Genomic DNA, 72,089 nt, shown 5'->3' with positions numbered 1-72,089 from the left:
CACCCTTAATCATAATAGCCAGAATTGTGAAACTCCCTAGATGTCCTTCATTTAAAGAATGGAAAAAGAAACTGTGGTCCATTTATAAAATGGAATATTTGTCAGTTATTAAAAAGAAAGGAAAAATTGAAATTAGCAAGCAAGTAGGTGAAACTACAAATTATTATCTTGAGTGAGATAACGCAGACTCAAAAGATATGCATAGCATATATTAACTCATAAATGAATATTAGCCTGACATGGATATCTTCTGAGAGTGCCCATTCACAAGGGATCGAATCAGATGGTGGGACTTTCTAGTGAACTCCAGGTGAGAGTGATGTGGAAGAATGGAGAGATAGAAGCTTCCAGAAAGTCCACTCTACTGTGGAGAGTGCTCTGTCCATTGTCTAGATCTGGTAGGGGTTTAAGGTTTACCGCCTGTATTATTTTTTCTTTTTTAAAAAATTTTATTAATTTATTCATATTACATCTCAATGGTTATCACTTACCTGTATCCTCCCATTTCTCCCTCCCTCCCATTTAAACTTCTTTTAAAAAGCACATTTTGGATAAATATCTAAAAATCAGAGCCCAATTTTAATCCATTTGAGTATTTTCATTCTATTTTTTTTTACTTTATTAATTTATTCTTGTTACATCTCAATGGTTATCCCATCCCTTGTATCCTCCTTGGCTGGTGCCTTAGTTTGAGCGGGACCCCTGTGCCCAAATCTGCCTATCATAATGTTCTACTTGTAGGCTTCTAGGACCCTCTGAATCCTTCTACTTTGCCATTCTCCCATGCTTCTCTCATCTAGAGTCCCACTAGAATTTCCTCCCCTCTGTCTCAGTTTCCTGGTAAGTGAAGGCTTTCGGGGAACATGCCCCTTGGGCTAATATGCAGATATAAGTGAGTATATACCATTTGAGTCTTTCTGCTTCTGGGTTAACTCACTCATTATGATCATTTGAAGGTGAATCCATTTATCCACAAATTTCGGGAATTCCTTGTTTTTAATAGCTGAATAGTATTCCATAGTATATATGTACCACAGTTTCTTTATCCATTCTTCTACTGATGGACACTTACTTTCTCACATACTCTGGTGCCTCAACTTTGACCATGTCCCCTGGAGAAGGAGACCCTGTGGCACTCAGAGGAAGGACAGCAGGTTACCAAGAAGAGACTTGATACCCTATGAACATATACAGGGGGAGGAAATCCCCTCAGGAACAGTCATAGGGGAGGGGAATAAGGGGAAAAAGGGAGGGAGGGAAGAATGGGAGGATACAAGGGGTGGGATAACCATTGAGATGTAACAAGAATAAATTAATAAAGTAAAAAAAAAAGAAGCTTCCAGAGAGTCTAGGAACCCAACAAGAAGACTGCAATGCTTGCAGGTCTAGACACTCAGGGAGTGGGCTGCTGCTCAAACTGCTGGACCAAGCAAGGTCAACGCATGTAGGAATTCTAGACACTCTTATCAGATATAGCTAATGGACAGCTCATTCTCCATGGTTGTGGTGAGAGTGGGGACGGCCTCTGACATGAACACTGGTGCCCCTAATTTGAGCACTTCCTCTTGTTGGGGAAGCATGGTGGCACTTAGAAGAAGGGGAAGCAGGTTATCTTGATGAGACCTGATAGGCTATGATCTTAGGGTGTGTGAAAGAGTTATCTTTCTGTCACAGGTCTAGGGGAAGGGAAGAGGGTAAAAGAGAGAGGGGGAGCAGGAAGGTACAAAGGAAGACACAACATTCGGGATATAATCTAAGCAAATTATTAAAAAATAAAAATGACCAAATAGGTTAGTGAGAGTAGGGGAGTTACTAGTGTGAGTTGAAACTGAGGGCTCCAGTGTGGTAAGCAGGATACAGCTACTTTATTTGGCAAATTTTGGAGTAAGTTTTGCTCCATTAAGCCTCTCATGGAACAATTTTTATTTTAATAAGTTAGCACTGAACATAGATACTTGTCTGCCATGTTTATTTAAGCATTATTCATAATAACCAATACATGTAATAAAATTTAATGGATCACAACAGATGATAAAATGAATAAAAAATAACATCAAACATTTTGTGATTTTTACCTTCATATCATATTCATAGCATATTCATTTGTTATTTGTAATATATTTTAGAATCTTAAAAGTTTCATTAAATATATTATCTCCTGGGGACATCAAATATGGCAGTACCAATTATTCACTCTATTTGAGAGGCAGGATTGAGCCTAGAGATAGGAAGGGAGCTAGAGACCACAAGACCTGGAGATTCCTAGGTGAGAGATATGGACATGGTGCAAAGCACACGTGGGTCTGGCCTCAGGCCAACCAACTAGTCCTGGGAGGATGGGTGCTCAGTCTCCAGAGACTGGTTGCATATGAGATTTTTCAGCTGTAGCTGTGCTCTATATCTTGGACTGTGTATCTAGGACTGACCTGTGGGTGATGAAACACCAGCTTTTAGATCTGATGGCCCAAGGGAGAACCCAGTCGAATGTGGGAATGAGACCCCAGACAACACATATGCAGTCCTGTGTCTTTAAAGCCCAGCACAGACACCTGGGTGGTACCTGCACTCTCTCTGACTAAACTGTGGGTTACACTGTAACCTTAGTATCAGCTAGCCCAGAAGGGATCACAGTGTGTATATGGAACAGATCTGATTTCAGAACACCCTGTCAGTTCAAAGAGGAACTCAGAGCCCACATAGCGGCCCAGATGGCTATGGACAGATTCTCTGCTAGGGCATGACTCCCACTCTCTCTGTTGAACTGAATCTAGGTCCCGTGGCTGGAGAAAGAATGGGCGGGAAGAAGTTCATGCCAGTGGACAGCTTCCACACTCTCTGGCAGATTGAACCTAGGTCCCAAGGCCAGGGCTGGAGCAAGAAGAGGCAGGCCCAAGAAAGAATGGGCAAAATCATAAGACAGCTAAGAACTCTGCACTCTGTGGCATACTAATCCGAGATCCTAGAGCCCCTGTGGCCAAGTACAAGATCTCCAAACCCAGCCAAAAGCAGATATTACCTTCATTATCTCAGACTGAACCTTGGGCAGCAGAGCACCATCACCAGCCTCTATTGGCCCAGGCAGGAGCCCAGTGTGTGAAGCAAAGTCCCTTGGAGCTGAAAACAAGTCACTGAAGGATACCTTGATCCCCACAGTTGAAGGATCTATCTCTATAGACACTCCCCAATGAAGTACTCCCAATGATCAGTGAAGGACATCAAAACTACATCCTAACATCAGAAACAGCAAGACAGCTAAAGACCAGCATAAAAACACAAACAACAAAACCAAAAACACATGACATCTCCAGAACAAAATTATCCCAAATAATTAAACCCTGGGACTTCAAACACAACTGAAGCACAAGAAATGACATCAAATCCTAAGTAATGAAGATGATAATGGAGGAAACAAAAATAATCCCTAAAGAAATAGAGGAAGATGTGGACAAACAAATTGAGGACCTTAGGGAGGCCATGACAGAAGCCTATACAGTGGAAGGAACGAATCAGTAGAAGAAATTCAGGAAAATATGAACCATCAGATAATAAAAATCAATAAAACAGTTCAAGACTTGAAAATGTAAATGGAAAAAATGATAAAAGTACAGACAGAAGAAAGCTGGGAATAAAAGAAATTATTTAAGAAAACAGAAAATGCAGAGGTATGCTTCCCTAACAAAATTCAAGAGATGGAGTAAAGAATCTTAGGTGCAGAAGTTACAATAGAAGAATTTGATGCAACCATCAAAGAAAATATTATGTTCCAAAAATTCCTGACACAAGCCATCCAAAAAATCAAGGACATCATGAAATGATGACATCTAAGGATCTAGGAATTGAGGAAAAAAGAAGAATCCCTGCTTCAAGGCCAGAAAATAACTTCAGCAAATTCATATAAGAAAATATTCTCATCTTAAAGAAAGGGATGCATATAAACATAAAAGAGTCCTACAGAGCACCAAATAGAATAGACCAAAAATATACTATTCCCATCACTTAATAATCAAAACACAAATGTATAGAACAATGAAAGGTTTTATTGGCAGCAAAGGAAAAGGGCCAAATGGCAAACCTATCAGAATTACAGTAGACTTCTCAGCCAAGACCATAAAAGCCAGAAGAGCCTGGGCAGAGGTCCTACAAACCATAAAAGACTACAGATGCCAGGCCAGAGTACTATACCCAGTGAAACTTTCAATAAGTATTGGTGGAGAAAACAAGATATTCCATGGCAAAAAACAAATTCAAACAGTACCGATTCACAGATCTGGCTCTACAGAAGTTACTAGAAGGAACACTCCAACACAAAATGAGAAACTACAACCAAGATAACACAGGAAATAGATAACTTCACTGTAGCAAAACAACCACACAAACACTCTACCACAACCAACATCCAAATCACGGGACTTAACAGTCACTGGTCATTCACATCTCTCAACATCAATAGTGTCAATTCTCCAATAAAAAGACATAGACTAAGAGAATGGAAGCATAAACAAGACACACTATTCTTTTGCATTCAAGAAATACATCACAACCACACTGTGAAACATTACCTCAGGATCAAAGGCTGGAAAAACATATTCTAAGCCAACAGACACAAGAATCAAGCTGGTGTAGCCATTTTAATATATAATAAAATAGACTTTCAATTGAAATTAATCAAAAGAGATAAGGAAGGAAATTTCATACTCATTAAAGAAAAATTCAACCATGATGACATCACAATTCTGAGCATCTATACACACAGTACAAGGGCATCAATATTTGGTTTTTTCTTTCTTCTTCTTTTTTTTCCCACCATTGTAAGAAATATTAACAAAGCTGAAGTCACACGATGATCTGAACACATTAGTAGTGGGAGACTTCAACACCGCACTTTCACCAAAAGAAAGGTCAATGAAACAGAAACTAAACTGTGAAATAATAAGGCTAACCAATGTCTTGAATCAAATCGACCTAAGAGATATCTACAGAATTTTCACCCAAACAAAAAACTTATACCTTCCTCTCAGCACCTCACAGAACCTTCTCCAAAACTGACCATATCCTAGGTCACAAAGTGAGACTGAACAGATGCAAGAAGATTGAAATAATACCTTGAATCCTATCCAATCACTGTGGTGTAAAGCTGGACTTCAATAACAACAGAAATAGCAGAAAGTCTACACACACGGAAACTGAAAAACTCTCTACACAACAACTGGGTCAGTGAAAAAAATAAAAAAAAGAAATTAAGGACTTTTTAAAATTTAATAAAAATGAAGGTACAACATATCTAAATTCGTGGGATACATTGAAAGCAGTTCCGAGAGGAAAACTCATAACACTAAGAGACTTAATAAAGAGACTGGAAACATTTCATATAGGCAACTTAAAGATATATCTAGAAGCCCTAGAAAAAAAGAAGCAGAAACACCCAAGAGGAGTAGATGGCTGGAAATAATCAAACTCATGGCTGAAATCAATAAACTACAAACAAAGAGAACAATTTAAGAATCAACATAACCAGGAGTTGGTTCTTTTAGTACAGCAACAGGATAAATGACATGTTTGCCAAACTAATTAGAAGCAGAGACACAATATCCAAATCAACAAAATCAGAAATGAAAAGGGAAATAAAGTAACAGACACTGAAGAAATACAAAGAGTCATTAGGTACTACTTCAAAAGCTTATAGTCCACAAAATTTGAAAAACTGAGGGAAATTGGCATTTTCTTGATGGAAACCATCAAAGTTTGAGTCAGTATAAGATAAAAAATTAAACAGTCCTATTTCTCCTACAGAAATAGAAACAGTTATCATAAATCTCACAAAACAAAGCAACAAACCAACATGCCCAGGGGTCAGATGGTTTTAGTGCAGAATTCTGCGAGACCTTCAAAGAAGACTTATTACCAATACTCTTCAAATTACTCCATAAAATAGAAATGTATGGAACATTACCAAACTTATTCTATGATGCCACAGTCATATTAAGACCTTAATCTCAGAAAAACCCAACAGAGAAAAAACATTTCAGACCAAAATTTCTTAAGAACAGTGACATAAAAATACTCAATAAAAAAATTCACAAACCAAATCCAAGAACAAACACGTCAAAGATATCACTCACCACGACCTTGTAGGCTTCATCCCAGGCATGCAGGGATGGTTCAATGTATGGAAATCCATCAATGTTGTCCACCACATAAACAACAAAAAAACATGATAATCTCCTTAGATGCCAAGAAAGCATTTCTCAAAAACCAACACCCATTAAAATGTAAAGACCTGGACCATCAGGGATACAAGGCATAAAAGAAAAATACAACAAGCCAATAGCCAGTGTAAAATAAAATGGAGAGAAACTCAGGGAATTCCACTAAAATCAGGGTCTAGACCAAGCTGCCCACTCTCTCAGCATCTCTTCAAAAGAGTACTTGATGTTTTAGTAGAGCAATAAGACAACAAAGGGACATCAAGGGGAACCTACATTGGACAGGAGGAAGCCAAATTATCACTGTTTGCAGATGGCATGAGAGTGTACATAAGTGACCTTAAAAAGTCCACCAGACAACTCCTGCAGCTAATAAACACCTTCAGCGAAGTGGCTGGATACAAAGTTAACTCAAGGATTGGGAGAATAAACATAGTAAAGATGACCATCTTACCAAAAGCAATTTACAGATTCAGTGCAATCCCTATCAAAATACCTACACAAAGTTTAAAGACATTGAAAGAACAATTCTCAAATTCATATTGAAAAAGTACAGAATAGCAAAAACTATTCTGTACAATAAAAGATCCTCCTGAAGAATCTCTATACCTGATCTCAAGCTGTACTATATAGTAACAGTAATTAAAACAGTATGGTGTTGGGATAACTATAGGCTGGTTGATCAACAGAATCGAATCAAAGACCCATAAATGAATCCACACATATATTGTCACTTGTTTTTGACAAAGAAGTGAAATCTATTCAATGAAAAAGGGATAGTATCTTCAACAAATGGTGCTTGTCTAACTGGATGTCTACATGAGGAACAATGCAATTGGACTCATATTTATAATCATGTACAAAACTCAAGTCCAAATGGAATAAAGACCTCACCATAAAACCAGATACACAAAATTGCTTAGAAGAAAAAGCGGGGAAGAGCCTTTAACCCATTGGCACAGGAGACAACTTCCTGAACAGAAACCCTATAGCTCACGACTTAAGGTCAACAATTAACAAATAGGACCTTGTGAAGTTGAGAAGCTTCTATAACACAGAAGACCCTGTCAATAGAAAAAAGCAACAGCCTACAGATTGGGAAAAATTCTTCACCTACTATAAATCTGACAAAGATCTAATATCCAAAATATATAAAGGCCTCAAGAAACTAAATACCACCAAAGCAAATAATTCAGTTAAGTTATGCGGTACAGAGCTAAACAGAGAATTCTCACCAGAAGAATATACAATTCCTAAGAAACACTTAAAGAAATGCTCAATGTCTTTAGTCATCAGAGAGATGAAACTCAAAATGACTCTGACATTCCATTTCACATCTATCAGAATGGCTGAGATCAAAAACTCAAGTGACAGCACATGTTGCTGAGCATGTGGAGAAAGGAGAATAGTCCTTCATTGCTGTAGGAGTGCAAACTTGTACAACCATTTTGAAAATCCATCTGACCAATCTGTCACTTTCTCAGAAAACTGGGAATAGGGATATCTCAAGACCTAGCTAGTCCACTCCTCAGAACACACCCAAAATATCCTCCACCACACAAGGATATTTGCTTAACCTTCTTCCTAGCAGCCTTCTTCATAATACCAGATTCTGGAAAGAACCTTGATGTCCCTCAGTCGAAAAATGGATGAAGAGACTGTGGTACATTTACACTGTGGAATACTACTCAGGAATTAAAAATGAGGAAAACTAGAAATTTGCCTGCAATTGGATGGAGCTTGAAATGATCGTCCTGAGTGAGTTAACCCAGACCCAGAACGATACACATGGTATATACTCACTCATTCATAACTGGACACTAGCCCCACAGGGATGTCGTCTGAGAGTCTTCATTCAGCAGAAGATTGGGACAGATGCTGAGAATTCCTATTTTGACCCCAGGGGCTAGGGGCCTTGTAGAATGGGAGAATATTAGGACACAAAGGGTCTAGAAACCCTACAAGAAGACCATCAAGGATGGGAGATTTAGACCTATTGCGGTCTTCTCAAACTTCTGTACAAAGCAAAGAGAATGTAGGAGATAAACATAGGCTCCCCATTCAGATATAGTCAATTGACAGCACATTCTCCACAGTTGAGTGGAGAGTGGGAATGACTCTGACATGAACTCTGGTACCCCATGTTTGAGCATTTCTCCTTGGTGGGGAGGCCTGGTGGCACACGGAGAAAGGTAAGTAGGCTATCCAGATGAGACCTGATAGGCCATATTCATAAGGTAGGTGAGGAAGTTCCTTTATGTCCCATGCCTAGTGGAAGAGAACATGGTGAAAGAGTGAGGGAGGAAGGAATGGGAAGATACAAGCAAGGGAATAACAACTGAGATGTAATCTGAGTGAATTACTTAAATAAAATTAAATATACATTATCTCTTATATTTTAAATATATAGAATGTTATTTTTATCTAAATGATAAAACAGACAGATGTTTAAGTTTAGCTTGTATATGCTTCATGAATGACTGAAACCACAGAGCAAAGATGAAACTAAATAAATACAATTACTGAGTCCATACTTCTCTTAGACCTATTTGAACTCAGAGGCAAAGCACATGGTGGCCTATACGTAAATAATGGTTTGACCTCAACCTGGAAAAAAATAATGATATCATTCGCAGGAATTTCGAATGGAACAGAAGGTCATTATGATAAGCTAAACATGCAGACTTAGAAAATTCTGAATTTTCATAGACTCTAGTTTAACAGTGTATGTCTTGTATTTATGTGTGTAGGAGTAATTGTTGGTGTGTGTGTGTGTGTGTGTGTGTGTGTGTGTGTGTGTGTGTGTGTGTGAATGTGTGACACAGATGCACCTCTTTACACAAAAAATTAGGTCGGGCATTATTTGAGAAGTGCAAAGGCCTACAGGAATTAGGGATCGAATATCTTGTGAAGCTAGTGGGAAGAAAATATCAGTATATGCTTATACTGGCAATGCAGATTCTACACTGCCACGAAGTATAGATTACTCTCCAATTTGTGTAGCAAGAATTTACACATTAAAACCACAGTTGTTTCCCAGTTATTATTTGCTCCTAAGATCCTCAGCACAAGAATTCCTTACAGATATTACTTGAATAGAAATGAGTATAAAACAATACTGAAAAGCAAAGATGAAGTACAAGAAACGGGCTATCACATTTAATTGATCTGTGGGAACTGAGGCTCTAGGATGGAGATCATGTGTTAGAACTCCACTATTTAACATAGTTTATTACTAATAATGTAAGTGTTGGTTGAGGGATAAGTCTCACATAATATTTGAAATGATACACAAAGGTCATGAGTTTCTTTCGATATTGTTGAAGTTTTAAAAATCAATATATGAAGTGTACATGAGCTGCTATTTTGTGAGTAGCTGGATGGTTTTTGGTATAACAGGACTCAAGAAATTTCTGGATTTCACCTGATTATTGGTTCTCTGAACCTGCAAACATAGGCTATGGGTAGATATTCTTTATTTGCCATTGGTGTGACATATCTCACAGTGTGTATGTTCTGAGGTTCTCAGATGGCCCAGACAATTGGCCACCTTTACATCATATAGACTTGGTGATACAATGCTCACCATGCAGTCATTAGCCATTTTATATGCCCAATCTGAATCAATAATTTATATTTCACTGTGCATAATCTAAAAAATATCTACTGACATAGTTTCTATTGGTGTACACATAAACAGATATATAAGATAGTTCTGTAACAAAACTTTAACTAAACAGCATCTGCTCAGGGATTTTAATATCCATAAACCTGAATGATGTCATGAAACCACAGACAGAACTATTATCAAATATATTTATCAACTCATGTTTACCAAATGGACTGTGGACCTCAGATGACAAGTCCCAGGGAAGATTCCTCCAGGAATGAGGAAGGGCCTAAGGGAAAAAAGGAATCATGAATGTGCAAGTAAACTTTTCATTGTCCAGAAACATAAAAGAGGATATGAACACACGAGTGCCCATTTGTTAGGCTGATATGCATGACACTTCACAATCCACAACACCGAGGCTTATAGTAGGACAAAGATGTTCACTTTGATTTTGTTCTACTTGCTTCTGAACACTCCACTTCTCATGTCGAGTTTCACTCCTTCTGGGTGCTTTTGGAGAATGAAGAATGAAGAAAAGTACAGAGAGTTAAGGGAAGCGTGTATTTTCTTCCTTTATGCAGTGCAAAGGTCTGTGGAGAAAGATTATTTAAGCAACATTCCGGATAAGCTGTAAGTGCTTTTTAAATTTTCTTATAGATTTCCTCACAAGTATGTCTAGTAGCTCATCTGTGCAGTTCCTTAAGAAATATATGACTTCTTTTTCTTTTTAAGCTGTTTTATGTCTAAGTGTTTATTCTCTTACACGTTTATCACAGTTACTACCTTCATTTCTCTTTCAGTAATTTTACTAACTATAATTGCATAATTTACCATGTGGATACTCTACAGACTTTTATTTTGTGGATATCTGACTGTTGTTTCCAAGCACAGCAAGCACTTTAGACTACTAGGCACCTCTGGTAGCTCAAGTTATTGATGTTGTTTATATTTAATATGCAAGAGTTAGTGTTTGTGTCACACAAGTTCAAGTATCAACTTTCTAATGTGTTTTACTGAAATTTCCAATGGCATTATTTACTGTGCTGTATAAAGGGTATTTTCAAATGAGCTATTTGTATGGACAAAGATAACTCAAAGGTTCAATTTCCAAATGAAAATCTAATGGTATTTAAATATGAGTGAATCATTCCAAGTGAAGGATTATATTTGATACTTATTTTTCAGATGGTAGGAAATAACTAGCAAGAGACAGGAGTGATTTTTTTCCATAAAGAGAATAAAAAACCTCAATTCAAAAGAGCATTGCTTAGGTCCGCACATCCAGACAACATACAGGCATACATCAGTTTAAAATAATATATTTATTCATGTATTTTACATACAGATCATGGCCCCTCCCTCCTCTACTCCTTGTCACATGCTCTCTCCATCTACTCCATGTGCATTCTCTGTTATTCAAAGAAGGGGAGCCCCGGACTAAGTCACCTCAAATCATGAATCACATCATGACTGAGTGTGTACTTTTCCCATGTGGCCTGAAATAGAAGCAACACCAAGGGAAAGAGAGTAAAAAGACAGGCAACAGAGTCCATGTCAGAGACAGTCCCAGTTCCTCTTACTAGGGGACTACACTATGCCTGAACTAAACATGACCTACAGCTGTTTAGGGGTCCTAGGTCCAGTCTCTTGAGGATCCTTGGTCGGTGATGGAGTCTCCAGAACTCCTACTGTGCCCTGATCAATTGACTGTTGATTTTCTTGTGCAGTTCGTGTTAGTTTTTCATCCTTCTATACTTCCCTCTACTTTTCTATAAGACTCCCAACACTCTTTGTCTAATATTTGGTTTTGATTCTCAGCATATGTTTTGATTCACTGATGTCTGGAACCCTCAGGGGACATCTATGCCAGGCTCCATTCTGAAAGGAGAGCAGGGTATCAATAATAGTGTCAGAGGTTGTCTCCTCCTGTGTTCTGAGTCTCAGTTTGGGCCAGGCATTGCTTGGACATTCTCTATAGCTCTGTTCTATTTTTATCCCTGCATATCTTATAGGAAAGGTAAATTTTGAGTCATAATTCTTGTGGATTGATTGGTATTCCCCTCTCCTTTAGGAGTTCTGTCTGGTTAGAGGGTGTCCTCTCAACTGAGTCACTACCATATTATCCCAGAACTGTCTCATTTATCCATCTTGTCAGAGAGCTATCTCCACCCCTGCCTTATTCTTACTGTTCAGGCCCTCTGACCTGCTGCATCAGCTCTCCCCAGGTCTGTCATTCACCCTCATTTCTATCTGAGCTCTCTCTCCTACATTGTCCTTATCTTCAACTTCTTCTGCCGTCTATTATATTTCATTTTCTGAGTTAGAATAAAGTATCTTGTCTGGGTTCGTCCTTCTTCCTCATTATCTTCAGGTCTGTAATTCTAGTATTTTTTATCCTGTACTATATGGCTAAGTAAATACATCCATGTGTGTTTTTGTAATTCTGGGTTTTCATACTCAGCAGATGTTTTCTAGTTTACTTGCCTGAAAAATTTGTGATTTTCTTTGTTTTATATCGGAGTAGTATTTCATTGTTTATTCTCCATTGTTTGAGTGACATCATTTTTTTCTGGATTCAAGCTATTATGATTAATGCTGTTATGAACATAATTGAGCAAGTGTCATAGGCTATATGACCAGGTATAATATAGCTATGTCTGGAGATTAAGCTTTTACCAGTTTTCTGATAAAGAAACAGATTGATTTCCAAAGTTAGACATACATCTATTTAAATATGCATCTCCTGTGTGTGAATGTGTTTGAAAGTAAACCAGTAAAAAGATGCTCTCTCTGAAAAATAATCTAAAAAGAAAAACAACAATATGAAGATGGATAGAGAAGAATATGATATATTTCCAACTAATTATAATTTATTGTTAGTACAGGTACCAAATATTGCCCCAGAAACACTCGTGTGCACTCATCAGTCACTCTTTCACTACATTAGCCAATTCAGTTCATTTCATATGGAAATACCAGAAACTCAGAGGCTCAAACATCATGTGTAATTTTCACATTTCTGTATAATTAATAAATGAATGCATGATCAGGTTCACAGCTTGGTCAAAACCTGTGGCCTTGTCTTTACCTTCTGAGCAAGTACTCAACAACCACAGATGAAAAAGCTTTCCATGGAATATGCATGTTTTGTGTAGATGAACTCACATGAAATTTTATAGGTGTTATAAGATTCCATATTTTTATATTTGTAAACCTTATTACATGGGATACTTGTCCCAAACATAGGGATAAAGACAATATCTTCAAGTACAGGATAGTCATTGTATTGAATGCCAATGATTATGTGTATACTTCTGTACATAATAAATATTGTACCATTTTACAGAGCACCATCTGAAAGCCTGTTTCCCTTGGTTTTGGCTTTTTCCTTGGATGAAATAAATAGAAACTCTCATCTTCTACCAAATATGTCTTTAGTATTTCAAGTACCAAATTTTCTAAATGAGTCACTAGTAGAATATCTCCTTGATATTTTACTACAAACTGACATGACTCATCCTAATTATGACTGTACCAAAGGTGTCGGTTGTACAGTACTTCTTACAGGACCAAACTGGGAAACATCTGTACTATATCACACCTTCATGTACAGCCGTGAACCTCAGCAGGTGAGATATTTGTGTGGTTAAAATGTAATGAAATTGTGTCTTCATTGGTGCCTTTGATAAGATGCACAAAAGGGTGTAAAGAGGAGACTGGTCTTACTGTCCTTATGTCAGTCTGGTAGTACAATGGTGTTATTCAGATACTTGTTGGGGATCTGGAATTTCTCTGCGTGAAATGGGGATAAGAGGAGAAGTAACAGGTAAGGGAGATTTCTAGAACTTTTTACAGATAAAATGTGTTTACAAGTTCTTAAAAGTACATGCTACCTCATGCTGTTCCTTGTGTCCTAGGTCCTCCATCTTACTTATGGGCCTTTCCATCCTCTCCTGAATGACCGTGTACAATTTTTCTATATTTATCAGATGGCCCATGAGGATACATCTCTTGCCATGGCCCTCATTGCCTTCTTACTTTATTTAAACTGCAACTGGGTAGGGCTGGCCATCTCTGACAATGAACAGGGTACACAATTTCTCTCAGATTTGAAAAGAGTAATGGAAAAGAATATAGTCTGCTTTGCCTTTGTGAACATGATCTCAGAGAACATGGAAGTATACATGTCAAAAGCTGACATGTATTATAACCAAATCATGACATCATCCACAGATGTTGTTATCCTTTATGGTGACACAGACAGTAATCTTGCTGTGGCCTTTACAATGTGGAAATCTCTAGGTATACAAAGAACATGGATCACCACCTCACAGTGGGATGTTCCTACAAGTAAGAGAGATCTCACACTTGACCCATTCCATGGGACTCTTACTTTTGAATACCACCATGGTAAGATTTCAGGTTTCAAAAATTTTGTCCAGACATTGAACCCTCTCAAATACTCAGATAAATATCTGGCAAGCCAGGGCTGGATGAACTTTAACTGTGAAGCCTCAGGATCTAACTGTAAGACAATGACGAACTGCTCATCCAATGCCTCATCTGAATGGCTAATGGCACAGACTTTTGACATGGCCCTCAGTGATAGCATTTACAACATATACAATGCTGCATATGTTTTGGCCCATGTCTTTCGTGAGTTGCTTCTTCAACAGGTAGAAAATCAGCCAATTGACAATGAGAAAAAACGTGATGATAGCTGCTCAAAGGTAGGGTTTCTTCTAGTGGATTATACATGATATTATCAATGTCATAGTTTTTCAGAGTCTCTCAGATGATTAACTGAGCCAACTAGGACTGTTTCCCCAAAACTTAGGTTTCTAAATGTTTTTATGCTGTCACAATGAATCTAGAGCATTGTATAGAATTTAATACACAGGTCTTGGAATGAAAGACACCATTTATCAGTGAAAATAAGTGACTCTGTAACAGAGCAACTGAATATAATCATTCCTGTTATAATACCGGAGAGATAGTGTCTTCTAATTAATTGTTACCATGATGAAGAGATGACTATTTGTTCATTAATTCTGAAAATTGAGGTAATAAGTTCAGGGGATTGTTTTCTCAATTGATTCTCCCCAAATGTAGTCTCTGTTCACCTTCCTCAAAGGCTTAGTGTAATTACACAGAAAGAGTTATGCGAATCAGTTTATTACACACACACACACACACCAGACACTCACTTTTCTGACTGTATTTGTGTTTCTATGTGTGTTTCTGTGGGCCTGTGTATATATCTCAGTTTATGTGTGTGCACAAATGTGTGTGCACTTGTGCGTATGTGTTTATGTGCTTTTGTGTTTCTGTCCATCTGACTATTTGTCTTTTTGTTGAAGTGAGCATAAGTTGTATGTGTTTCAATGCCCATGTGTGTTTGTTTCTGGTTATGTGAATGTTTCTGATTGTATTTGTCAGTGCATGTGTCTGTGTGTACTGTGTTTCTGTATATTGGATTGCACATATGTATATATCTCTTGCTCTGTGTGTGTATTTTTGTCTGTATCTCCTTGATATTGTGAGCATAAATGTGTTTTTGTGTCAATGTCTCTCTGTGTGAATATTTGTATCTCATTATGTCTCCCTTTGTGTATTTGTCTGTGCATGTGTGTGTCTATGTATGTGTTTGGTATATGTCTGTAGTTGTGTGTCTGTGTGGTGTATATGTCTGTCTGTGCCTGTATGATCTGATGTGTGTCTGGACATGTATGTTATTGTGTGTGTAAACAAATATGTGGCTATATTATGTGAGTATCTCTATGTAGATATGGGTCTCTCTTTGTGCAGATGCATGTGTGTGTGTTGTGTGTGTGTTGCATATCTATGTTTGATGTATATGTGCTTTTCTAATGTTGTGTTTCTTAATTTACTTTCAGAGAACTAAAATTTTTCAAACATTATGACAAATTAATATATCATATTGATTTCATTGAAAATTTCTACCTGATCCCTTCAATAAAATTGCTTTTCAGATACAATCATTAGACATTTTCTCCCAACAAGGAAGGGCATATTTAGTGTATTAAACTGTCTGTTTTTCAGATGCACTCCTTGATGAGAAAGACCCACTTCACTAGCCCTAATGGAGACAATGTGACCATGAACAAGAAAGAAAAAGTTCAGAAAGAGTATGACATTTTCTACATTTGGAATCTCCCACATGATTTTGAACTTAAGGTGAAGATAGGAAAGTTTAGCCTAGATTTTCCAACTGGTCAACAGCTGCATTTATCTGAAGACATGCTGGAATGGGCCACAGGAAGTCGACAGGTGGGTTGAAAGAACTGTACTGATTTCCATTCCATACCAGTAAACACTGTGTGTTTAGTTGGTCCATTTATGCTTTTTTAAACATTAGTGAAATGAAATAAATTGTCCCATAAGGAACCTACTTCTAGTCTCCTATGTTACGTTTCTTATTTTCACTATTTCTTATGTGACCTTTTGTTAGTCCTTTGAGGAGTTCATGCAATAGTTACACTGTATTTTACTATCAAAGAACTGTGGTTTTGTTTTTTAAGATGAATATGAAACAACTTTTGACCACTCATTTATAATATTTCCAGTAAAGTGAGCAATAGACTCATGGTACCATTCTTATTGCCATATAGTGATTTCCTCACTTATTATGAATCTGTGATAAAAAAATTAAATTATCTGAGGCTAAGTGTAATGATGCAGTAAATTAAAAATCCAAAGGCATTAGAAATGAAACTCACCATTTCTTTTAGTTTTAATTTAAATTTTTTATTTAATTCATTTTACATTCCAGCCTTAGCCCCCTCCCTCATGTCCTTCCAGGCAACCCTTTCTCCTCTTTTCCCCTATGCCCGCTCTGTAGTCCTCAGAGAGTGGAACCCTTCTCCCTTACTCACTGACCCAAGCCTATCAAGTATCATAAGGACTGCCTGCATTCTCTTCTTTTGTGAGATGATAAGGTACCCCATCGGGGGAAGTGATTGAAGAGAAGGCAACAGTTTTATTTTATAGGTTTGCTCAAGCCTCTGACACAGAGTCTCTAAATTGTCAACCCTTCTAATCATAAATTTATAATTTTTGATAAATATTAAATGTTCTATTAATTATTACTTTGTATTTTCTTTCCTTTTTATATGTTATGGATTTTCTGTCTGGATACATGCCCATGCAACCCTGGCGTATGTGGTATATATCGACATTAGAAGGGTGATGCATATTTATGGAAATGTGAGCCAGCTTAGATATGCAAAATGGGTGCAGGAAATCAATTGTTATTCACAGTTTGTCCATGCCTCAGCTCTAAATTATACCATGTATAGAAACTGTTCACTACAGTATCCTTGCTTGGTCCTCTTAATTGTTGTGTTGTTCATTTAAACTAATGAAGCAGTATCTGCTTTCCCTTTCTGTATTTGGAGGTATTTGGTAGTAATACATTTCTGCTGTGCATAAATTTGTGAAAAAAATTTCCATCATAGTTCCAGGGCATGTTCTAGGTATGAATTCTGATGTGGTTGTTATTGAAGTATTCTATTCGAACTATGGAACCACCAAGTTGTTTAAATTTTAAAGATGTTAAGTCCTGAAATTCAGGTTGCACATGTACTCTGGCATTTGCAGTTAATAGTCCGTCTCAGAGTGATGAGGGGAATCATTGTTATGCAGAGGAACACAGGATCTGAAGTTTAGCTACTGAGATACACACACACTCGATGGCAGCAGTGATTTCTCATGTGTGTTCCAAACACAGCTTGATTGGGCATTACAAAAACCTGCACCTGAATAATACTCAATACTAAAAAAAATATAGAACCATTGCTCTGCTTCCAAATATGCATATCAGGACACATGCAGAAGCAAACAAACATAAAAATGATGATATCAAATCTACCTAGCTCAAAATGTTACAGTCATAGTCTTAAATGAGAGTATGTTCAATGATATGCTAAATACATAATTCAAAGAGTGACTATGAGAATGCTCTATGATAAGTGAAGAGACATAATTTTCCTCAGAAAGGATAAGAGGGATCACAAGAACTACCATAAAATAAGTCACTGAAAAAGCATGAGAAAAAGAAATTTCAGGAAAGTACAAAATAATAAAAATACTCAAACAGAAAATATGTACAGGAAAATCAAATAAATGAAATAAAAATCTACGTAAATAGTCTCAGCAAGACAATAGTTCAAGATAAAGACAGGATGGCAAAGCTTGAATATTATTCATAAGTATTAGAAAAATTAGACTATAAAAAAATAAAACAATACTAAGATTCAAAATATAGGAGACTTGAGGATTTCTGATCAGAAGATCAGAATTTCAGTCCAGATCACAAGAGGAAAAGATGGAAACACTCAACTCATCAACACTACATCCAGTATAACGTAATCATAAATTTCAAGTGAGATGTGTTCCCATCTAGATACAACAGTCATTTACATAGCAAAGGTTGAAAATCAGTAAATGAACAACCCTTGCCATATTTAACATAAAAATTATATTGTAAGAAAGACATACACTTGAAGGCTGCAGTACAGAAGACTGTGTCATAGCAAGTTCCTATCTGTATATCAGTCAATGTCACCATGGAAATTTTTACAGGAGGAGAGTAAGAGTGATATATTTCAAACATTTAACAGCCAGCCACAGTAACTATAAACAGAAAAGTTATTCCTCATAATAGAAGGATACAGAACAGAGTTCAATAATAGACACAATCACAGGAATTTAGAAGCACTGAAAAATTACCATGAAAGATGCTAGTTGAACCACTTTACATGATGAATGCAAGGATCAAAGGAACACATAGAAAGCACTAAGCTCCTGAGAAAAGCAACTATTACAAAACTATCAAGTACTACAATATCAACACTAGATAATATTCACCAAATAATCTACAGTAATAATTTATTGTTAATGTTCACATTCTCTAATAAAAATCCATAGACAACAAGATTGGTTCAGTAAAACAACAAAAACACCCCAAAACTTTTTTTGTTACTTCCATTGGAAAAAATGATATTTTTGACCAGAATGAAATCCTTCTATAAAAATGTAGGTGATACATCATTATGAAGTGAAACAATCAAACAAAAAAACAAACGAACAAAATCCATATAACCATTCACTTTGATGGACATGGATGGAATAATTCTGACGTATACACATATCAAGGCAATTCAACAACACACCAGAATGTGTGTTCGCTATACCCAAGTGTATTTCATTCAATAAATGCAATCGTGATTCCAAAATGCAGATAAGTTAAATGTGATAAATCATGTTAATACACTCTAAGATGGAATTATATGATTATACAAAAATATTCATAAATGCATTATAAAGAAATCCATCATCTATTCAGTGTAAAAAAACCATGTTGGAATACAAAGAACAGGTAATATCTTGATAGAATAGGATTTTTATGGCAGACTGAAAGCATTGTACTAGATGCAGAGAAAAACATAAAAATTCAATTAAAATAAGAATGAAGCCAGGTATGTGTGGTGCATGTGTTAATCCAAACAGTTTATAGGCAGATTTAGAAAATTCTCTGTTGATAGGTGACCAGTTTGGCCTAGATAGCTAATCCAAGGATGGCAGTGTGACAGAGACCATGCCTTAAAAAATTGAATAGAAATTTGGCAGCAATATGCACTGTCTCCACTCTTTTTCAAAATGGTCATTAAAATATTAACAAGTGCCTAGCTGGAGATTGGGATAGATACTGGGACTTCTTACTGGTACCATATGTGAGAGAGGTAAGGATGAATGGGGAAATAGAAGGACCCAGAGGATCCTAGAAACCTACAAGGAGACAGTTAAGGCTGGCAGATCTGGACCCAGGTGGGTCAGCTAAAAATACTGTACCAACAAAGGACAATGCATGTAGTCAGCATAGACCCCCTATCCAGATCTAGCCAATGGATACCACTTTCTCCACAATTGTGTGGATAGCAGGGACTGACTCAGACATGAACTCTGGTGACCCCTACTTAACCACTTTTTCTTGGTGGGGAGACTTGTTAATGTTCAGAGGAAAAGTTAACAAGCTCCCAGGAAGAGAAATGAGAGGCTGTGATCTTATAGTGGAGGAGAGGGTCCCTTTCTGTCACAAACCTCAGGGAGGGGATTGGGATGAAAGTGGGAGGGATGGGTAATTGGAAGATACAAATGAGGGAATAAAAATGAGATTTAATCTGAATGAATTACTTAAATAAAGAAATTTTTACCATGTACCAAAACAATTGTGAAAATATATTTTAAAAAGAGAGAATGTGTCCAATTATAAGTGAATATATACCAGTTGAGTCTTTCTGTTTCTGGATTAAGCCATTCAGTATGATAGTTTCTAGTTAAATCCATTCGTCCACAAATTTCAAGAATTCCTTCTTTTTAATAGCAGAGTAGTGTAGATGTGCCACAGTTTCTTTATCCATTCTTCTACGTAGAAACCCTTAGGCTTTTTCCAGGTTCTGGCTATTATGAAGAAGGCTGCTGTGAACATGGTTGAGCATATGCCCTTGTTGTGTGCTAGAGCATCTTCTACGTATATTCCAATGAGTGGAATTGCTGGGGCTTAAAGAAGCCCTATTCCCATTTTTTTGAGATAGATTTCCAAAGACGTTGTTTAAGTTTGCATTCCCACAAGCAATAAAGAAGTGTTTCTGTTTCTCTACATCCTCACCAGAATGTGATATCACTAGAATTTTTGATCTTAGCCATTGTGATGGGTGTAAGATGGATTCTCAGAGGTGTTTTGATTTGCATTTCCCTGAGGACTAAAGGCATATATACTCATTTATAACTGGACACTAACCCAAGGGGCATGTCCCATGAAAGTCTTCACTTACCAGGAAAACGGGATAGATGTGAAGACATCCTCTTGGGACTCTAGGTAAGAGAAGTATTGGAGAACGGGGAAATAGAAGAATCCAGAGGGTCCTAGAGACCTACAAGAAAAACATTATGATGGATGGATCTGGGCCCAAGGGTTCTGTGCAAACTATCGCACCAAGCAAGGACAATATGTGCAGTAATCATCAAACTCCTACCCAGATCTAGACAATGGACAGCACATTCTCCACAGTTGAGCGAGGAGCAAGGACTGACTTTCACATGAACTCTGTTGCCCCATATTTGACCACATCCCTTTGATGGGGAGGCCTGGTGGCACTCAGACGAAAGATACCAGGATATCAAGAAGAGACTTGATACCCTATGATCATATATAGGGAGAGTAGGTCCCCCTCACTCACAGACATAGGGGATGGGACTAAAGTGAAAGTGGAAGGGATGGAGGATTGGGAGGATACAAGGGATGGGATAACAATTTAGATGTAATATGAATAAATTAATAGAACAAGTAAAAAAGAGAGAAAGTAATGTTCCCTGTTTTAGATAGGGAATTGAGGTATCCCAATGCTACAGAGTGAGACCCTGTTTCACAACCACCACAGCAAAGGGAAGCGTTCTAGTTAAGTGTGTATGTGGAGAACATGAGATGAATCTGTGTACCAGTGACAATGTGGTTTTCACATACACCTTAATACTGAATGAACGATTCAAAAGAGCATGCAACACTCAGCAAATTTCCTTTTTATAACATATTTATTAATTTATTCATATTCCATCTCAATTGTTATCCCATCCCTTGTATCCTCCTGTTCCTCCTTCCCTCCTTTTTCCCTCCTCCTCCTCTCCCTTAGGACTGTAAGTGAGAGGGAACATGCGCATAGGGTATCAAGTGTCTTCTTGGTATCCCTATCAGCAGATTTCTAATGCTTCTTACTGAGCCCCATCATAAAGTTTAGTGTAATAAAAACATACCTTTCTTTAACCTGAGAAACCCTTCAATTAACATCAAACAAACTATCTTTTACTCGGGTTCCCACAGTATTTATAGGCTCCTTAAGGTCTTCTCACTTCAGGAAACACATCACATTACAGCTTCTTACATATCAACTCAGCACTTTGTCACTAGGATTGTCCTTTCAAACGTGTTTTTCTTTAAATTAAGTTTGTGAAGATTTGCAGTCTTAATTTATTGGAAGATGTGTTTGTTATTTAAGACTTGAGGAGATATTTCCCCTGTTTAAATGTGCTTTCATCATTTCTTGCAAAGTCGTTGCTTTGTTTAAATTTTGGCCATGAACATGGTGAGGAAGAAAGCTTGTATTGGATCATGTGTTATAAGCAAGGGAAGAAAAGGACGGAACTTGGAGACTGAAATTAAAGCACAGGCCCTTGAGAGAACACTGCTTATTGCTTTGCTCTGTGTCATTTCTCACACATGCTTGCCTAGCAACAGCATTATCTTTAGTAGACTGGGCATGCCTACAATGACTACCAAATAATAAAATGCATTAGCGTTAGAAAGAAGGTTATTCTGATAGAGAAAATTTCTCAAGTAAGGTTCATTCCATGTTCTTTATGTTTTTACTGTACTTTGTGTCAGCTTGATGAAAATCAACAAGAAGACCAGGTGGCATCTCTGTAGTGTTTGCACAAAGTACTCTAAACTTCCGTTTCCATAATGTCTAAAATTTTGCAAAGAGCTCAACTTTTCATCAACTTGTTTTAATATATTCATACACTTGCCATTATACAAAGTACCAAGTGACATGTCGTTCCTCAGTGTTTGTATATAAAATAAGCTTATTGATATCTCAACATGCTAATGTAATATAGTTATGGCTGAAGTAGATAAAACTCAATATGTATCCTATTTCCTCAGATGGTGCCCTCTGTATGCAGTGCTGATTGTGGTCCTGGATTCAGAAAATTCAGGCAGGAGGGAATGTCTCTTTGCTGTTTTATTTGTATCCACTGCCCAGAAAATGAAATTTCTAATGGAACAAGTGAGTGTTTACTGCTGTGATAAACTTTACATTGATAATCCTCTCCATCAACAAAGGCATGCTGAAGGAGTCTAAAATTCAACTACAATAATATAATATACCATTTTCTCCATTAGCAGTCACAGGAATACCAACATTAACAATGTCTTAACCACCACCACGACCACAACAAAAACCCTTTTGCCTAGTTTTACATTTTCATTCATTTTCTGTCACATTATATTTTCTCAAAGAAATAAAATCAAAGTGCAGTGTGAGCACATAGTGCATGAGATCTGTTCTGTTTATTAATTTCCCCTATAACTACATGCATAAAAGATTCCAGTCGTGAATGCTCAAAATGTAAATTTATTCTTTTTCCATGTATGTATGTGTCCCTACATATGTTTATGTACCCTTATATGTACAGGATCCAACAGAGGACAGAATACCGCACCAGATCTCATGGACTGTGTAATGGAGGTCCTAGAAAACAAGTCTTTATCCGTAGATAAATTAGAGTAGTGATAAAATAATTACTTGTAAAATAATCGGAAATGGCTGAGTATAAGACAAAATTTGTGTGATTCATAGAGGCTCATTTTCTTTCCCCCTAATTGTAATTTATTCTGATTACATCTCAATTGTTATTCCCTTACCCATTTTCAAATGTGTGATGTGAATTGTTTCTAGGAAGGTGAAGATAATTGTTTACACATGGTGTACAAAATATAACAAGTCTTATATATCAAACATTTTATAAATGACACTCAATTAATAATTTCATGAAATAATAGATTAGAACAGTTTTATAATGAAAGTAATTTATACAAACATTAAAAATTTATTGCAAGCTACAGAGGCCGTTTAGTATAATGATTATCTATTTATGCTTGGCTAAATGCAAATGGACAATGAATGATTTTTCCAACATTTGCCTGTGATACTATGCAATAAAATTTAAGTTCTTAAAATACATTTCTGGCCAATAATATGGCTCTACATTTAAATCATTTGCCACTAAGACTGATAGCTGGAGTTCACCCCCAGGACTCATATACTGAGAGGAGGCAAAGAACTCTTAGAAATGCCTTCTGACATGTATGCACTCAAATAACATCCATAATGATTAAACAATCTGTAATAAAATCGTTTTCAATGTTAAAATGAATAAGAACTAAGGTAATTAAATCAATAAATAGAAAAAGATTAATACTCTTTATAGGTGTTCATGTGCATTGTGAGTGTGTTTGTACGTAAGGGCAGATGAAGGTGAGAGACAACTAATACCTCTATAGTTAATTTTCAGGCAATTGTGAAACACCTCATATGAGTTCTGGGCACTGAACTCAGATTTTCTGTAAGAACAGGACATTCTCTTCATAGTTCAGCTAACTTTCCATCACTTCAGGCAAAACAGCTAGTTACAATTGACCATCAATCAATTGTTCTACATAAAAAGACTTAAAAACCAGGAAGCACATCTTAACTCTGTGCAACTATCTAATGAATCAGCACAATTCCAATGAAATTGCCTACCATTGTCATTTCAAAAGAGCATATTATGAGTGAAGTAGTTTGTTCCACATAAAAAAAATTTGGGTGTGGTGGCACATGCCTTTAATCCCAGCACTTGGGAGGCAGAGGCAGGTGGATCATGGTGAGTTTGAGACCAGCCTGGTCTATAAAGTGGTTCCAGAACAGCCAAGGCTACACAGAGAAATCTTGTCTTGAAAAAAATCTGGGCCACTTTTGTATGTGGGATTTGTTTTATTTCTTCCATGCTGCTTATTGATGTAAAATTTACCTCAGAGTCTATTCACAGAGTTTGAGTCCCATAGAGATTGAAATGAGGGTAGCAGGAAGATGCTGAATGCTTCCCATGAAGGTGGAGTCAAGATGAAGGGCTCTGTGGTGCTCAGTCTGTAGAGAGGTTTCTCTCTTCAGTGATAGATTTAGTGCTTCTCATGATCAAGGCTCAGGGACTCTTTGTCCATACAACCAGGTTAGAACATAAAAAAGGACACATTAATCATTATTTTTTATTTCTTCCAAATTTCAAACCTTTAAATTGCATTTATATACCAGGAAAATTTACTTCTCACACTCACATTCCTATTTCTAACAAATGATTACCATGTATGAGCATATCTTTTACATTTATTTGGACACCCAAATATAAATACACACATGAGTGTGTTTGTGCATGCACACACACACACACACACCCCTAATGATTTCTTTTCCTGTTCCTTAGATAACATTATGTTTGGGCTGGGAAATAGAAAAGCTGTCACTTTTCTTCCCCAAGCAGAACTCAGTCTCCATCTCTCATAAAGCATTAAATGAACAGTCAGTGAAGTCAGGAGGCACCGAGTGCATGGGAACGGAGGTTTTAAAAGACACTCAGTTACACTGTGTTTAGTGCATTTAGATTTTGTGAATTTGCCAGACACAGCCATTTCATGATAGCATCCAGAATGATGTACACAATCTGCTTTCTAAGGACATGGTAAATCATCAACACTGTTAAATAGACAAACTTTGGATTGTTTTTCTCTATAAAAATAATAAGAATTACTAAATAGAAGCATTGTTATATAACAATTTCCTTCAATTATATTATCAGCAATAAAATGAAGGTATTGCAAAGCTTTTCCAATAGAGTTATTGAAATGTCTTGTCAATAAACTGCTGAAGCTGTACTAACGAATCTGTCCTTTCTCATTAGACATGGATCAATGTGTGAAGTGTCCTGAGGACCAGTATGCCAACACAGAGCAGAATCACTGCATCCACAAAGCTGTGATCTTTCTGAGCTATGAAGACCCCTTGGGGATGGCTCTGGCCTTAATGGCCTTGGGCTTCTCTGCCCTCACAGCTCTGGTTCTTGGGGTATTTTTGAAGCACAATGACACAGCCATTGTGAAGGCCAATAACCGTGCTCTCAGCTACATCTTACTCGTGTCACTCATGTTCTGTTTCCTCTGTTCCTTGCTCTTCATTGGCCGTCCAAACTCAGTCTCCTGCATCCTGCAGCAAATCACATTTGGAATTGTTTTCACTGTGGCTATTTCCACTGTGTTGTCCAAAACAATCACAGTGGTTCTGGCTTTCAAAGTCACAGCTCCTGCACGAAAGATGAGGTACATTCTGGTTTCAGGAACTCTTAACTACATCATTCCTCTCTGTACACTCATCCAAATTATTCTCTGTTCAATCTGGCTAGGAGCTTCTCCTCCCTCTGTTAATACTGATGCACACTCTGAGCATGGCCAGATTATTATTGTCTGCCACAAGGGTTCTGTTATAGCATTTTACTGTGTCCTAGGATACTTAGGCTTCCTGGCCCTGGGAAGCTTCATTTTGGCTTTCTTGGCCAGGAACCTGCCTGACACATTCAATGAAGCCAAGTTCTTGACCTTCAGCATGCTGGTGTTTTGCACTGTGTGGATCACTTTCCTCCCTGTCTACCACAGCACCAAGGGCAAGGTCATGGTGGCTGTGGAGATTTTTTCCATCTTGTCTTCCTGTGCAGGCATGCTGGGATGCATCTTTGTTCCCAAGTGCTACATCATTTTATTAAGGCCAGACAAAAATTCTCTTCAAAAGATCAGGGAGAAATCATATTCGTAAGGTTGTATAGCATGAATATTTTGTGTTAAATTATTTGATTTATTCAACTTTTAACCTGATTGCAGATACCACCCTTACTCTCCTTCTATTCCTACCCTTCCTGCCTTTCTCCATCCTTTCTTCGTTATGCCTCAGATTAGTGATCAAAACTCTGGCATCACAATCCATGTCAGTAACAGCCCCTGTACTTCTTCCTAGAGGAGCCACATGAAGCCTGATCTGTCCATCCTCTACATACGTGTATTTGGCATATGTCCAGTTCATTCATTGTCCTTGGTTGTTTCCTCAGTCTCAGGAACCCTCTTTGTGCCCTGGATGGCTGGCACTTTTGGTCTTTTTGTGGAGCTCCTGTCACTTCAAGTCCATTTCTCCTTCCTCCCACTGTTCCTCAAGACTCCCTATTATCATGGAATGTTTGGCTGTGGTTCTCAGCATTGGTTTTCAACCTGTGTTTAGCAGAACCTCTCAGAGGACAACACAGTTAGGCTTCAGTCTACAAGCACAGCAGAGTATCATTAATAATGTCAGGGGTTGGCTCTGTCCAGAGACTGATTCTTGGCTTGTGCCAGGTAGTCTGACTGGTAAATGAAATCTAACTGAGAAATATGAAGTTGGTACAAAACCACCAAATATTGGGCTGCAGAGCATGATCTGGCTCTTCTTAGGATGTTGCTCACTGTTTCCTGTAATGATGTTGCATAGCAGTATGATGGCTACTAGAGTTCTATATTTTCCATATATCTTGCCCTGATACTTATTTCACAATTTATAACTCTTGGGGCATAGTGCTGAGTGCAAATGTTCTTTTCTTCTTTAGAATAAAAACATTCAAACTATAACCAAACTTTATAATCTCTGGGTGAATGAACTTGATGCCAGTGGAATGGAGATTAAAAATTTGAGAAAGTTTGTGGGAGTGTGAACTCATGTTTGCATATGGAAGTAAACCAATTTTCTTCCTTACAAGGGGAAGGTAAGGGAATATTGACGTTATACAAGGAAGTCGAAGAGTTAAACTTAGAAGCGTGATGGTTTGACAAACATAAAGAATACTAAGGAAGATGGCTTTGTGTCTTAGCCTTAGCAGTTAATAACATACCTAGCTCTTTAATAAGGCATGATTCATTGCTCAGCCCTGAAAAATTTATGTAATCAACACTATGTTACAATAGCTCCAAAGAATAAGATGTCATCTTCTGGCTTTCATGTTACCTTAACTCACCTGTGTACAAAACAAGACAAGAAAATTCACACACTGCCGGACGTGGTGGAACACAGCTTTAATCTCAGTACTCGGGTGGCAAAGGCAGGTGGATCTCTGAGAGTTTGAGTCCATCCCGGTCTATAAAGTGAGTCCAGGTCAGCCCAGGCTACACTGAGAAACCATATCTCAAAAAAGAAAACAAAACAAAAAACAAACAAGCAAAAAAGAAACACACACAAACAAAAACAACCAAACATGTATACACAAATTGTCATATAAAACTGAAAACATGTAGTCTTTGAAAGATTGTAGGATAATATTTTAAAGAGTCTGCATAAGCAAGCTGCTTTTCAGGAAGATCCAAGATGGTGTCCCGAGCACTGCAAAATGGAGCCTGCGGACCCACAAGTCCTGAAGTGTCTTAGGTGAAATGGATCGACAAAATACAGAGCAGAGGTGGGTCTGGCCTCTGGTCTTCCAACTGGCCCACGGATAGCACATGCCCAGTCCCCAGAGTCTGGATGTGTACCAGCTCTGATGATCTGCAGCTGTGCTCTATAGTATGGACTTGGTATCTGGGACTGAACTGTGCATGGTAAACCGCCGGACTCCAGAGATTCTCCCCTAGAGCAATCTCAGGAAAACAGGTGGATCTGATCTCACACCCACCCATGAGTCCACAGAAAGTTCCAGGTTCTGGCAACCATACAGGCACAAAATCCAAAGCCCAAAGCAGTCAAATGTGCTTGCCTCACCTGCGCCCTCCCCCTCCCTCTCTGACAGATGTGTGAGTCACACAGTAATAACATCAGAGTCAGTGGGCCCAGTGGGATGTGAGAATGTGGATCTGATCTCATATCTCCCCACCCATCCACAGTCTATGCTATACAACAACAGTAATAAAAACAGCATGGTACTGGAATAGAAACATGCTGGTTCATCAATAGAATCAAATCAAAGACCCTGAAATCAATCCTCACACCTATGGACACTTGAGATTTTACAGAGAAGCAAAAACCATAGCATGGAAAATACATAGGGTCTTCAACAAATGGTGCTGCTCTTACTGCCTGTCTACACATTAAAAAATGCAAAAAGGTCCATATTTATCACCTTGTACAAAACTAAAGGCCCAGTGTATTAAAAACCTCAACATTAAAAGCAGACACACTAAATCTGTCAGAAGAAAAATTGTGAAAGTGCCTTAATCTATTGTCACAGTGGAAAAATTCCTGTTGATGCCACAAACAGGTCACAATTAATAAATGGGACATCATGAATCTGTAAATCTTCTTTAAGGCAAAGGGCATTGTCAACAGAAGAAAACAAGAGCCTACATCCTAGGAAAAGTTTGCCACCAATCCTACACCTGACAAATAATATCCAAGATTTGCAAAGAATTCAGCACCACCAATAAAAGCAAAAAAATTAAGAAATGAGGTTCAGATCTAAAAAGAGATTCTCAACAGAGGAATATTGAATGGCTGAGAAACACTTAAAGAAATCCTCAACCTCCTTAGTCATCAGAGAAATGCAAATCAAAATGGCTTTGAGATTCCATCTTTTACTCATCAGAATGGCTAAGTTCAAAAATTCAAGTGACAGTAAATGGTGCTGAGGATGTGTAGAAAGAGGAAGAACATGTGGGAGTGCAAACTTGTGCATCCACTTTAGAAATCAATGTGGCAGTTTCTCAGAAAATTAGGAGTAATGCTAACTCAAGACCCACCTAGGACACTTCTTGGCAAATATCCAAAAGATGGTCCACCACACAAGAAGGAAAATTGCTCAACTATGTTGATGGCAGCCTTAATCATAATAGTCAGAATATTGAAACTCCCTAGCTGTCCTTCATTCAAAGAATGGAAAAAGAAACTGGTACATTTATAAAATGAAATACTACTCAGTTATTAAAAAAGAAAGGGAATCTTCAAATTTGCAAGCAAGTGGGTGTAACTACAAATTATCACGTTGAGTGAGGTAACCCAGACTCAGAGGATACGCATGGTATATATTCACTTATAAAAGGATATTAGTCCAACATGGATTTCCTCTGAGAATGCCCACTCACAGGTGATTGTTCCAGATGCTGCAACTCTCTACTGAACTCCAAGTGAGAGTGGTAATGAAGAATGTAGAGATAGAGGATCCAGAGGTTCTAGGAACACACAAGAAGACTGTCAAGGCTTGCAGATGAGGGAGTGGGGAGTTGCAGAAACTGCTGTACCAACCAAGGTCAATGCATGTAGGAAATCTAGTCCATCTTTTCAGATATAGCCAATGGACAGCTCATTCTCCATGGTTATGGTGATAGTGGGGACTGCCTCTGACATGAAGTCTGGTGCTCCTAATTTGAGCACTTCCCCTTGTTAGGGAGGCATGGTGCCACTCAGCAGACTAGGAAGTGGGTTATCTCGATGAGACCTGATAAGTTGTGATCTTATGGTGTATAAAGGAGGTATCCTTGAGTCACAGGTCTAGGGGAAGGGAATAGGGTGAAAGCAGGATGGTGAGCAGGAAGGTACAAGTGAAGACACAACATTTGGGATATAATCTAAATAAATTATAGAAAATAACAATGACAAATAGGTTAATGAGAGGAAGGAAATTCTTAGGGTGAGTTGAAACTGAGGGCTCCAATGTGGTAAGCAGGACACAGCTACTTTATTTAGCTAATGTAGGAGTAAGTTTTGCTCCATTAAACCTCTCATGGAACAATTTGTGTTTTCATAAGTTAGCACTGAATATAGACATTTGTCTGCCGTGTTTATTTCAGCATTACTCAGAATAAACAATATATGAAATCAAATTTAATGGCTCACAACAGATGATGATATGAAGGAAAAATAACATCCAACATTTTTTGATTTTCATCTTCATATCTACATATTCATTTGCTATTTGTAATACATTTTTAGAATCTTAAAAGTTTCATTAAATGTATTATCTCTTGGGTTGATCAAAGATGGCAGTGCCAACTATGCACTGTGTCTGAGCAGCCGGATGGAGCCTAGAGATAGGATGGGAGCTAGAGACCACAAGACCTGGCGAGTGCTAGGTGAGAGATATGGACGTGGTGCAGAGCACAGTTGGGTCTGGCCTCAGGCCATCCAACTGGTCCAGGGAGGATGGGTGCTCAGTCTACGGAGACTGGCTGTATGCGAGACTCTCAGCTGTAGCTCTGCTATATCTTGGACTGTGTATTGGGGAATGAACTGTGGGTGATGAAACACCAGCATTTAGATCTGATGGCCCAAGGGAGAACCCAGTCGAATGTGTGAATCAGACCCCAGACAACACACGTGCAGTCCTGTGTCTTTAAAGCCCAGCACAGACACATGGGTGGTATCTACACTCTCTCTGACTAAACTGTGGGTTACACGCTAACGGTAGTTTCAGCTAGCCCAGAGGGGATCACAGTGTGTGTATATGGGATAGATCTGACTTCAGATCACCCTGCCAGTTCAAAGAGGACCAAGAGCCCACATAGGGGCCAAATGGCTGTGGAGAGATTCTCTGCTAGGGCATGGCTCCCACTCTCTCTGTTGAACTGAATCTAGGTCCCTTGGCTGGAGAATGAATGGGCAGAAAGAAGTTCAGGTCAATGGACAGCTTCCACACTCTGTGGCAGATTAAATCCAAGTCCCATGGCCAGGACTGGAGCAAGAAGAGGCAGGCCCAAGAAAGAATTGGCAGAAGCCTAAGACAGCTACCCACTCTGCACTCTGTGAAATACTAATCGGAGGTCCTAGGTCCCCTGTGGCCAAGTGGAAGATCTCCATATCCAGCCAAAAGCAGATATTACCTTCATTATCTCAGATTGAACCTTGAGTTGCAGAATACCATCACCAGCCTGTATTGGCCCAGTGGGGAACCCAGTGTGTGAGGCAAAGTCCTTTGGAGCTGAAACCAAGTCACTGAAGGATACCCTTATCCCCACAGGTGAGGGGTCTAGCTCTATAGACACTCACCAATGCACTACTCTCAATGACCAGTGAAGGACACCAAAACTACATCCTAACATCAGAAAGACCAAGACAGCTAAAGACCAGCATAAAAACACACAACAAAACCTAAAACAACATGACATATCCAGAACACAATTATCCCAATACATAAACCCTGGGACTTCAAACATGACTGAAGCAGAAGAAATGACGTCAAATCCTAAGTAATGAAGATGATAATGGAGGAAACAAACAAAATCCCTAAACAAATACAGGAAGATGTGGACAACCAGATTGAGGATCTTAGAGAGGCCATGACAGAAGCCTATACAGTGGAATGAAGAAATCACTAGAAGAAATTCAGGAAATGTGAACAATCAGATGATGAAAATCAATAAAACTGTTCAAGACTTGAAAATGAAAATAGAAACAATGATAAAAGCACAGGCAGAAGAAAGCTTGGAATAAAAGAAATTATTTAAGAAAACAGGAAATGCAGAGATAAGCTTCTCTAACAAAATTCAAAAGATGGAGTAAAGAATCTTAGGTGCAAAAGTTACAACAGAAGAATTAGATGCAACCATCAAAGAAAATATTATGTCCCCAAAATTCCTGACACCAACCATTGAAAAATTCAAGGAAACCATGAAATGATGAAATCTAAGGATCTAGGAATTGAGGAAAAAAGAAGAGTCCCTGCTTCAGGGCCAGAAAATAACTTCAGCAAATTCATAGAAGAAAATATTCTCATCTTATAAAAGAGATGCATATAAACATAAAAGAGTCCTACATAGCACCAAATGGAATAGACCAAAAATATATTAATCCAATCACTAAATAATCAAAACACAAATGTATAGAACAATGAAAAATTTCCTTGGCAGCAAAGGAAAAAGTCCAAATGGCAAACCTATCAGAATTACATCAAACTTCCCTGTAGAGAACATAAAAGACAGAAGAGCCTGGGCAGAGGTCCTACAAACTGTAAAAGACCACAGATGCCAGGCCAGAGTACTATACCCAGTGAAACTTTCAATAACTATTGGTGGAGAAAACAAGATATTCCATGGCAAAAACAAATTCAAACAGTACCGATTCACAAATCTGGCTCTATAGAAGTTGGAGAACACTCGAACACAAAATGAGAAACTACAACCAAGATAACACAGGAAATAGATAACTTCACTGTAGCAAAACAACCACACAAACACTCTACTGCAACCAACATCCAAGTCCCGGGACTTAATAGTCACTGGTCATTCACATCTCTCAACATCAATAGTGTCAATTCTCCAATGAAAAGACATAGACTAACAGAATGGAAGCATGAACAAGACGCACTATTCTTTTGCATTCAAGAAACACATCTCACCCACACTGAAAAACATTACCTCAGGGTCAAACATTACCTAGAATACTAGAAAAAAGTATTCTAAGCCAACAGACACAAGAATCAAGCTGGTGTAGCCATTTTAATATATAATAAAATAGACTTTCAATTGAAATTAATCAAAAGAGATAAGGAATAAAATTTCATACTCACTAAGGAAAAATTCAACCATGATGACATCACAGTTCTGAGCATCTGTACACACAGTTCAAAGGCATCCTCATTTGGTGTTTTTTCTTTCTTCTTTTTATTCCCAACATTGTAAGAAATATTAACAATGCTTAAGTCACACATTGATCTGAACACATTAGTAGTGGGAGTCTTCAACACCGCACTTTCACCAATGGATAGGTCAATGAAACAGAAACTAAACTGAGAAATAATAAGGCTAACCAATGTCTTGAATCAAATCGACCTAACAGATATCTACAGAATTTTCACCCAAACCAAAAAATTATACCTTCCTCTCAGCACCTCAGAGAACCTTCTCCAAAATTGACCATATAGTAGAACACAAAGTGAGCCTCAAAGGATACAGGAAGACTGAAATAATACCTTGTATCATGTCCAATCACTGTGATCTAAAGCTGGACTTCAATAACAACAGAAAAGCAAAAGTCTACACACCCGGAAACTGAAAAACTCCCTACACAACAACTGGAGCAGTGAAAAAAAAAAAAGAAATTAAGGACTTTTTAAAATTCAATAAAAATGAAGGTACAGCATATCCAAATTTGTGGGATACATTGAAAGCAGTGATAAAAGGAAAATTCATAACACCAAGAGACTTCATAAAGAGACTAGAAACATTTCATATAGGCAACTTAAAGATATATCTAGAAGCCCTATGAAAAAAGAAGCAGAAACACCCAAGGGGAGTAAATGGCTGGAAATAATTAAACTCATGGCTGAAATCAATATATTACAAACAGACAGAAGAATTCAAGAATCAACCTAAGCAGGAGCTGGTTCTTTGAGTCCATCAACTGGATTAATGAACTGTTTGGCAAACTAATAAGAAGCAGAGACACAATATCCAAATCAATAAAATCAGAAATGAAAGGGGAAATAAAATAACAGACAATGAAGAAATACAAAGAGTTATTAGGTCCTATTTCAAAAGCTTATAGTCCACAAAATTTGAAAAACTGAGGGAAATGGGCATTTTCTTGATGGAAACCATCAAAGTTTGAGTCAGTATAAGATCAACAAATTAAATAGTCCTATTTCTCCTACAGAAATAGTAGCAGTTATCATAAATCTCCCAAAACAAACCAACAAACAAACTTGCCCAGGGTCAGATGGTTTCAGTGCAGAATTCTAAAGACCTTCAAAGAATACTTATTACCAATACTCTTCAAATTACTCCACAAAATAGAAACATTACCATACTTATTCTATGATGTCACAGTCATACTAAGACCTGAATCTCAGAAAAACCCAACAGTGAAAAAACATTTCAGACCAAATTTTCTTAAGAACAGTGACATAAAAGTACTCAATAAAATATTCACAAACCAAATCCAAGAACAAACACATGAAAGGTATCACTCACCATGACCCTGTAGGCTTCATCCCAGACATGCAGAAACGGTTCAATATATGGAAATCCATCAATGTTATGCACCACATAAACAAAATTAAAAAAAACCCACATGATCATCTCCTTATGCCAAGAAAGCATTTCTCAAAATTCAACATCCATTAAAATGTAACGACCTGGAGTATCAGGGATACAAGACACATACATAAACATCATATAAGATACATACAACAAGCCAATAGCCAGTGTAAATTAAAATAGTGAGAAACTCAAGGAAATTCCACTAAAATCAGGGTCTAGACAAAGCTGCCCACTCTCTCAGCATCTCTTCAAAATAGTACTTGATGTTTTAGTAGAGCAATAAGACAACACAAGGAGATCAAGGGGAACCTACATTGGACAGGAGGAAGCCAAATTATCACTGTTTGCAGATGATATGATAGTGTACATAAGTGACCTCCAAAATTCCATCAGAGAACTCCTCCAGCTAATAAACACCTTCAGCAAAGTGGTTGGATATAAAATTAACTCAAGGATGGGGAGAATAAACATACTAAACATGACCATCTTACCAAAAGCAATTTACAGATTAAGTGCAATCCCTATCAAAATACCTACACAAAATTTAAAGACATGTAGAGAACAATTCTCAAATTCATATTAAGAAAACCCAGAATAGCTAAAAGAATTCTGTACAATAAAAGATCCTCTGGAGGAATCTGTATACCTGATCTCAAGCTGTACTATACAGCCACAGTAATTAAAACAGTATAGTCTTAGGATAACTATAAGCTGGTTGATCAATAGAATAGAATCAAAGACTCAGAAATGAATCCACACACATATTGTCACTTGCTTTTTGACAAGGAAGTGAAATCTATTCAATGAAAAAAGGATAGTATCTTCAACAAATGGAGCTGTTCTAACTGGATGTCTACATGAAGAAATATGCAATTAGACTCATATTTACAATCATGCACAATACTCAAGTCCAGATGGAATAAAGATCTCAACATAAAACCAGATACACTAAATTGTTTAGAAGAAAATTGGTGAAGAGCCTTGAACCCATTGGCACAAGAGATGACTTCCTGAACAGAGACTCAATAGCTCAGGACTTAAGGTCAACAATTAATAAATGGGACCTTGTGAAGTTGAGAAGCTTCTATAAGGCAGAAGATGCTGTCAATAGAAAAAAGCAAGAGTCTACAGATTGGGAAACATTCTTCACCTACTCTACATCTGACAAAGGTCTAATATCTAAAATATATAAAGGCCTCAAGACACTAAATACCACCAAACAAAATAATTGAGTCCAGTCATGGGGTACAGAGCTAAAGAGAATTCTCAACAGATGAATATAGAATTCATAAGAAACAGTTAAAGAAATGCTCAGTGTCTTTAGTCATCAGAGAAATGAAACTCAAAATGACTCTGACATTCCATGTTACATCTATCAGAATGGCTAAGATCAAAAACTCAGGTGACAGCACATGTTGCTGAGCATGTGGAGAAAGGAGAATATTCCTTCATTGCTTGTGGGAGTGCAAACTTGTACAACCTCTTTGAAAATCCATCTGACCAATCTGGCACGTTCTCATAAAACTGGGAATAGGGCTGCCTCAAGACCTAGCTATTCCACTCCTCAGAACACACCCGAAATATCCTCCACCACACAAGGATATTTGCTTAACCTTGTTCGTAGAAGTCTTCTTTGTAATACCAAATTCTGGAAACACCCTTGATGTCCCTCAGTTGAAAAATGGATGAAGAGACTGTGGTACATTTACACTGTGGAATACTACTCAGGTATTAAAAACTAGGAAATCTAGAAATTTGCCTGTAAGTGCATGGAACTTGAAATGCTCATCCTGAGTGAGTTAACCCAGACCCAGAAAGATACACATGGTCTATACACACTCGTAACTGGACACTAGCCCCACAGGGATGTCCTCTGAGAGTCTTCAATCAGCAGGAGATTGGGACAGATGCTGAGAATTCCTATTTTGACCCCAGGTGATAGGGGCCTCGGAGAATAGGGAAATATTAGGACCCAAAGGGCCTAGAAACCTTACAAGGAGACCATCAAGGATGGGAGATTGAGACCTAGTGGGGTCTTCTCAAAGTGCTGTACCAAGCAAAGAGCATGCAGGCGATAAACATAGGCTCCCTATTCAGATCTAGCCCATGGAAGGCACATTCTCCCCAGTTGTGTGGAGAGAGGAACGGACTCTGACATGAACTCTGGTGCCCTCTGTTTGAGCACTTCTTGGTGGGGAGGCCTGGTGGCACACAGAGGAAAGGTAAGTAGGCTATCCAGATGAGACCTGATAGGCCATATTGAAATAGTAGGTGAGGAAGTTCCCTTCTGTCCCATGCCTAGTGGGAAAGAACATGGTGAAAGAGTGAGGGAGGAAGGAATGGGAAGATACAAAGGATGGAATAACAACTGAGATGTAATCTGAATGAATTACTTAAATAAAATTAAATATATTTTTTTATCCCTACATTCTTTTTTTCCTTTATAAATTTATTCTTGTTACATCTCAATGGTTATCCCATCCCTTGTATCCTCCCATTCTTCCCTCCCTCCTCTTTTCCCCTTATTCCACTCCCCTATGACTGTTCCTGGGGGGATTACCTCCCCCTGTATATGTTCATAGGGTATCAAGTCTCTTCTTGGTAACCTGCTGTCCTTCCTCTGAGTGCCACCAGGTCTCCCCCTCCAGGGGACATAGTCAAAGGTGAGGCACCAAAGTATGTGAGAAAGTAATATCCCACTCTCCACTCTACTGTGGAGAATGTTCTGTCCATTGGCTAGATCTGGGTAGTGGTTTAAGGTTTACCGCCTGTATTGGCCTTGGCTGGTGCCTTAGTTTGATCGGGACCCCTGGCACCAATTCTGCCTATCATAATGTTCTACTTGTAGGTTTCTGGGACCCTCTGGAAAATATATTATTTCCTATATTTTAAATATATAGAATGTTATTTTTACCTAAATGATAAAACAGAAAGATGTTTAAAATTAACTTGTATATACTTCATAAATGACTGAAACCACAGAGCAAAGATGAAACTAAATAAATTCAATTACTGGGTCCATACTTCTCTTAGACCTATTTGAATTCAGAGGCAAAGCACATGGTGGCCTATATGTAAATAATGGATATGTCTGCAACCTGTTAAAAATAACAATATCATTAGCAGGAATTTCGAATGGAACAGAGGGTCATTATGCTAAGCTAAACATGCAGACTTAGGAAATTCTGAATTTTCATAGACTCTAGTTTAACAGTGTATGTCTTGTATCTATGTGTGTAGGAGTGATTGTTGGTGTGTGTGTGTGTGTGTACATATGTGTGTGTGTGTGTGTGTGTGTGTGTGTGTGTGTGTGACACAGACACACCACTTTACACAAAAAAATTAGGTCAGGCATTATTTGAGAAGTGCAAAGGTCTACAGGAATTAGGGATGGAACATCTTGTGAAGCTAGTGGGAAGAAAATATCAGTATATGCTTATACTGGCAATGCAGATTCTACACTGCCACGAAGTATAGATTACTCTCCAATTTGTGTAGGAAGAATTTACCATTAAAACCACAGTTTTTTCCCAGTTATTATTTGCTTCTAAGATCCTCAGCACAAGAATTCCTTACAGATATTACTTGAATAGAAATGAGTATAAAACAATACTGAAAAGCAAAGATGAAGTACAAGAAATGGGCTATCACATTAAATTGATCTGTGGGAACTGAGGCTCTAGGATGGAGATCATGTGTTAGAACTCAATTATTTAACATAGTTTATTACTTTTAATGTAAGTGTTGGTTGAGGGATAAGTCTCATATAATATTTGAAATGATACACAAAGGTCATGAGTTTCTTTCGATATTGTTGAAGTTTTAAAAATCAACATTTGAAGTGTACATGAGCTGCTATTTTGTGAGTAGCTGGATGGTTTTTGGTATAACAGGACTCAAGAAAATTCTGGATTTCACCTGATTATTGGTTCTCTAAACCTGCAAACATAGGCTATGGGTAGATATTCTTTATTTGCCATTGGTGTGACATATTTCACAGTGTGTATGTTCTGAGGTTCTCAGATGGCCCAGACAATTGGCCACCTTTACATCATATAGACTTGGTGATACAATGCTCACCATGCAGTCATTAGCCATTTTATATGCCCAATCTGAATCAATAATTTATATTTCACTGTGCATTATCTAAAAATATCTACTGACATAGTTTCTATTGGTGTACACATAAGCAGATATATAAGATAGTTCTGTAACAAAACTTTAACTAAACAGCGTCTGCTCAGGGATTTTAATATCCATAAACCTGAATGATGTCATGAAACCACAGACAGAACTATTATCAAATATATTTATCAACTCATGTTTACCAAATGGACTGTGGACCTCAGATGACAAGTCCCAGGGAAGATTCCTCCAGGAATGAGGAAGGGCCTAAGGGAAAAAAGGAATCATGAATGTGCAAGTAAACTTTTCATTGTCCAGAAACATAAAAGAGGATATGAACACACGAGTGCCCATTTGTTAGGCAGATATGCATGACACTTCACAATCCACAACACCGAGGCTTATAGTAGGACAAAGATGTTCACTTTGATTTTGTTCTCCTTGCTTCTGAACACTCCACTTCTCATGTCGAGTTTCACTCCTTCTGGGTGCTTTTGGAGAATGAAGAATGAAGAAAAGGACAGAGAGTTAAGGGAAGCGTTTATTTTCTTCCTTTATGCAGTGCAAAGGTCTGTGGAAAAAGACTATTTAAGCAACATTCCGGATAAGCTGTAAGTGCCTTTTAAATTTTCTTATAGATTTCCTCACAAGTATGTCTAGTAGCTCATCTGTGCAGTTCCTTAAGAAATATGTGACTTCTTTTTCTTTTTAAGCTGTTTTATGTCTAAGTGTTTATTCTCTTACACTTTTATCACAGTTACTACCTTCATTTCTCTTTCAGTAATTTTACTAACTATAATTGCATATTTTACCATGTGGATACTCTACAGACTTTTATTTTGTGGATATCTGACTGTTGTTTCCAAGCACAGCAAGCACTTTAGACTACTAGGCACCTCTGGTAGCTCAAGTTATTGATGTTGTTTATATTTAATATGCAAGATTTAGTGTTTGTGTCACACAAGTTCAAGTATCAACTTTCTAATGTGTTTTACTGAAATTTCCAATGGCATTTTTTTCTGTGCTGTATAAAGGGTATTTTCAAATGAGCTATTTGTATGGACAAAGATAACTCAAAGGTTCAATTTCCAAATGAAAATCTAATGGTATTTAAATATGAGTGAATCATTCCAAGTGAAGGATTATATTTGATACTTATTTTTCAGATGGTAGGAAATAACTAGCAAGAGACAGGAGTGATTTTTTTCCCATAAAGAGAATAAAAAACCTCAATTCAAAAGAGCATTGCTTAGGTCCATACATCCACACACATACAGGCATACATCAATTTAAAATAATATATTTATTCATGTATTTTACATACTGATCATGGCCCCTCCCTCCTCTACTCCTTGTCACATGCTCTCTCCATCTACTCCATGTGCATTCTCTGTTATTCAAAGAAGGGGAGCCCCGGACTAAGTCACCTCAAATCATGAATCACATCATGACTGAGTGTGTATTTTTCCCATGTGGCCTGAAATAGAAGCATCACCAAGGGAAAGAGAGTAAAAAGACAGGCAACAGAGTCTATGTCAGAGACAGTCCCAGTTCCGCTTACTAGGGGATCCACACTAAGCCTGAACTACATATCGCCTACAGCTGTTTAGGGGTCCTAGGTCCAGTCTCTTGAGGATCCTTGGTCGGTGATTGAGTCTCCACAACTCCTACTGTGCCCTGATCAATTGACTGTTGATTTTCTTGTGCAGTTCGTGTTAGTTCTTCTTCCTTCTATACTTCTCTCTACTTTTGTATAAGACTCCCAACACTCTTTGTCTAATATTTGGTTGTGATTCTCAGCATATGTTTTGATTCACTGATGTCTGGAACCCTCAGTGGACATCTATGCCAGGCTCCTGTCTGAAAGCACAGCAGAGTATCAATAATAGTGTCAGAGGTTGTCTCTCTCCTGTGTTCTGAGGCTCAGTTTGGGCCAGGCATTGCTTGGACATTGCCTATAGCTCTGTTCTATTTTTATCCCTGCATATCTTATAGGAAAGGTAAATTTTGAGTCATAATTCTTGTGGATTGATTGCTATTCCCCTCTCTCCTTTAGGAGTTCTGTCTGGTTAGAGGGTGTCCTCTCAACTGAGTCACCACCATATTATCCCAGAACTGTCTCATTTATCCATCTTGTCAGAGAGATATCTCCACCCCTGCCTTATTCTTACTGTTCAGGCCCTCTGACCTGCTGCATCAGCTCTCCCCAGGTCTAACATCCACCCTCACTTCTATCTGAGCTCTCTCTCCTACATTGTCCTTATCTTCAACTTCTTCTGCCGTCTATTATATTTCATTTTCTGAGTTAGAATAAAGCATCTTGTCTGGGTTCGTCCTTCTTACTCATTATCTTTGGGTCTGTAATTCTAGTATTTTTTATCCTGTACTATATGGCTAAGAAAATACATCCATGTGTATTTTTGTAATTCTGGGTTTTCATACTCAGCAGTTGTTCTCTAGTTTACTTGCCTGAAAAATTTGTGATTTTCTTTGTTTTATATCGGAGTAGTATTTCATTGTTTATTCTCCATTGTTTGAGTGACATCATTTTTTTCTGGATTCTAGCTATTATGATTAATGCTGTTATGAACATAAGTGAGCAAGTGTCATAGGGTATATGTCCAGGTATAATATAGCTATGTCTGGAAATTAAGCTTTTTCCAGTTTTCTGATAAAGAAACAGATTGATTTCCAAAGTTAGACATACATCTATTTAAATATGCATCTCCTGTGTGTGAATGTGTTTGAAAATGAACCAGTAAAAAGATGCTCTCTCTGAAAAATAATCTAAAAAGAAAAACAACAATATGAAGATGGATAGAGAAGAATATGATATATTTCCAACTAATTATAATTTATTGTTAGTACAGGTACCAAATATTGCCCCAGAAACACTCGTGTGCACTCATCAGTCACTCTTTCTTTCACTACATTAGCCAATTCAGTTCATTTCATATGGAAATACCAGAAACTCAGAGGCTCAAACATCATGTGTAATTTTCACATTTCTGTATAATTAATAAGTGAATGCATGATCAGGTTTACAGCTTGGTCAAAACCTGTGGCCTTGTCTTTCCCTTCTGAGCAAGTACTCAACAACCACAGATGAAAAAGCTTTCCATGGAATATGCATGTTTTGTGTAGATGAACTCACATGAAATTTTATAGGTGTTATAAGATTCCATATTTTTATATTTGTAAACCTTATTACATGGGATACTTGTCCCAAACATAGGGATAAAGACAATATTTTCAAGTACAGGATAGTCATTGTATTAAAAGCCAATGACTATGTGTATACTTCTGTACATAATAAATATTGTATCATTTTACAGAGCATCAGCTGAAAGCCTGTTTCCTCTGGTTTTGGCTTTTTCCTTGGATGAAATAAATAGAAACTCTCATCTTCTACCAAATATGTCTTTAGTATTTCAAGTACCAAATTTTCTAAATGAGTCACTAGTAGAATATCTCCTTGATATTTTTGTACAAACTGACATGACTCATCCTAATTATGACTGTACCAAAGGTGTCACTTGTACAGTACTTCTCACAGGACCAAACTGGGAAGCATCTGTACTATATCACACCTTCATGTACAGCCGTGAACCTCAGCAGGTGAGATTTTTGTGTGGTTAAAATGTAATGAAATTGTGTCTTCATTGGTGCCTTTGATAAGATGCACAAAAGGGTCTAAAGAGGAGACTGGTCTTACTGTCCTTATGTCAGTCTGGTAGTTCAATGGTGTTATTCAGATACTTGTTGGGGATCTGGAATTTCTCTGCGTGAAATGGGGATAAGAGGAGAAGTAACAGGTAAGGGGGATTTCTAGAACTTTTTACACATAAAATGTGTTTACAAGTTCTTAAAAGTACATGCTACCTCATGCTGTTCCTTGTGTCCTAGGTCCTCCATCTTACTTATGGGCCTTTCCATCCTCTACTGAATGACCATGTACAATTTTTCTATATTTATCAGATGGCCCATGAGGATACATCTCTTGCCATGGCCCTCATTGCCTTCTTACTTTACTTAAACTGCAACTGGGTAGGGCTGGCCATCTCTGACAATGAACAGGGTACACAATTTCTCTCAGATTTGAAAAGAGTAATGGAAAAGAATATAGTCTGCTTTGCCTTTGTGAACATGATCTCAGAGAACATGGAAGTATACATGTCAAAAGCTGACATGTATTATAACCAAATCATGACATCATCCACAGATGTTGTTATCCTTTATGGTGACACAGACAGTACTCTTGCTGTGGCCTTTAGAATGTGGGAATCTCTAGGTATACAAAGAACATGGATCACCACCTCACAGTGGGATGTTCCTACAAGTAAGAGAGATCTCACACTTGACCCATTCCATGGTACTCTTACTTTTGAACACCACCATGGTAAGATTTCAGGTTTAAAAAATTTTGTCCAGACATTGAACCCTCTCAAATACTCAGATAAATATCTGGCAAACCAAGACTGGATGAACTTTAACTGTGAAGCCTCAGGATCTAACTGTAAGACAATGAAGAACTGCTCATCCAATGCCTCATCTGAATGGCTAATGGCACAGACTTTTGACATGGCCCTCAGTGATAGCATTTACAACATATACAATGCTGCATATGTTTTGGCCCATGTCTTTCATGAGATGCTTCTTCAACAGGTAGAAAATCAGCCAATTGACAATGAGAAAAAACGTGATCATAGCTGCTCAAAGGTAGGGTTTCTTCTAGTGGATTATACATGATATAATCAATGTCATAGTTTTTCAGAGTCTCTCAGATTATTAACTGAGCCAATTAGGACTCTTTCCCCAAAACATAGGTTTCTAAATGTTTTTATGCTGTCACAATGAATCTAGAGCTTTGTATAGAATTTAATACATAGGTCTTGGAATGAAAGACACCATTTATCAGTGAAAATAAGTGACTCTGTAACAGAGCAACTGAATATAATCATTCCTTTTCTAATACTGGAGAGATAGTCTCTTCTCATTAATTTTTACCATGATGAAGAGATGACTCTTTGTTCATTAATTCTGAAAATGGAGGTAATAAGTTCAGGGTATTGTTTTCTCAATTGATTCTCCCCAAATGTAGTCTCTGTTCACCTTCCTCAAAGGCTTAGTGTAATTACACAGAAAGAGTTATGCGAATCAGTTTATTACACACACACACACACCAGAGACTCATTTTTCTGACTGTATTTGTGTTTCTATGTGTGTTTCTGTGGGTCTGTGTATATATCTCTGTTTATGTGTTTGCACAAATGTGTGTGCACTTGTGTGTATGTGTTTATGTGTTTATGTGTTTCTGTCCATCTGACTATCTGTCTTTTTGTAGAAGTGAGCATAAGTTGTATGTGTTTCAATGCCCATGTGTGTTTGTTTCTGGTTATGTGAATGTTTCTGATTGTATTTGTCAGTGCATGTGTCTGTGTATACTGTGTTTCTGTATTGCACATATGTATATATCTCTTGCTCTGTGTGTGTGTTTTTGTCTGTATCTCCTTGATATTGTGAGCATAAATGTGTTTTTGTGTCAATGTCTCTCTGTGTGAATGTTTGTATCTCATTATGTCTCCCTGTGTGTATTTGTCTGTGCATGTGTGTGTCTATGTATGTGTTTGGTATATGTCTGTAGTTGTGTGTCTGTTTGGGTGTATATGTCTGTCTGTGCCTGTATGCTCTGATGTGTGTCTGGACATGTATGTTATTGTGTGTGTAAACAAATATGTGGCTATATTATGTGAGTATCTCTATATAGATATGGGTCTCTCTTTGTGCAGATGCATGTGTGTGTGTGTGTGTGTGTGTGTTGCACATCTATGTTTGATGTATATGTGCTTTTCTAATGTTGTGTTTCTTAATTTCCTTTCAGAGAACTAAAATTATGCAAACATTATGACAAATTAATATATCATATTGATTTCATTGAAAATTTCTACCTGATCCCTTCAATAAAATTGCTTTTTAGATACAATCATTAGACATTTTCTCCCAACAAGGAAGGGCATATGTAGTGTATTATACTGTCTGTTTTTCAGATGCACTCCTTGATGAGAAAGACCCACTTCACTAGCCCTAATGGAGACAAAGTGACCATGAACAAGAAAGAAAAAGTTCAGAAAGAGTATGATATTTTCTACATTTGGAATCTCCCACATGATTTTGAACTTAAGGTGAAGATAGGAAAGTTTAGCCTAGATTTTCCAACTGGTCAACAGCTGCATTTATCTGAAGACATGCTGGAATGGGCCACAGGAAGTCGACAGGTGGGTTGAAAGAACTGTACTGATTTCCATTCCATACCAGTAAACACTGTGTGTTTAGTTGGCCCATTTATGCTCTTTTAAACATTAGTGAAATGAAATAAATTGTCCCATAAGGAACCTATTTCTAGTCTCCTATGTTACGTTTCTTATTTTCACTATTTCTTATGTGACCTTTTGTTAGTCCTTTGAGGAGTTCATGCAATAGTTACACTGTATTTTACTATCAAAGAACTGTGGTTTTTGATTTTTAAGATGAATATGAAACAACTTTTGACCACTCATTTATAATATTTCCAGTAAAGTGAGCAATGGACTCATGGTACCATTCTTATTGCCATATAGTGATTTCCTCACTTATTATGAATCAGCGATAAAAAATTTAAAGTAACTGAGGCTAAGTGTAATGATGCAGTAAATTAAAAATCTAAAGGCATTAGAAATGAAACTCACCATTTCTTTTAGTTTTAATTTAAATTTTTTATTTAATTCATTTTACATTCCAGCCTTAGCCCCCTCCCTCATGTCCTTCCAGGCAACCCTTTCTCCTCTTTCCCCCTATGCTCGCTCTGTAGTTCTCAGAGAGCGGAACCCTTCTCCCCTACTCACTGACCCCAGCCTATCAAGTATCATAAGGACTGCCTGCATTCTCTTCTTTTGTGAGATGATAAGGTACCCCATCGGGGGAAGTGATCAAAGAGAAGGCAACAGTTTTATTTTATATGTTTGCTCAAGCCTCTGACACAGAGTCTCTAAATTGTCAACCCTTCTAATCATAAATTAATAATTTTTGATAAATATTAAATATTCTATTAATTATTACTTTATATTTTCTTTCCTTTTTATATGTTATGGATTTTCTGTCTGGATATATGCCCATGCAACCCTGGTGTATGTTGTATATATCGACATTAGAAGGGTGATGCATATTTATGGAAATGTGAGCCAGCTTAGATATGCAAAATGGGTGCAAGAAATCCATTGTTATTCACTGTATGTCCATGCCTCAGCTATAAATTATACCATGTAAAGAAACTGTTCACTACAGTATCCTTTCTTGGTCCTCTTAATTGTTGTGTAGTTCATTCAAACTAATGAAGCAGTATCTGCTTTCCCTTTCTGTATTTGGAGGTATTTGGTAGTAATACATTTCTGCTGTTCAGAAATTTGTGAAAAAAATTTCCATCATAGTTACAGGGCATGTTCTAGGTATGAATTCTGATGTGGTTGTTTTTGAAGTATTCTATTCGAACTATGGAAACACCAAGTTGTTTAAATTTTAAAGATGTTAAGTCTAGGAATTCAGGTTGCTCATGTAGTCTGGCATTTGCAGTTAACAGTCCCTCTCAGAGCGATGAGGGGAATCATTGTTATGCAGAGGAACACAGGATCTGAAGTTTAGCTACTGAGATACACACGCACTCGATGGCAGCAGTGATTTCTCATGTGTGTTCCAAACACAGCTTGATTAGGCATTACAAAAACATGCACCAGAATAATACACAATACTAAAAAAATATGGAACCATTGCTCTGCTTCCAGATATGCATATCAGGACACATGCAGAAGCAAACAAACATAAAAATGATGATATCAAATCTACCTAGCTCAAAATGTTACAGTCATAGTCTTAAATGAGAGTATGTTCAATGATATGCTAAATACATAATTCAAAGAATGATTATTAGAATGCTCTATGATAAGTGAAGAGACATAAATTTCCTCTGGAAAAATAAGAGGGATCACAAGAACTACCAAAAAATAAGTCACTGAAAAAGCTTGAGAAAAAGAAATTTCAGGAAAGTACAAAATAATAAAAATACTCAAACAGAAAATATGTAAAGGAAAATCAAATAAATGAAATAAAAATCGAAGTAAATAATCTCAGCAAGACAATAGTTCAAGATAAAGACAGGATGGCAAAGCTTGAATATTATGCATAAGTATTAGAAAAATCAGACTATAAAAAATAAAACAAAACTAAGATTAAAAATATAGGAGACTTGAGTATTTCTGATCAGAAGATCAGAATTTCAGTCCAGATCACAAGAGGAAAAGATGGAAACACTCAACTCATCAACACTACATCCAGTATAATGTAATCATAAATTTCAAGTGAGATGTGTTCCCATCGAGATACAACAGTCATTTACATAGCAAAGATTGAAAATCAGTAAATGAACAACCCTTGCCATATTTAACATAAAAATTATATTGTAAGAAAGACATACACTTGAAGCCTGCAGTACAGAATACTGTGTCATAGCAAGTTCCCATCTGTATATCAGTCAATGTCACCATGGACATTCTTACAGGAGGAGAGTAAGAGTGATGTATTTCAAACATTTAACAGCCAGCCACAGTAACTATGAACAGAAAAGTTATTCCTCATAATAGAAGGATACAGAACAGAGTTAAATAATAGACACAATCACAGGAATTTAGAAGCACTGAACAATTTCCATGAAAGATGCTAGTTGAACCACTTCACATGATGAATACAAGGATCAAAGGAACACATAGAAAGCACTAAGCTCCTGAGGAAAGCAACTATTACAAAACTATCAAGTACTACAATATCAACAACTAGATAATATTCACAAAATAATCTACAGTAATAATTTATTGTTAATGTTCACATTCTCTAATAAAAATCCACAGACAACAAGATTGGTTCAGTAAAACAACAAAAACACCCCAACACTTTTTTTGTTACTCAATGGGAAAAATGATATTTTTAACCTGAATGGAATCCGTCTATAAAAATGTGGGTGATACATCATTATGAAGTGAAACAAACAAACAAACAAAGGAACAAACAAACAAAATCCATGTAAACAATCACTTTGATGGACATGGTTGGAAAAATTCTGACGTATACACATATCAAGGCAATTCAACAACACACCAGAATGTTTGTTCGCTATACCCAAGTGTATTTCATTCAATAAATGCAATCATGATTCCAAAATGCAGATAAGTTCAATGAGATAAATCATGTAAATACATTCTAAGATGGAATTATATGATTATACAAAAATATTCAAAAATGGATTATAAAGAAATCCATCATCTATTCAAGTAAAAAAACCATGTTGGAATACAAAGAACAGGTAATATCTTGATAGAATAGGATTTTTAATGCAGCCTGAAAGCATTGTACTACATGCAGAGAAAAACATAAAAATTGAATTAAAATAAGAATGAAGCCAGGTATGTGTGGTGCATGTGTTAATCCAAACAGTTTATAGGCAGATTTAGAAAATTCTCTGTTGATAGGTGACCAGTTTTGACTAGATAGCTAATCCAAGGCTGGCAGTGTGACATAGAGACCATGGCTTAAAATATTGAATAGACATTTGGCAGCAATATGCACTGTCTCCACTCTTTTTCCAGATGGTCATTAAAATATTACCAAGTGCCTAGCTGGAGATTGGGATAGATACTGGGACTTCCTACTGGTACCCTATGTGAGAGAGGTAAGGATGAATAAGGAAATAGAAGGACCCAGAGGATCCTAGAAACCTACAAGGAGACAGTTAAGGCTGGCAGATCTGGACCCAGGTGGGTCAGCTAAAAATACTGTACCAACAAAGGACAATGCATGTAGTAAGCATAGACCCCCTATCCAGATCTAGCCAATGGATACCACTTTCTCCACAATTGTGAGGATAGCAGGGACTGACTCAGACATGAACTATGGTGACCCCTTACTTAACCACTTCCTCTTGGTGGGGAGACTTGTTAATGTTCAGAGGAAAAGTTAACAGCCTCCCAGGAAGAGACCTGAGAGGCTGTGATCTTATCGTGCAGGATAGGGTCCCTTTCTGTCACAAACCTCAGGGAAGGGAATGGGATGAAAGTGGGAGGGATGGGGAATTGGAAGATACAAATGAGGGGATAAAAATGAGATTTAATCTGAATGAATTACTTAAATAAGGAAATTTTTACCATGTACCAAAACAACTGTGAAAATATATTTTAAAAAGAGAGAATGTGTCCAATTATAAGTGAGTATATACCATTTGAGTCTTTCTGCTTCTGGGTTAAGCCATTCAGTATGATAGTTTCTAGTTCCATACATTCGTCCACAAATTTCAAGAATTCCTTCTTTTTAATAGCTGAGTAGTATTCCATAGTGTAGATGTACCACAGTTTCTTTATCCATTCTTCTACAAAGAAACCCTTAGGCTTTTTCCAGGTTCTGGCTATTATGAAGAAGGCTGCTGTGAACATGGTTGAGCATATGCCCTTGTTGTGTGCTAGGGCACCTTCTAGGTATATTCCAATGAGTGGAATTGCTGGGGCTTAAAGAAGCCCTATTCCCAGTTTTTTGAGATAGATTTCCAAAGAGGTTGTTTATGTTGGCAATCCCATCAGCAATAAAGAATTGTTTCTGTTTCTCCACATCCTCACCAGAATGTGATATCACTAGAATTTTTGATCTTAGCCATTTTGATGGGTGTAATATGGAATCTCAGAGGTGTTTTGATTTGCATTTCCCTGACGACTAAAGGCATATATACTCACTTATAACTGGACACTAACCCAAGGGGCATGTCCCATGAAAGTCTTCCCTTACCAGGAAAACGGGATAGATGTGAAGACATCCTCTTGGGACTCTAGGTAAGAGAAGTATTGGAGAATGGCGAAATAGAAGGATCCAGATGGTCCTAGAAACCTACAAGAAGAACATCATGATGGATGGATCTGGGCCCAGGGGTTCTGTCCAAACTATGGCACCAAGCAAGGACAATATGTGCAGTAATCATCAAACCCCTACCCAGATCTAGACAATGGACAGCACATTCTCCACAGTTCAGTGAGGAGCAAGGACTGACTTTCACATGAACTCTGGTGCCCCATATTTGACCACATCCCTTTGATGGGGAGGCCTGGTGGCACTCAGAGGAAAGATACCAGGATATCAAGAAGAGACTTGATACCCTATGATCATATATAGGGAGAGTAGGTCCCCCTCACTCACAGACATAGGGGAGGGGACTAGATTGAAAGTGGAAGGGATGGAGGATTAGGAGGATACAAGGGATGGGATAACAATTTAGATGTAATATCAATAAATTAATAGAACAAGTAAAAAAAGAGAGAAAGTAATGTTCCCTGTTTTAGATAGGGAATTGAGGTATCCCAATGCTACAGAGTAAGACCCTGTTTCACAACCACCACACCCAAGGGAAGCATTCTAGTTAAGTGTGTATGTGGAGAACATGAGATGAATCTGTGTACCAGTGACAATGTGGTTTTCACATACACCTTAATACTGAATGAAGGATTCAAAAGAGCATGCAACACTCAGCAAATTTCCTTTTAAAAACATATTTATTAATTTATTCATATTACATCTCAATTGTTATCCCATCCCTTGTATCCTCCTGTTCCTCCTTCCCTCCTTTTTCCCTCCTCCACCTCTCCCTTATGACTGTAAGTCAGAGGGACCATACTCATAGGGTATCAAGTGTCTTCTTGGTATCCCTATCAGCAGATTTCTAATTCTTCTTACAGAGCCCCATCATAAAGTTCAGTGTAATAAAAACATACCTTTCTTTAACCTAAGAAAACCTTCAATTAACATCAAACAAACTATCTTTTACTCTGGTTCCCACAGTATCTATAGGCTCCTTAAGGTCTTCTCACTTCAGGAAACACATCACATTACAGCTTCTTACATATCAACTCAGCACTTTGTCACTAGGATTGTTTTTTCAAACGTGTTTTTCTTTAAATTAAGTTTGTGAAGATTTGCAGTCTTAATTTATTGGAAGATGTGTTTGTTATTTAAGACTTGAGGAGATATTTCCCCTGTTTTAGATGTGCTTTCATCATTTCTTGCAAAGTCGTTGCTTTGTTTAAATTTTGGCCATGAGCATAGTGAGGAAGAAAGGTTGTTTTGGATCATGTGTTATAAGCAAGGGAAGACAAGGACGGAACTTGGAGACTGAAATTAAAGCACAGGCCTTTGAGAGAACACTGCTTACTGGTTTGCTCTGTGTCATTTCTCACACATGCTTGCCTAGCAACAGCATTGTCTTTAGTAGACTGGGCATGCGTACAATGAATACCGAATAATAAAATGTATTAGCATTAGAAAGAAGGTTATTCTGATAGAGAAAATTTCTCAGGTAAGGTTCATTCCATGTTCTTTATGTTTTTACTGTACTTTGGGTCAGCTTGGTGAAAATCAACAAGAAGACCAGGTGGCATCTCTGTAGTGTTTGCACAATGTACTTTAAACTTCCATTTCCATAATGTCTAAGATTTTGTAAAGTGCTCAACTTTTCATCAACTTGTTTTAATATATTCACACACTTGCCATTATACAAAGTACCCAGTGACATGTGGTTCCTCAGCTTCTGTATATAAAATAAGCTTATTGATATCTCAACATGCTAATGTAATATATGTAATATGGCTGAAGTAGGTAAAACTCAATATGTATCCTATTTCCTCAGATGGTGCCCTCTGTATGCAGTGCTGATTGTGGTCCTGGATTCAGAAAATTCAGGCAGGAGGGAATGTCTCTTTGCTGTTTTATTTGTATCCACTGCCCAGAAAATGAAATTTCTAATGGAACAAGTGAGTGTTTACTGCTGTGATAAACTTTACATTGATAATCCTCTCCATCAACAAAGGCATGCTGAAGGAGTCTAAATGGCAACTACAAAAATATAATATACCATTTTCTCCATTAGCAGTCACAGGAATACCAATATTAACAATGTCTTAACCACCACCACGACCACAACAAAAACCCTTTTGCCTAGTTTTACATTTTCATTCATTTTCTGTCACATCATATTTTCTCAAAGAAATAAAATCAAAGTGCAGTGTGAGCACATAGTGCATGAGATCTGTTCTGTTTATTAATTTCCCCTATAACTACATGCATAAAAGATTCCAGTCGTGAATGTTCAAAATGTGAATTTATTCTTTTTCCATGTATGTATGTGTCCCTACATATGTTTATGTACCCTTATATGTACAGGATCTAACAGAGGACAGAATATCGCACCAGATCTGATGGACTGTGTAATGGAGGTCCTAGAAAACAAGTCTTTATCCGTAGATAAATTAGAGTAGTGATAAAATAATTACTTGTAAAATAATTGGAAATGGCTGAGTATAAGACAAAATTTGTGTGATTCATAGAGGCTCATTTTCTTTCCCCCTTCTTAATTATAATTTATTCTGATTACATCTAAATTGTTATTCCCTTACCCATTTTCAAATGTGTGATGTGAATTGTTTCTAGGAAGGTGAAGATAATTGTTTACACATGGTGTACAAAATATAACAAGTCTTATATATCAAACATTTTATAAATGACACTCAATTAATAATTTCATGATAATAGATTAGAACAGTTTTGTAATGAAAGCAATTTATGCAAATATTCACATTTTATTGCAAGCTACAGAGCCAGTTTAAGATAATGATTATCTATTTATTCTTGGCTAAATGCAAATGGACAATGAATGGTTTTTCCAACATTTGCCTGTGATACTATGCAATAAAATTTAAGTTCTTAAAATACATTTCTGGCCAATAATATGGCTCTACATTTAAATCATTTGCCACTAAGACTGATAGCTGGAGTTCACCCCCAGGACTCATATACTGAGAGGAGGCAAAGAACTCTTAGAAATGCCTTCTGAGATCTATGCACTCAAATAACATCCAGAATGATTAAACAAACTGTAATAAAATCGTTTTCAAGGTTAAAATGAATAAGAACGAAGGTAATTAAATCAATAAATAGAACAAGATTAATACTCTTTATAGGTGTTCATGTGCATTGTGAGTGTATTTGTACATAAGGGCAGATGAAGGTGAGCAACAACTAATACCTCTATAGTTAATTTGCAGCTAATTGTGAAACACCTCATATGAGTTCTGGGCACTGAACTCAGATTTTCTGTAAGAACAGGACATTCTCTTCATAGTTCAGCTAACTTTCCATCACTTCAGGCAAAATAGCTAGTTACAATTGACCATCAATCAATTGTTCTACATAAAAAGATTTAAAAACCAGGAAGCACATCTTAACTCTGTGCAACTATCTAATGAATCAGCACAATTCCAATGAAATTGCCTACCATTGCCATTTCAGAAGAGCATATTATGAGTGAAGTTGTATGTTCCACATAAAAAAATGTGGGTGTGGTGGCACATGCCTTTAATCCCAGCACTTGGGATGCAGAGGCAGGTGGATCATGGTGAGTTTGAGACCAAACTGGTCTATACAATGCTTCCAGAACAGCCAAGGCTACACAGAGAAATGCTGTCTTGAAAATAATCTGGGCCACTTTTGTATGTGGGTTTTGTTTTATTACTTCCATGCTGCTTATCGATGTAAAATTTACCTCAGAGTCTATTCACAGAGTTTGAGTCCCATAGAGATTGAAATGAGGGTAGCAGGAAGATGCTGAATGCTTCCCATGAAGGTGGAGTCAAGATGAAGGGCTCTGTGGTGCTCAGTCTGTAGAGAGGTTTCTCTCTTCAGTGATAGATTTAGTGCTTCTCATGATCAAGGCTCAGGGACTCTTTGTCCATACCACCAGGTTAGAACATAAAAAAGGACACATTAATCATTATTTTTTATTTCTTACAAATTTCAAACCTTTAAATTGCATTTATATACCAGGAAAATTTACTTCTCACACTCACATTCCTATTTCTAACAAATGATTACCATGTATGAGCATATATCTTACATTTATTTGGACACCCAAATATAAATACACACATGAGTGTGTGTGTGCATGCACACACACACACACCCCTAAGGATTTCTTTTCCTGTTCCTTAGATAACATTATGTTTAGGCTGTGAACTAGAAAAGCTGTCACTTTTCTTCCCCAAGCAGAACTCAGTCTCCATCTCTCATAAAGCATTAAATGAACAGTCAGTGAACTCAGGAGGCACCGAGTGCATGGGAACGGAGATTTTAAAAGACACTCAGTTACACTGTGTTTAGTGCATTTAGATTTTGTGAATTTGCCAGACACAGCCATTTCATGACAGCATCCAGAATGATGTACAAAATCTGCTTTCTGAGGACATGGTAAATCATCAACACTGTTAAATAGACAAACTTTGGATTGTTTTTCTCTATAAAAATAATAAGAATTACTAAATAGAAGCATTGTTATATAACAATTTCCTTCAATTACATTATCAGCAATAAAATGAAGGTATTGCAAAGCTTTTCCAATAGAGTTATTGAAATGTCTTGTCAATAAACTGCTGAAGCTGTACTAATGAATCTGTCCTTTCTCATTAGACATGGAGCAGTGTGTGAAGTGTCCAGAGGACCAGTATGCCAACACAGAGCAGAATCACTGCATCCACAAAGCTGTGATCTTTCTGAGCTATGAAGACCCCTTAGGGATGGCCCTGGCCATAATGGCCTTGGGCTTCTCTGCCCTCACAGCTCTGGTTCTTGGAGTATTTTTGAAACACAATGACACAGCCATCGTGAAGGCCAATAACCGTGCTCTCAGCTACATCTTACTCGTGTCACTCATGTTCTGTTTCCTCTGTTCCTTGCTCTTCATTGGCCGTCCAAACTCAGTCTCCTGCATCCTGCAGCAAATCACATTTGGAATTGTTTTCACTGTGGCTATTTCCACTGTGTTGGCCAAAACAATCACAGTGGTTCTGGCTTTCAAAGTCACAGCTCCTGCACGAAGGATGAGGTACATTCTGGTTTCAGGAACTCTTAACTACATCATTCCTCTCTGTACACTCATCCAAATTATTCTCTGTTCAATCTGGTTAGTAGCTTCACCCCCCTCTGTTAATACTGATGCACACTCTGAGCATGGCCAGATTATTATTGTCTGCCACAAGGGTTCTGTTATAGCATTTTACTGTGTCCTAGGATACTTAGGCTTCCTGGCCCTGGGAAGCTTCATTTTGGCTTTCTTGGCCAGGAACCTGCCTGACACATTCAATGAAGCCAAGTTCTTGACCTTCAGCATGCTGGTGTTTTGCACTGTGTGGATCACTTTCCTCCCTGTCTACCATAGCACCAAGGGCAAGGTCATGGTGGCTGTGGAGATTTTTTCCATTTTGTCTTCCTGTGCAGGCATGCTGGGATGCATCTTTGTTCCCAAGTGCTACATCATTTTATTAAGGTCAGACAAAAATTCTCTTCAAAAGATCAGGGAGAAATCATATTCGTAAGGTTGTATAGCATGAATATTTTGTGTTAAATTATTTGATTTATTCAACTTTTAACCTGATTGCAGAATCCACCCTTACTCTCCTTCTATTCCTACCCTTCCTGCCTTTCTTCATCCTTTCTTCGTTATGCCTCAGATTAGTGATCAAAACTCTGGCATCACAATCCATGTCAGTAACAGCACCTGTACTTCTTCCTAGAGGAGCCACATGAAGCCTGATCTGTCCATCCTCTACATACGTGTATTTGGCATATGTCCAGTTCATTCATTGTCCTTGGTTGTTTCCTCAGTCTCAGGAACCCTCTTTGTGCCCTGGATGGCTGGCACTTTTGGTCTTTTTGTGGAGCTCCTCCATCTCAAGTCCATTTCTCCTTCCTCCCACTGTTCCTCAAGACTCCCTGTTATCATGGAATGTTTGGCTGTGGTTCTCAGCATTTGTTTTCAACCTGTGTTTAGCAGAACCTCTCAGAGGACAACACAGTTAGGCTTCAGTCTACAAGCACAGCAGAGTATCATTAATAATGTCAGGGGTTGGCTCTGTCCAGAGACTGATTCTTGGCTTGTGCCAGGTAGTCTGACTGGTAAATGAAATCTAACTGAGAAATATGAAGTTGGTACAAAACCACCAAATATTGGGCTGCAGAGCATGATCTGGCTCTTCTTAGGATGTTGCTCACTGTTTCCTGTAATGATGTTGCATAGCAGTATGATGGCTACTAGAGTTCTATATTTTCCATATATCTTGCCCTGATACTTATTTCACAATTTATAACTCTTGGGGCATAGTGCTGAGTGCAAATGTTCTTTTCTTCTTTAGAATAAAAACATTCAAACTATAACCAAACTTTATAATCTCTGGGTGAATGAACTTGATGCCAGTGGAATGGAGATTAAAAATTTGAGAAAGTTTGTGGGAGTGTGAACTCATGTTTGCATATGGAAGTAAACCAATTTTCTTCCTTACAAGGGGAAGGTAAGGGAATATTGACGTTATACAAGGAAGTCGAAGAGTTAAACTTAGAAGCGTGATGGTTTGAGAAACATAAAGAATACTAAGGAAGATGGCTTTGTGTCTTAGCCTTAGCAGTTAATAACATACCTAGCTCTTTAATAAGGCATGATTCATTGCTCAGCCCTGAAAAATTTATGTAATCAACACTATGTTACAATAGCTCCAAAGAATAAGATGTCATCTTCTGGCTTTCATGTTACCTTAACTCACCTGTGTACAAAACAAGACAAGAAAATTCACACACTGCCGGACGTGGTGGAACACAGCTTTAATCTCAGTACTCGGGTGGCAAAGGCAGATGGATCTCTGAGAGTTTGAGGCCATCCCGGTCTATAAAGTGAGTCCAGGTCAGCCCAGGCTACACTGAGAAACCATATCTCAAAAAAGAAAAAAAAAACAAAAAACAAACAAGCAAAAAAGAAACACACACAAACAAAAACAAGCAAACATGTATACACAAATTGTCATATAAAACTGAAAACATGTAGTCTTTGAAAGATTGTAGGATAATATTTTAAAGAGTCTGCATAAGCAAGCTGCTTTTCAGGAAGATCCAAGATGGTGTCCCGAGCACTGCAAGATAGAGCCTGCGGACCCACAAGTCCTGAAGTGTCTTAGGTGAAATGAATCGACAAAATACAGAGCAGAGGTGGGTCTGGCCTCTGGTCTTCCAACTGGCCCACGGATAGCACGTGCCCAGTCCCCAGAGTCTGGATGTGTACCAGCTCTGATGATCTGCAGCTGTGCTCTATAGTATGGACTTGGTATCTGGGACTGAACTGTGCATGGTAAACCGCCAGACTCCAGAGATGCTCCCCTAGAGCAATCTCAGGAAAACAGTTGGATCTGATCTCACACCCACCCATGAGTCCACAGAAAGTTCCAGGTTCTGGCAACCATACAGGCACAAAATCCAAAGCCCAAAGCAGTCGAATGTGCTTGCCTCACCTGCGCCCTCCCACTTCCTCTCTGACAGATGTGTGAGTCACACAGTAATAACATCAGAGTCAGTGGGCCCAGTGGGATGTGAGAATGTGGATCTGATCTCATATCTCCCCACCCGTCCACAGTCTATGCTATACAACAACAGTAATAAAAACAACATGGTACTGGAATAGAAACATGCTGGTTCATCAATAGAATCAGATCAAAGACCCTGAAATCAATCCTCACACCTATGGACACTTGAGATTTTACAGAGAAGCAAAAACCATAGCGTGGAAAATACATAGAGTCTTCAACAAATGGTGCTGCTCTTACTGCCTGTCTACACATTAAAAAATGCAAAAAGGTCCATATTTATCACCGTGTACAAAACTAAAGTCCCAGTGTATTAAAAACCTCAACATTAAAAGCAGACACACTAAATCTGTCAGAAGAAAAATTGTGAAAGTGCCTTAATCTCTTGTCACAGTGGAAAAATTCCTGTTGATGCCACAAACATGTCACAATTAATAAATGGGACATCATGAATCTGTAAATCTTCTTTAAGGCAAAGGGCATTGTCAACAGAAGAAAACAAGAGCCTACATCCTAGGAAAAGTTTGCCACCAATCCTACACCTGACAAATAATATCCAAGATTTGCAAAGAACTCAACAAATTCAACACCACCAATAAAAGCAACATAATTAAGAAATGAAGTTAAGATCTAAAAAGAGAATTAACAACAGAGGAATATTGAATGGCTGTGAAACACAGAAATGCTCACCTTCTTAGACATCAGAGATATGCAAATCAAAATGGCTCTGAGATTCCATCTTATACTCATCAGAATGTCTAAGTTAAAAAATTCAAGTGACGGTGCACGGTGCTGAGGATGTGTAGAAAGAGGAAGAACACTCTTCCACTGCATGTGGGAGTGCAAACTTGTGAATCCACTTTAGAAATCAATCTGGCACTTTCTCAGAAAATTAGGAGTAATGCTACCTCAAGACCCACCTTTGACACTTCTTGGCAAATATCCAAAAGATGGTCAACCACACAACAAGGAAATTTGCTCAATTATGTTGATGGCAGCCTGAATCATAATAGCCAGAATCTTGAAACTCCCTAGATATCTTTCATTGAAAAAAGGGAAAAAGAAAATGTGGTACATTTATAAAATGGAATAGTACTCAGTTATTAAAAAAGAAAGGAAATCCTCAAATTTGCAAGCAAGTGGGTGGAACTACAAATTGTCATCTTGAGTGAGGTAACCCAGACTCAGAGGATATACATGGTGTATATTCACTTATAAGTGGATATTTGTCCAACATGGATATCCTCTGAGAGTGCTCACACACAGATGATTGGTACAGATGCTGGGACTCTCTACTGAACTCCAGGTGAGAGTGGTATGGAAGAATGTAGAGATAGAAGATCCAGAGAGTCTAGGACCCCATAAGAAGACTGTCAAGGCTTGCAGATCAGGGAGTGGGGTGTTTCAGAAACTGCTGTACCAACCAAGGTCAATGCATGTAGGAAATCTAGTCCATCTTTTCAGATATAGCCAATTGACAGCTCATTCTCCATGGTTGTGGTGATAGTAGGGACTGCCTCTGACATGATCTCTGGTGCCCCCATTTTGAGCACTTCCCCTTGTGGGGCAGACCTGGTGCCACTCAGAAGAAGGGGAAGCGGGTTATCGTGATGAGACCTGATAGGCTGTGATCTTAGGGTGTGTGAAGGAGGTACCCTTATGTCACAGGTCTAGGGGAAGGGAATAGGGTAAAAGCGGGATGGTGAGCAGGAAGGTACAAGTGAAGACACAACATTCGGGATATAATCTAAATAAATTATAAAAAAAATAACAATGACAAATAGGTCAATGGGAGGAAGGAAATTATTAGGGTGAGTTGAAACTGAGGGCTCCAGTGTGGTAAGCAGAATACAGCTACTTTATTTAGCAAATGTAGGAGTCAGTTTTGCTCCACTAAACCTCTTATGGAACATTTTGTGTTTTCATAAGTTAGCACTGAACATAGACACTTGTCTACCGTGTTTATTTAAGCATTATTCAGAATAAACAATATATGCAATCAAATTTAATGGCTCACAACAGATGATAAAATGAATAAAAAATAACATCCAACATTTTGTGATTTTACCTTCATATCCTATTCATAGCATATTCATTTGTTATTTGAAATACATTTTTAGAATCTTAAAAGTTTCATTAAATGTATTATCTCTTGGGTTGATCAAAGATGGCAGTACCAATTATTCACTGTATTTGAGAGGCAGAATTGAGCCTAGAGTTAGAATGGGAGCTAGAGACCACAAGACCTGGAGATCCCCAGATGAGAGATATGGACGTGGTGCAGAGCACAAGTGGGTCTGTCCTCAGGCCAACCAACTGGTCTCGGGAGGATGGGTGCTCAGTCTCCAGAGACTGGCTGCATATGAGGTTTTCAGCTGTAGCTCTGCTCTATATCTTGGTCTGTGTATCTAGGAGTGAACTGTGGGTGATGAAACACCAGCTTTTAGATCTGATGGCACAAGAGAGAACCCAGTTGAATGTGTGAATCAGACCCCAGACAACACACATGCAGTCCTGTGTCTTTAAAGCCCAGCAAAGGCACATGGGTGGTACCTACACTCGCTCCGGCTGAAGTGTGGGTTACACTCTAACCTTAATATCAGCTAGCCCAGAAGGGAGCACAGGGTGTATATGGGGTAGATCTGATTTTAGATCACCCTGCCAGTTCACATAGAGGCCCTGATGGATACTGACAGATTCTAAGCTAGGTCCCATGGCAGGAGCAAGAATGGGCAGGAAGAAGTTCAGGCCAGCGGACAGATTCCACACTCTGTCAGACTGAACCTAGGTCCCATGGCCAGGTTCCCATGGCCAGCAAGAAGAGGAAGGCCCAAGATAGAATGCTCTGCAGTCTCAGACATACCAATCTGAGGTCCTAGGTGCCCTGTGGCCAAGTGGAAGATCTCCAAACCCAGCCAAAGGCAGATATTACCTTCATTATCTCAGACTGAACCTTGGGCAGCAGAGCACCATCATCAGCCTCTGTTGGCCGAGTCGCAATCCCAAAGTGTGAGGCAAAGTCCCTTGGAACTGAAAACAAGTCACTGAAGGACACCCTGATACCCACAGGTGAGGGGTCTAGCCAACTACTCTCAATGACCAGTGAAGGACACCAAAATTACACTCTAACATCAGAAAGAGCAAGACAGCTAGAGACCAGCATAAAAACACAAACTTCAAAACCAAAAACAATATGACATCTCCAGAACACAATTATCCCAAATAATTAAACCCTGGGACTTCAAACACAACTGAAGCACAAGAAATGTCATTAAATCCTAAGTAATGAAGATGCTAATGTAGGAAACAAACAAAATCCCTAAAGACATAGAGGAAGATCTGGACAAAGAGATTGAGGACCTTAGAGACGCCATGACAGTGGAATGAATAAATCACTAGAAGAAATTCAGGAAAATGTGAACCATCTGATGATGAAAATCAATAAAACAGTTCAAGACCTGAAAATGAAAATGGAAAAAATGATAAAATCACAGACAGAAGAAAGCTGGGAATAAAAGAAATTATAGAAGAAAACAGGAAATGCAGAGGTAAGCTTTCTTAACCAAATTCAAGAGATGGAGTAAAGAATCATAGGTGCAGAAGTTGCAATAAAAGAATTTGATGGAGGAGATCCAAGATGATGGGGAGCAGTGTGGACCGTGTTTGAAAGCTCCAGTGAACAATTCAGGGAATTGCACAGATTTCTGAGCCAGGAACACCAAGGTCCCCACACCACGGCAGCAGAAGTGCTCCTGGGTTCGGAGGGAGCAGGTCCCTCCCCTGCACATGGGAGGAGCGTGGACTTTCTCGGATCAGAGCAGCAGCAGCAGAGACAGCAGTGCCACCAGCAGCACCAGCGGTGGTGGCTGAGGTTTGCAGCTCAGACCCTTCCAGTGGAGGCGACTGGTGTGGTGGATAATGGAAGTTGCTGCGGGAGAGGGGACTCTGGACAGGATTTGGGTCGCGTGGTGCCTTGAGACCCAAACTGGACTCAGAATACAGTTCAGCCCCAGAGTCCTGGGTTTGCTCAGTGAGCTGTGCCATGGAGAAGCTGCCTCAGCTCAGCAAACAATTCTGCCCGAGGAACAGCTCCCCTGCTCTGACACAGGCTGAGCTGAGTGCTCACTTCCACCCTAGGCTCCAGCTCAGCGCAGCTGTAGCTTTCCTGCTGTGACGCAAGCTGGGCCGAGCCCTCACTTCCACCCTAGGTGCTTGCACAGCTCAGTTGCAGTTTCCCTGCTGTGACGCAAGCTGGGGGGAGCACTCATTTCCACCCTAGGTGCTTACTCAGCGCAGACACAGTTCTCCTGCTGTGACACAAGCTGGGCGGAGTGCTCAGTTCCTCCCTAGGAGCTTGCTCAGCACAGTCGCAGTTTCCTTGCTGTGACGCAAGCTGGGCGGAGCGCTCACTTCCACCAGGTGCTTGCTCAGCACAGTCACAGTTTCCCTACTGTGTCGCAAGCTGAGCGGAGCTCTCACTTCCACTCTAGGTGAATGCTCAGCGCAGACGCAGTACTCGTGCTGTGAAGTAAGCTGGGCAGAGCGCTCAGTTCCACCCTAGGTGCTTGCTCAGCACAGTCGCAGTTTCCCTGCTGTGATGCAGGCTGGGCAGAGCACTCACTTCCACCCTAGGTGCTTGCTCAGTGCAGTTGCAGTTCTCCTGCTGTGGCAGACGCTTCAGGCCCTGAGAAACTAGCTGAGCATGATGCGTGGTTCGGGCCCAGTATCCCTGGCTGGACTTCGCAGGGAACCCAAAAGGCTGTCGATACCTTGGCATGATCCAATGCTCATTCAGATACCCAGAACAATTAGAAGACCCACAACTAAGGGGAGCTGAGGATCACTGGCTGTGAGAGCCCAAAACGACAGGGCTAACCTCCTACCATCCACTCCAGTGAAGTATCAGGGCTTCCAGCCTATGGAAATCGTGAGAAAACAAGTGAATCTATCATCAGATTCCCTCCACCCAATTCTGGAAGTTACCCAACAAAAACAGAGATGGAAAGAGGTCTAAAGGACAGCGTAAAAGCATACGCAAAAAACCCCAAAACAACATGGCATCTCCAGTTCCCAGCTATCCCAAGAAAACAACCTGGAGAACTCAAATACAAGGGAAAATAGGGTATCAAGTCCCTTCTTGGTAGCCTCATCAACAAATTTCTAATGCCCCTTACAGAGCCCCATCATAAAGTTCAGTGCATTAAAAACATAAATTTTCTTTAACCTAAGAAAATCTACAATTAACATCAGAAAAAGTAATTTTTACTCTTGTTCCCACAGTATTTGTAGGCTCTTTAAGTTCTTCTCACCTCAGGAAACACATCACATTACAGCTTCTTACACATCAACCCGGCACCTTGTCACTAGGATTGTCTTTTCAACTTTGTTTTTCTTTACACTAAGTTTGTGAACATTTGCAGTCTTAATTTATTGGAGGATGTGTTTGTTATTTAAGATTTGAGGGGATATTTCCCGTTTTAGATGTGCTTTCACCATTTCTTGCAAAGTCGTTGCTTTGATTAAACTTTGGCCATGAGCATAGTGAGGAAGAAAGGTTGTTTTGGATCATGGGTCATAGGCAACGGAAGACAAGGATGGAATTTGGAGACTGAAACTAAAGCACAGGCTCTTGAAAGAATACTGCTTACTTGTTTGCTCTGTGTCATTTCTCACACATGCTTGCCTAGCAACAGCATTGTCTCAGTATACTGGGCATGCCTACAATGACTACCAAATAATAAAATGCATTAGCATTAGAAAGAAGGCTATTCTGATAGAGAAAATTTCTCAGGTAAGGTTCATTCCATGTTCTTTATCTTTTTACTGTACTTTGTGTTAGTTTGGTGAAAATCAACAAGAAGATCAGGTAGCATCTCTGTAGTGTTTGCACAAAGCACTCTAAAATTCCGTTTCCATAATGTCTAAGATATTGTGAAGAGTTCAACTTTTCATCAACTTGTTTTAATATATTCACACACTTGCCATTATACAAAGTACCAAGTGACATGTGGTTCCTCAGCGTCTGTATATAAAATAAGCTTATTGATATCTCAACATGCTAATAGAATATAGTTATGGATGAAGTAGGTAAAACTCAATACGTATCCTATTTCCTCAGATGGTGCCCTCTGTATGCAGTGCTGATTGTGGTCCTGGATTCAGAAAATTCAGGCAGTAGGAAATGTCTGTTTGCTGTTTTATTTCTATCCACTGCCCAGAAAATGAAATTTCTAATGGAACAAGTGAGTGTTTACTGCTGTGATAAACTTTACAGTTGATAATCCTCTCCATCAACAAAGGCATGCTGAAGGAGTCTAAAAGGCAACTACAAATATATAATATACCATTTTCTCCATTAGCAGTCACAGGAATACCAACATTAACAATGTCATAACCACCACCACCACCACAACAAAAACACTTTTGCTTAGTTTTACATTTTGATTCAGTTTCTATCTCATCATATTTTCTCAAAGAAATAAAATCAAAGTGCAGTGTCAGCACATAGTGCATGAGATCTGTTCTGTTTATTAATTTCCCCTATAACTACATGCATAAAAGATTCCAGTCATGAATGTTCAAAATGTGAATTTATTACTTTCCATGTATGTATGTGTCCCTACATATGTTTATGTACACTATATATGTACAGGATCCAACAGAGGACAGAATATGTCACCAGAATTGATGGACTGTGTAATGGATGTGTTAGAAACCAAGTCTGTATCCTTAGAAAATTTAGAGTAGAGATAAAATAATTACTTGTAAAATTATCAGAAACTGCTGAGTATAAGACAGAATATGTGTGATTCATAGAGACTCATTTTCTTTTTCCCCGTTTTTTATTGTAATTTATTCTGGTTACATAGTTACATCCCAATTGTTATTCCCTTACCAAATTTAAATGTCTGATGTGAATTGTTTCTAGGAAGGTGAGGATATTTGTTTACACATGGTGTACAAAATATAAGAAGCCTTATATCGAACATTTTATAAATAACATTCAATTAATAATTTCATGAAATAATAGATTAGAACAGTTTTGTAATGAAAGTAATTTATACAAACATTAAAATTTTATTGCAACCTACAGAGCCAGTTTAGTAAAATGATTATACATTTATGCTTGGGTAAATGCAAATGGACAATGAGTGTTTTTCCCAAACTTTGCCTGTGATACTATGCAATGAAATTCAAGTTCCTAAAATGCATTTCTGGCCAATAATATGGCTCTACATTTAAATCATTTGCCAGTAAGACTGATACTTGGAGTTCATGCCCAGGACCCATAGAGTGAGAGGAGTCAAAGAACGCTGAGAAATGCCTTCTGACGTGTATGCATTCAAATAACATTCATAATGATCAAATAAGCTGTTATAAAATTGTTTTAAGTGTTATAATGAATAAGAGCTAACTTAATTACATCAATAAATATAAAAAGAATAATATTATCTTTAGATGGGTATGAGCGTTGTGAGTGTATGTGTACATAAGAGCAGATGAAGGTGAGAGACAACTAATACCTCTGTAGTTAATTTGCAGGCAGTTGTGAAATACCTCACATGGGTATTGGGAACTGAACTCAGGTTTTCTGTAAGAACAAGACATTCTCTTCATACTTCAGCTAACTTTCCAACACTTCAGGCAAAATAGCTAGTCACAATTGCCCATCAATCAATCAATTCTACATAAAAAAACTTAAAAACCAGGAAGCACATCTTAACTCTGTGCAACTATCTAATGAATCAGCACAATTCCAATGAAATTGCCTACCATTGCCATTTCAGAAGAGCATATTATGAGTGAAGTAGTTTGTTCCACATAAAAAAATCTGGGTGTGGTGGCACATGCCTTTAATCCCAGCACGTGGGAGGCAGAGGCAGGTGGATCATGGTGAGCTTGAGACCAGCCTGGTCTATAAAGTGCTTTCAGGACAGCCAAGGCTACACAGAGAAATCCTGTCTTGAAAAAAAATCTGGGCCACTTTTGTATGTGGGTTTTGTTTTATTTCTTCCATGCTGCTTATCAATGTAAAATTTACCTCAGAGTCTATTCACAGAGTCTGGGTCTCAAGAGATTGAAATTAGGGAAGCAGGAAGATGCTGAATGCTTCCCATGAAGGTGGAGTCAAGATGAAGGGCTCTGTGGTGCTCAGTCTGTAGAGAAGTTTCTATCTTCAGTGATAGATTTAGTGCTTCTCATTATCAAGACTCAGGGATTCTTTGTCCATACCGCCAGATTGGAACATAAAAAAGGACAGATTAATCATTATTCTTTATTTCTTTCAAATTTCAAACCTTTAAATTGCATTTATATACCAGGAAAATTTACTTCTCACACTCACATTCCTATTTCCAACAAATGATTACCAAATGTAGGAGCACATCTTTTACATTTATTTGGACACCCAAATATAAAGACACACACGAGCGTGCACACGCGTGCACACACACACACCCCTAATGATTTCTTTTACTGTTCCTTAGATAACATTATGTTTGGGCTGTGAACTAGAAAAGCTGTCACTTTTCTTCCCCAAGCAGAACTCAGTCTCCATTTCTCATAAAGCATTAAATGAACAGTCAGTGGACTTAGGAGGTGCCGAATGCATGGGAACGGAGATTTTAATAGACACTCAGTTACACTGTAGTTAGTGCATTTAGATTTTGTGACTTTACCAGACGCAGTCATTTCATGATAGCATCCAGAATGATGTAAGAAATCTGCTTTCTGAAGACATGGTAAATCATCAACACTGTTAAATAGACAAACTTTGGATTCTTTTCTCTATAAAAATACTAATAATTACTAAATAGAAGCATGTTATATACCAATTTCCTTCAATTATATTATCAGTAATAAAATGAAGGTATTGCAAATCTTTTCCAATAGAGTTATTGAAATGTTTTGTCAGTAAACTGCTGAAGCTGTACTAACGAATCTGTCCTTTCTCATTCAGACATGGATCAATGTGTGAAGTGTCCAGAGGACCAGTATGCCAACACAGAGCAGAATCACTGCATCCACAAAGCTGTGATGTTTCTGAGCAATGAAGACCCCTTAGGGATGGGTCTGGCCTTAATGGCCTTGGGCTTCTCTGCCCTCACAGCTCTGGTTCATGGAGTATTTTTGAAGCACAATGACACAGCCATTGTGAAGGCCATTAACTGTGCTCTCAGCTACATCTTACTTATGTCACTCACGTTCTGTTTCCTCTGATCCTTGCTCTTCATTGGCCACCCAAACTCAGTCTCCTGCATCCTGCAGCAAATCACATTTGGAATTGTTTTCACTGTGGCTATTTCCACTGTGTTGGCCAAAACAATCACAGTGGTTCTGGCTTTCAAAGTCACAACTCCTGCAAGAAGGATAAAATGCATTCTGGTTTCAGGAACACTTAACTACATCATTCCTCTCTGTACACTCATCCAAATTATTCTCTGTTCAGTTTGGCTAGGAACTTTTCCTTTCTCTGTTGAAATTGATGCAGACTCTGAGCATGGCCATATCATCACTATCTGCCACAAGGGTTCTGTTATAGCATTTTACTGTGTCCTAGGATACTTAGGCTTCCTGGCCCTGGGAAGCTTCATTTTGGCTTTCTTGGCGAGGAACCTGCCTGACACATTCAATAAAGCCAAGTTCTTGTCATTCAGCATGCTGGTGTTTTGCACTGTGTGGATCACTTTCCTCCCTGTCTACCACAGCACCAAGGGCAAGGTCATGGTGGCTGTGGAGATTTTTTCCATCTTGTCTTCCAGGGCAGGCATGCCGGGATGCATCTTTGTTTCCAAGTGCTACATCATTTTATTAAGGCCAGACAAAAATTCTCTTCAAAAGATCAGGGAGAAATCATATTCGTAAGGTCCTATATCATGAATATTTTGTGTTAAATTAATTTATTTATCCAACTTTTATCATAATTGTTGATTCTATCTTTACTCTCCTTCCAGTCCTTCACTTCCTCCCTTTCTCCATCCCCTCTCTTTTATGCCTCAGAGTAGTGATCAAAACTGTGGCATCACAATCCATGTCAGTAACAGTACCTGTACTTCTTCCTAGAGGAGCCACATGATACCTGATCTCTCCATCATCTACATATGTATATTTGGCATATGTCCAGTTCATTCATTGTCCTTGGTTGTTTCCTCAGTCTCAGCAAGCCTCTCTGTGCCCTGGATGGCTGGCACTGTTGATCATTTTGTGGAGCTCCTGTCACTTCAAGTCCATTTCTTCTTCCTCCCACTGTTCCACAGGACTCCCTGTTATCACTGAATGTTTGGTTGTGGTTCTCAGCATTTGTTTTCAACCTGTGTTTAGCAGAGCCTCTCAGAGGACAACACAGTTAGGCTTCTGTCTACAAGCACAGCAGAGTGTCATTAATAATGTCAGGCATTTGCTCTGTCCAGCGACTGATTCTTAGCTTGTGCCAGGTAGTTGGACTGGTAAATGAAATCTAACTGACATATATAAAGTTGGTACAAACCACCAAATATTTGGCTGCAGTGCATGATCTGTCTCTTCTTAGGATAATGCTCACTGTTTCCTCTAATGATGTTGCATAGCAGTATGATGGCTACAGGAGTTCTATGTTTTCCATATTATATTGCCCTGATCTAATTATTTCACAATTTATAACTCTTGGGACATAGTGATGAGTGCAAATGTTCTTTTCTTCTTTAGAATAAAAACATTCAAGCTAAAATCAAACTTTATAATATCTGGGTGAATGACCTTGATGCCAGTGGAATGGTGATTAAAAATTTGAGGATGTTTGTGGGAGTGTGAACTTATGTTGGCACATGGAATTAAACCAATTTTCTTCCTTACAAGGGGAAGGTAAGGGAATATTGACGTTCTCCAAGGAAGTCGAAGATTTAAACTTAGAAGAGTGATGGTTTGACAAACATAAAGAATACTAAAGAAGATGTGTTTGTGTCTTTGCCTTAGGCAGTTAATAACATACCTATCTCTTTAATGAGGCCTGATTCATTGCTCAGCCCTGAACAAATTATTATATCAACACTACGTTACAATAGCTCCAAAGAATAAGTTGTCCTCTTCTGTCTTACATGGTTACCTGAGCTCACCTCTGTACAAAACAAGACATGAAAATTCACACACAGCCGGGCATGGTGGTACACACCTTTAATCTCAGTACTCGGGAGGCAAAGTCGGATGGATCTCTGAGAGTTTGAGGACATCCTGGTCTACAAAGTGAGTCCAGGACAGCCAAGGCTACACAGAGAAAACCTATCTCAAAAACAAAACAAAATAAAAAGGAAAACACACACACACAAACAAAAACAAACAAACATGTATACACACATTGACATATATAACTGAAAACTCGTAGTCTTTAAAATATTTTAGGATAATATTTTAAAGAGTTTGCATAAGCAAGCTGCTTTTCAGGAAGATCCAATGGTGATCCGGAGCACTGCAGGATGGAAACTGTGAACCCAGCTTGGACTACAGACCACAAGTCCTGAACATTCTTAGGTGAAATGGGTCCACAAAGTGCAGAGCACCGGTGAGTCTGGCCTCTGGTCTTCCAACTGGCCCACGGAGGGCAAGTGGCCAGTCCCCAGAGTCTGGACTTGTACGCGCTCTGATGATCTGCAGCCGTGCTCTATAGTATAGACTTCGTATCTGGGACTGAACACTGTGTGGTAAAGCACCAGACTCCAGAACTGCTCCCCTAGAGGAATCTAAGGAAAACAGGTGTATCTGACCTCACACCCACCCATGAGTCCTCAGAAAGCCCCAGGTGCTGGCAACCATACCGGAACAAAATCCAAAGCCTAAAGCAGCTGATTGTGTTTGCCTCACCTCTGCCCTCCCCCTCCCTCTCTGACTGATGTGTGAATCACACAGTAATAGCATCAGAGTCAGTGGGCCCAGTGGGATGTGAGAGTGTGGATCTGATCTCATTTCTCCCCACCAGTCCACAGTCTATGAATTGTAGTATGGTTATCATGAACTATATGGCTAATTCTGCTTATGACTATATACCATATCAGTCTTTCTGGGTCTAGGTTACCTCATACTAAATGATTTTTTCTTGTTCTACCCATTTGTATTCCAAAGGTGGCAGACTTAGGCAATCAGAGGATCACTCTGCCTTCACTTCCAGAGGTGACAGCCATTGTGGACTACCAGCAGTAGTGAGGCATGCTTTTGATCGTTGCATGACAGTCCCCAATCACCAGCTCTATCTGCAATTGCTGAGCCATCAGTCATTGGGGTCTATCAGAAGAGATGAGGACTGCCCTGTGTTCTCTTTGCATGATTACCATCGCCGGAGTTATGTCTGCACCTCCAGAGGCAGTATTCATAGGAGATTGCCAGCAACTGTGAGATCTACCACTCGACTTCCATGTACTGTCTTCAGGGTCCAAGGTCTGCCTGCAATTCCAGAGGTGACATCTATCAGGGACTTCCTTGACAGGACCCAACAGGGACTAACTACCAGCAGCACACCATTCCATTTCCCAGGGCCCAAGTCTATGTACAATTGTAGAGGCATCAGCCACCAAAGACTACCAGGGATCTTCAAGTGTGCCTCCACCAGGGAAAACTAGATGGCTAACGAATAGCATAGGAACACACTCCACAAAACCCAGGGAAATATAGATTCATCAGACCCAGATATCCTACTAAAACACAGTTGGATCATATAACACGTCTGAACACTTGCAAAACAACCTTAAAACTACAAATCTCTAAAAGTAATAGAAGAAGATATCAGAAGATGGAAAGATTGCCCTCGTCCATGGATGAGAAGAATCAACATAGTAAAACTGGCCACATTACAAAAAGAAATCAACAGATTCAATGCAATTCCCATCAAAACAGCTACAGAATATTTTACAGACCTTGAAAGATCAATTCTCAAATTCATAGGGAAAACAGAAAACCAAGAGTAGCTAAAACAATTTTTTGCAATAAAATATCTTGTGAAGGAATCTCTACCCCTATCTGAAGCTGTGCTATACAACAACAGTAATGAAAACAACATGGTAATGGAATAGAAACATGCTGGTTCATCAATGGAATCAAATCAAAGACCCTGAAATAAATCCTCACACCTATGGACACTTGAGTTTTTACAGAGAAGCAAAACCCATAGCATGGAAAATACATAGGGTCTTCAAGAAATGGTGCTGCTCTAACTGCATGTCTACACATTAAAAAATGCAAAAAGGTCCATATTTATCACCGTGTACAAAACTAAAGTCCCAGTGTATTAAAAACCTCAACATTAAAAACAGACACACTAAATCTGTCAGAAGAAAAATTGTGAAAGTGCCTTAATCTATTGTCACACTGGAAAAATTCCTGTTGATGCCACAAACAGGTCACAATTAATAAATGGGACATCATGAATCTGCAAATCTTCTGTAAGGCAAAGGGCATTGTCAACAGAACAAAACAAGAGCCTACATCCTACGAAAAGTTTGTCACCAATCCTATACCTGACAAATAATAACCAAGATTCGCAAAGAACTCAACAAATTCTACACCACCAATAAAAGCAACATAATTAAAAAATGAAGTTAAGATCTAAAAAGAGAATTTTCTACAGAGGAATATTGAATGGCTGCGAAATACAGAAATGCTCACCTTCTTAGACATCAGAGATATGCAAATCAAAATGTCTCTGAGATTCCATCTTATACTCATCAGAATGGCTAAGTTCCAAAATTCAAGTGACAGTGCACTGTGCTGAAGATGTGTAGAAAGAGGAAGAACACTCTTCCACTGTATGTGGGAGTGCAAACTTGTGAATCCATATTAGAAATCAATCTGGCACTTTCTCAGAAAATTAGGAGTAATGCTACCTCAATACCCACCTATGACACTTCTTGGCAAATATCCAAAAGAGGGTCAACCACACAACAAGGAAATTTGCTCAATTATGTTGATGGCAGCCTTAATCATAATAGCCAGAATCTTGAAACTCCCTAGATATCTTTCATTGAAAAAAGGGAAAAAGAAAATGTGGTACATTTATAAAATGGAATAGTACTCAGTTTTTAAAAAAGAAAGAAAATCCTCAAATTTGCAAGCAAGTGGGTGGAACTACAAATTATCATCTTGAGTGAGGTAACCCAGACTCAGAAGATATGCATGGTGTATATTCACTTATAAGTGGATATTTGCCCAACATGGATATCCTCTGAAAGTGCTCACACACAGATGATTGGTACAGATGCTGGGACTCTCTACCGAACTCCAGGTGAGAGTGGTATGGAAGAATGTAGAGATAGAAGATCCAGAGGGTCTAGGACCCCATAAGAAGACTTTCAAGGCTTGCAGATCAGGGAGTGGGGTGCTGCAGAAACTGCTGTAGCAACCAAGGTCAATGCATGTAGGAAATCTAGTCCATCTTTTCAGATATAGCCAATGAACAGCTCATTCTCCATGGTTGTGGTGATAGTGGGGACTGCCTCTGACATGAACTCTGATGTCCTCATTTTGAACACTTCCCCTTGTTGGGGAGGCCTGGTGCCACTCAGAAGAAGGGGAAGCAGGTTATCTTGATGAGACCTGATAGGCTATGATCTTAGGGTGTGTGAAGGAGGTATCCTTGTGTCACAGGTGTAGGGGAAGGGAATAGGGTAAAAGCAGGATGGTGAGCAGGAAGGTACAAGTGAAGACACAACATTCAGGATATAATCTAAATAAATTATAAAAAAATAACAATGACAAATAGGTCAATGAGAGGAAGGAAATTATTAGTGTGAGTTGAAACTGAGGGCTCCAGTGTGGTAAGCAGGATACAGCTACCTTATTTAGCAAATGTAGGAGTCAGTTTTGCTCCATTAAACCTCTTATGGAACATTTTGTGTTTTCATAAGTTAGCACTGAACATAGACACGTGTCTGCCGTGTTTATTTCAGCATTATTCAGAATAAACAATATATGTAATCAAATTTAGTGGCTCACAACAGATGATAAAATGAATAAAAAATAACATCCAACATTTTGTG

General features: G+C 38.3%; 1 protein-coding gene across 1 annotated transcript; it reads left to right on the top strand.

Annotated features, from left to right (window-relative positions):
• Window positions 1–13,325: 13,325 nt before the first annotated feature.
• Window positions 13,326–55,062, top strand: LOC311590872 (vomeronasal type-2 receptor 116-like; the record flags this gene model as incomplete). Its single annotated transcript, XM_084770173.1, has 7 exons — window positions 13,326–13,445; window positions 13,734–14,166; window positions 42,012–42,202; window positions 42,491–43,303; window positions 44,716–44,859; window positions 51,327–51,450; window positions 54,158–55,062. 7 exons carry the CDS (start codon window positions 13,326–13,328, stop codon window positions 55,060–55,062), a joined length of 2,730 nt encoding a protein of 909 aa, XP_084626299.1.
• Window positions 55,063–72,089: the final 17,027 nt, after the last annotated feature.

The sequence above is a fragment of the Acomys minous genome (assembly GCF_964271855.1).
Source record: "Acomys minous genome assembly, chromosome: 20".
In the NCBI taxonomy this organism is placed as follows: domain Eukaryota; kingdom Metazoa; phylum Chordata; class Mammalia; order Rodentia; family Muridae; genus Acomys; species Acomys minous.
Note: the sequence above shows the minus strand (reverse complement) of the source record. Positions and strands in the feature narration are given on the sequence as shown.